This window comes from Periplaneta americana, chromosome 14 (assembly GCF_040183065.1).
Source record: "Periplaneta americana isolate PAMFEO1 chromosome 14, P.americana_PAMFEO1_priV1, whole genome shotgun sequence".
In the NCBI taxonomy this organism is placed as follows: Eukaryota; Metazoa; Arthropoda; class Insecta; order Blattodea; family Blattidae; genus Periplaneta; species Periplaneta americana.
In genome coordinates, this window is record NC_091130.1 from 75932789 (window position 1) to 76004877 (window position 72089).

Here is a 72089-nt window from a genome sequence, read left to right on the forward strand (position 1 = left end):
GTCCTGAAGGGAGCTTTGAAGTTGCATGGGAAATTGCTAAAGCAAAAACCGTAAACGCAAGGAGAATTTATTAAAAAATTCCTCATTAAATTAGCACAACGTGTATGTCTTTGAGAAGATATGACTTTTGGAAAAGATCGCCATCATTATGATAAATATTATGTTACAAATTGTAGTGAGCTTTAAAACACTTTCTTGTTTGCATAAATTTGAGTTTTAATCCTAATTGTTTATAATAAATAAACTAGTTCTGTTTTCATTAAGGATGGAAATGTGTTAGTATTGTTTTACACAGGCTGACTCACAAGTTTTTACCGTCCCTTACGGAGCTTATTTCCAAAGACATTCTGAGCACTAAATGTCGTATAAACATGTGTCCTAACCTCAATATTTTCAGAGTTACAATAATTTGAAGTTGTTAGTAAAATACCTTTTTCCTTTAGTTTTAAAGGTAAAAATATATTACAAATAGAGAATGAACTATTCAGAAGTATCATTTCTGTAATCGGCTAGTGTTCTGAAGCTAAAACGTGTTGTTAATTGCGTTATATAGATTTTGTTGTTCAATTTTTAACTAAAAATTACATCATTCTTACGCACTTACCACAAAAATTATTAGAAATCGTAGGACTTTAGGAACTTGATTTTTACAGTTTAATTATGCATTCTAATGTACAGTCTTAAAGAATTTACAAGAGTGGCATGATTTGTAACAATTGTTACGATAAATGCGCAAGAAAATATGATTTTATAGTTAAAAATCGAAAAAAAAGAAAATTCTGTACCAACCAACTATGGAATTTAAAACACATTTCAAGCTTCAGAATATTAGCAAATGAAAGAAATGATACTCCTGAATAGTTCATTCTTTGTCTGTAATATTCTTTTACTCTTAAATCTCAAGAATAATGGTATTTTACAAATAACTTCAAATTAGTGTAATTCTGAAAATATTAAGATTAGGACAAATGATTATATGACATTTTTTTGCTCACAATGTCTTCGGAAATAAGCTCCGAAATAGGACCGAAAATCCTCGTGAAGTCGACCTGGATGGCGAGTTGGTACAGCGCTGGCCTTCTATGCCCAAGGTTGCGGGTTCGATCCCGGGCCAGGTCGATGGCATTTAAGTGTGCTTAAATGCGACAGGCTCATGTCAGTAGATTTACTGGCATGTAAAAGAACTCCTGCGGGACAAAATTCCGGCACATCCGGCGACGCTGATATAACCTCTGCAGTTGCGAGCGTCGATAAATAAAACATAACATTTTCCTCGTGAATCACTCTGTATACAAGCTGTCACTGAGCAATAACAAGGAGGATTTGAGACGATAAAGCGCACGAGGTGATTGCGGTAGGTGGGTCTGCTGGCATCATTATAGAAGGGTTAAATGTATAATAACGCCTACCACTTAGTTGAGGAAACTGTTATCCATGCTTACCACAAAGTAGATTAAGGTAAGAAACTTGATTTTTATGGTTGTGGGATAGTCAGATCTGGCTTGAAACCCTTTATTTTACTTGGATTGTAGACTTAAGTATTGATTGTCCATCAAGTTTGGCAAAATCATGCTCTACACTTCGTACAATGTAAATTTAAAATCTATTTTTCGTATTTCCTCTTAGGTTTACATTACGGATTTAACTTAATGTTTTCAATCCATTCAAGTATCTAACGACATATACATCAAGTCACGTAAATTTTACCGCAAGTTAAGCATTTTTAATACAAGAAGTAGAATTAAGTTATAGTGCATTATGCAACAAGCCTATAATGGTAGTAATTAAGACGCCTGTATGTTTGTTTATGAAACGAGCGCAAGCGAGTTACATAATTTTCATACGAGCGTCTTAATTACCATTATAGGCAAGTTTCATACGACTTTTTATGCTCGACCATATTTCTAACTTGAAATTATTCATAAGTATTCATGTTATGGTTATCTAAGTGAGGAGCGGAACTGACCTTCTAAATTGTGAGATGTGCGCAGACGCGAAAATATTGATTTTTTTTTTCGGAGGAACGAATGTCATTGACCTTGATATAATCTAGAGAATAACATGAACATTAATCTTGATGTAACCTGGAAATTGATTTAGAATTGAAAAACGAGATGACAAATTGAATTTATTTGAATATTATTTGCAATTAACGCTAATTATTATAGTAACAGAACATAACCTTCTGCGACAGTATTGGATTTCCAGCCTCCGTGACGTTTCGCTAGTTGTCTTTCGATTTCATATCCGAGAATAATCGATACTTGCGGTTTTATAATGGTACAATGGTGATTTCTCATTGGCTGAACAATTGAACTATAATGAATAGTTGTACTTTAATGAGGTGCATTAAAGGGCTACTACCAGGTGTATAATTACTAATTTCGGCATGGTCGAGCATAAAATAATTTTTACAGTCTTGCATTATCTTCCATTTCCCTCCCATATTAATTGCAGACGATTTCTGTTTGTAACTTAAGCTCCGTTGACCATACCCTATGTACACGTTCCGTCGGTCATTTTGGTGATCCAGTCCGCATAATAAGAGACCTCTGTGAAGACACCAGGCTTGGGGCCTTCCGCACAGGGCTTCAGGGACCACGACACAATTCCCACCTGAGTACCGTTCACAATAAGTGGGCCGCCAGAATCATTCTAAAACAAAATAATAGGGTATGTAATAGATTACGTATTGAGGAACATCTTCTACCGATCGAATATCTTTGATGTTAAGCCAGTGGAAAGGTATTACTATGATATAACACTGCAAGAAATTGGGTACAACACTGCAAGAAATTGGGTACGTAGTTTAAGGTCATATGATTCTGTCTCAGCCATTGACGTCGTTGTAATGTTCTCGAGGAAAATGATCGATCGTTTAAGGCAGTGCTTCACAGAGTGCACTGCACTGCGCAATGCACTTTGCACGTGCAATAACAAGACCATGGATGGGCAACTCGTGCTCCCAAAGTGCTAAAAACCTTGAAAGAGAGAAAGACAGACGGAGGCAGCCGCAGCAGTTACAAGTTGTTTGTTGTTTCGCTGCAAAAGCCACGGTGCGCTCTGGCGGCTCATGCAGGTGATCGTGATATCTACTCCATGATTTGAATTTCAGAATGACGCATGGTACAATAATTATAGTAATTTTAGACAGAATGTACCTAAACACGTAACAAAATTATATTATATTCTAGCTTTGTAAATTAGTTTAGTACTGGAAACACAAACTAAATACAACCTCTTCAAGATACAACAAATATAGCTGCAACACTTATTTATTATTGCAATATTTGTTAATATTTCTCATTATATGTATTATTTGAAACGTAGAACGATAGAATTCTTTATTCATTAAAGAGTATTCCTCTGTTCTCAGAAAGGTAATAGTCTGTATTCGCAAACAACAACATATTCAAGGAAGTATTTTTTACATGTCACCGTAGATGAAATAAGCTTACTTCTGAGCTCTTTCTTTACTTTGAGAGCTTTTACCTTTTTTCTTGTAGCTACTAAACTCTGCCCCAAGCACATACAGTATTGGAAGCAAAGAGTATATTTGGAAATTCTGACTTAGGCAACATTACGAACAGTTCGATTACTGATTTTGCTGGAATCTGAGTGGCGTGTTGTTCTGTAGATTTATCAATTCAAGCTATACATTTTCAGGATTTTCTATCTGCTGTAAGCCAAAAGGATTTCAGAAACATCTCAATTCATTGTCAATTGTCACTGTTTCTCCAAACTTATCAGTGAATTCTGCTGTAGGTCTTGAAGTACGATCTTATATTTGATAAGAATATTTTCTTATCACTCTTCAAGATAGTTCATATTCAAAGAAAGTGAAGTTGTCTATGTTCTACATGATACTGCCACAGTTCAAATTTGTCCACAAATGCTCTTAGCTAGTCGATCATATGTCGTGCAATTCTGTAACTCGCACGCACAACGTGCTAACGATATTTGATATCAGTCTCACCTTGTTGATAGCTCATTTTTACCTTTAGCTGTTCTAAAGCAGATGCAGACAGTATTTCTTTACTAAAACCTTCACTGTATATTTGTAACATAAAAGTCATGCGTAAGAAAGTGTAATAGAACATAATACAAGCTTTACCTCTCTTCTTAATAAAAAAAAATTCTCTTTCGACTCGTAACTAAAGGGAAATGATCAGGGAATTATATTGTTTTTCACTTAAAACGAGCCGCCACTTACTGCAGACGCGTTCGAACTTGTGTCTTGAAAGAACCGCACACAGACAGTATAGCTAGTAGAGAGTCCGTTCTACCTGCACTGAGATTGTGTTGACACTTTGAGAGCACGAGTTGCCCACCCATGAACAAGACAATACTGAGGGGGTGACAGTGCAAATTGTAGGCTATACGTGACTGCGAAATAAATAAATATAAGTTACATATTTATTTACAATTTTTGTTTTTATTAAGTAATATCTTTCAGGAAATATGTTGAGGTAAATTGAATGTTTTTATTGACATAAACATAACATTTAAAATAAAACTTAGCCTATTGATGTTTTATCTATGATCTGCAAAAGTTAAAAAGAGACTAGGGTGAAGTCTTGGGGTGATAATAATAATAATAATAATAATAATAATAATAATAATAATAATAATAATAATAATAAAATATTTATTTAATCTGGCAGAGCTAAGGCCAGTAGGCCTTCTCTTCCGCCCAGCCAGACTCTAATTCTAATTGAATGCAATCGTAGTTATTACATTAATATCTAAACCATAAACAACATGAAAGTAAATAATGAAAGTTGGATAAGTAATGTTAGTGTGACAATAATAAACATTGGTAAGAAATAGTTATAATAATAATAATAATAATAATAATAATAATAATAATAATAATATTTATTTAATCTGGCAGAGCTAAGGCCAGTAGGCCTTCTCTTCCTCCCAGCCAGACTGTAATTCTAATTGAATACAATTGCTTACATAGTTATTACATTAATATCTAGACCATAAACAACATGAAAGTAAATAATGAAAGTTGGATAAGTAATGTTAGTGTGACAATAATAAACATTGGTAAGAAATACTTATAATAATAATAATAATAATAATAATAATAATAATAATAATAATGAAATAATTTAGATATTAATCTATGATATATATAACCATTAAACATTGAGAAACCTGAAACAGCTATTATTGTTAACAAGAATTGTTACAAAAATATTTCGTTAGCCTATTCTTAAATTGGTTTGATGTCTGACAGTCCCTGACATTACTCGGTAGGGAATTCCAAAGCCGAGGAACAGCCACAGTGAAAGAAGGTGAATATGAGGATGTTCGGTGGGAGGGAATGGATAATATTGAGGAGTGTTGTGATCGTGTGTCTAGGTTATGATGGGTGGAAAAATTTTGAAAACGAGATGCAAGATAGGCAGGAGTGGAGAAATGCAATATGTGAAAGAGAAGGAAAAGACAGTGGATTTTCCTGCGATCTTCTAGACGGAGCCAGGAAAAATTTCGAGGGATGGTGTTACGTGATCAGCCCGGCGAATATTGCAGACGAAACGGACGCACATATTATGAACACGTTGTAGTCTCTGCGCCGAAGTAACGCTTAGGTCAGTAAGCAGAATATCACAGAAATCGAAGTGGGGCATCACGAGTGTTTGCACTAAAATTTTTTTCATGGCGAATGGTAGAAAATTCTTCAGTCGCCTAAACGAGTGGATTAATGGGTAGTACCTTAAGTGTGTCCTATGCTGATATAGGAAGTAATTTGGGCTCCATGCACTGGGACTTACTAAGTATTCGTTTGAGAATGTTACCTGACTCTGTCTGGGCTGAGTCAGGATAGCCCACCTGTCAGCATCGGATTCACGAATGGTGTACTACTTTTCAGACTCGGGCAATCATCACATGTAACGTAGGACGAGGACACATAATGGGCCAAGGTAAAACCAGTACAATGATCTGTCCCTGGACTGTCCGTCCCTCGAAAACCAAAGCCTTGCAAAAAATACTTACTGTGCACTGGCCCTTCCCGCCGTTAGGCACGCCGGCGCACACGTTGCTGTCGTGTATCTTGTGCGCGTGGAGCGAGCGGCACTCCTCGTCGCTGTACACATTGAGCTGCACCTCCTGCAGGATGTCCATGGTCTCGCCCCCTGTCTGCAATGACATTGAGTTGTTACCGTTATCTTTGTCGTATTCGTGGCAAATTTATTAATATACCATCTGTTTCTCTATTATTTTTAAATACAGGAGAGCGTCTCGTTTAGGCACAGTGAAAACATATAAACAAAGTGCAAGTAACGTGTGGGAGGAAGACGAGCCATACGATGACACGAGGGGTGCACAAGGTTTTAGTTACAATATTTATGGTGGAGCATTAATTGAAATTATATTTTCCAAAAACACACAAAACAAAAGAACACAAATTGCATAACTTTATCATACACATTTTAACAAACAAGCAATTGTAACGTTGAAATAATTCAATATAAGAAATCAAATTTTGATACTTACATGATGTTGCTTTCAAGTAGCACTTTTTACGGTCATGAATTTCATTTTCTGTATGACTAACCTAATATCATCGTCTTCTGTGGCCGCATTAACAAAACTACAGTATATTGGTCTGAAGTGACAACACTATTTTCTAAAGATCCCTTTTCAGGGTATACCTGAATCAAAACTTTGAGAAGGAATAATTATGTTTAGTGTTTCACTTCAGAACTTCAGACCAATGTACTGTAGTTTTGTTAAGTCAGCCCCAGAAGACGGTGATATGTTAGTCATACAGAGAATGAAATTCATGTCCGCAAACAATGCTGCTTCAAAGCAACATCATATAAATAGCAAATTTGACTTGTTATATTGAATTATTTCAACGTTACAATTTCTTTTTGTTAAAATTTGTATAGACTCTATGATAACGTTATGCAATTTGTCTTCTTTTGTTTTGTGTGTTTTTGGAAAATACAATTTCACTTAATGCTCCGCCATAAATGTCGTAACTAAAACTTTGTGCATTCCTCGTGTTTATCGTCCGGCTCGTCCTCTCCCCACACATTACCTGCACTTCGTTTATGTTTTCACTGTGCCTAAACGAAACGCTCTACTGTAGGTCTATATTGATTTTGCACAAACAAATGGTAGAACTTCGTAACTGGTTGACATGACGCATATGGCTTCCTTCTAAAGTATCTTGATTAACAGACAAAACTCTTTTCCCTAAGAATGTTTCGAATTCACATTATTACTTAATCGCTGTTTACATCAAAATCAGATCAAATCCTGTTTTGCTTGTAATAATTGTGTAGCCTTCTGTCGTTTCCTTCCTCTTTTTTTTCACTGATTTTTCTTTGAAATTGTTTTGATTATTTCACCGTTTGTCTCTCTGCCTTCTACAATTTCTCTTCTCAATTTATTTGTTTTGTCCCTTTATCTCTCCTCAGTGGCGGTGCGTCCTATGCGTTCAATGGTTTTGAGGACCGCCAGGAAAAACAATTTAATTGTTTAAATAAATGTATTTATAATGTGCACTATAATATTAAAATTGATTTAAGGGACGTCGGATATGATGGTAGAGACTGAATTAATCTTGCTCAGGATAGGAACCGAAGACGGGCTTATGTGAGGGCGGAAATGAACCTCCAGGTTCCTTAAAAGCCATTTGTAAGTTTATCATTCTTTGTTTCTTGCTCATCTTTAATAAGTTTTCTTCCGGCTCCGATGTAGCCTACTTTTCTCATATGAAAACCAATGAACCGCAGAGATCGAATACATGCTTGTAAACTTCCGAGGTTCAATTTCTCCTGTTAACCTCGCCGAGCCAGCTTCTTGACTTGCGTGCGGGGCGAGAGGCAAGGAGAAATGCTTCATGGCAAAAGTGTGGTTGCGCTGGTGTTTGGACCAGCGCAGCTATAGTCACGTGATCGTGAGACAACCAACACGCGAAAATTTCGTGATGCAAACCGGAAATTAGCTCCAATCTGTAGCCGAGATCACGTTTTTAGCACGTGTACTTGTGTGTTATTGATTCCTGTATTTATTAATAGTTTCTTGCAATCCTTTAAATGTCCATTTAGTCTTTCTTGGTGTTTTAGTATTAATATATTTATCTGTGACTGTGACCAGTGTTCATTTCCAAAGAAAATGAATAGAATTCAGTATCTTTTACAAACACATTTTTCAGTTTTAATTTTGAAAGATAAGTGTAAAATAAAGAAGCTTGGAAGGCTGTTACCTTTAAAGGCTGATTCACAATAAACCGAGAACGGAAGAGAAAACGAGAACAAAAACGGAAATATTGTTGAAATGTATTTAAATGTGAGCATTCACAATCAACGAGAAGCTTGCTGGAGCCCGGGAATGTGAACGTGAAAGTTAATTGCGAATGCTCACATTTAATTTAACAATATTTCCGTTTTTGTTCTCGTTTTCGTTTCCGTTCCCGGTTTATTGTGAATCAGCCTTAACTCGATTTAAAGCAAGCACAAACAAGCCAAGGTAAGACATTTTGCAGGGGTTTCAATGTAAAAAAAAAAAGAAAGAAACCAATGGATTTGCGGTTGTGAATTATTTTGTTTCGCGTGCCTGCTATTTGCTAGGGGTAAAGATACGAGCTGGACATGCACTGGTGTGTCAGATTTAAGCCATTTGACACAGAAATTAAGAAGCATGAGGAATCTATTGCTCATAAGAATGCTTGCTTAGATTTGTGAGCCCTTACAAGAACAGAAATTAGGCAAAAGCTTAGCTCAAGTTTCAGGTAGATTATTGAAAGACAGAATGATAAGGTAAGGAAAAATCGCTATGTTCTGTCAAAGATAATTCATCATCATCATCATCATCATCATCATCATCATCATCATTTTGACGCAATAATTATTATCTACTTTAAAGAACTTTAGTATTTTTTTAATTTTCAGAAATGAGATATTGTTTAAATTGTTGGAAAACTATGTAATATCATAAAAATAGTGAAGCCCTGTCATTTAGGCACGAACCGCCACTTTCTCCTTTATTCTTTTTAAATTTAATTTGTGTTTAATTTCTGTTTTGTCCTAACTTGTTATTCTTTTCCTTCGCTTTATTATTTTTTATCTTTTTATTTTCTTCTTCCTTCCTACATTTTCCCTTTCATACTTTTATTTTACCCTGCTCTTATTTTCCTGATTTGGTCTTCAGCCTTCAACTTTTCATTAATTTAGGCCTATTTTTCTTTATTTTGTTCTATTCTTCCTATTAATTTTCTTTTCTCTTCCTCCTTTCTTACGGTAGTTCATTATTTTTTCTACATATTTCGTTATCTTTACCTTACTTTCTCTTTCTTTTGCTTGTTTATGTCACCTATAGATTTTTCTCACCACCCTTCCTTAATTCTCTATCTCTGCTTCATCTTCTTTTCCCTCCTTCCTATTTTCATGTTTATCTCATTTTTTATATTTATTGTTTCCTTTTTCCTCTTCTATACTTCCATACTTTTTTGTCAACAGTTCTTCCTTTCTTTCTTGTTTTCCTGTTCTTTGTCTTCTTTTTGTTCCATTCTTATTTCTCCTCAACTTCTTTACCATTCTTTACTTAGTTTCTTTATTCTTCTTTATTTATTAATTTTATTATTGTGAAAACTTTTTCATTGCTATTGTTTCCCTCTAACCAAACAATACAAAATATTCAAGTAGTCCTACACTATAAAATACAAAATTTACAATACAATAATGCACTAAATATTCTGTGCTTTATCAGGGATACACCGGCACGTAGAATACGTCACCCGGTTTCGGGAATGAAACTACAGTTGTGTTTGTTTGAATGTTTTATTTTTGGATCTGTTTCTAGATGGAGAGTTTGGGTCTATGATAAGAGAAGTAATTAGTGAAAGGCATGCAATTTATTTTCACTCCATATGAAGTGACATTACGAAATTAGTCCCAGCTCACAACAAAATTTTGCACTGTTGTTAACTCAAAGTGTATCATACATGTCTATTATCACTTTAATATTGCATAACTCGTGATTAAAAATCAAATGAATAGTCCAATAGATGTGTAGCTGCTTTCGATGCCGAGATATTACTGAGGGAGTTCTCTCTGCACGGCTAATTTTATACGCAATTTCAGCGTCCTCATACCCGTAGAGAGTAAAGGTGACTTAATTGAGCGAGGTCACACAAGAGACATTGGTTCATGGCCTAACTACTAACAATATTAGCATTCGGCTGTAGCTCACAGTGTTGTTACATTAAGAATTAAAATTTCTGTCAATTTTTTTTCACCACGGATCTCAGAACTGATGCCCACAGAAGGTGCGGGGAAATGCATAGTAATCGCATTACATAACTAGTCCATATTTCTCCATGCTATCCTATCTTGTATATCTTGTTATTTGGTGCCGAATCTCTCCAATGAATTTTGTGCACTGTGCAGTCAAAACAGTCGTTGGTCGTTCTCGTCATTTTCTTCCCTCAGAGTGCCATTTTTGTATTAATTTGGGCATCCTTTCTTTCCCAATTCCCCAAACATAACTGCACCATCGCTTTTTCTTTGTTCAGTTGAATCACTTTTAATTTACTCATATTATTGTATTTTATTTACTCGGCATTTCTTTTGTTTATTTATTATTTTTCTTCCTTTTCTGACTTCGTTTTTCATTTGCCCCTGATTTTCCATTGTCTACTTTGTTTTATACAGGGTAATTCACGAGGATTTACCGTCCTTTACGGAGCTTATTTCCGAAGACATCTGAGTAAAAAAAGTCATATAAACATGGGTCCTGCGGAAATCAAAGATAGCCGTATGCAGTTACGTAGCGTGACGAGTGCCGTTCACAAGCGTGCGGCCAAGTGTGCTCAAGCGGTCGGCGACATTTTTTAAAATGTGCTGTAAACTCTCCAAGATTGTAAATTAGGATACAAAATTGAACTGCAAATAATTATGTCGGTGAAAGTGGTGTCATTTGTAATAATTGTTGTGATAAGTGCGTAAGAATAATGTAATCTTCTAGTTAAAAATAGAAAAAAGATGTCTGTACGAAGCAACTAAGGAGTTCACAGCACATTTTAGCTTCATTATACTTGCCAATTAAAGAAATGATACTTCTGAATGGTTCATTCTCTATTTGTATTATTCTTTTACCTTCAAACTAAAGAAACAACTCATTTTACAAACAACTTTAAATTGTGTAACTCCGAAAATATTGAGAATAGGAACTATGTTTATACGACGTTTTTGCTCAAAATGTCTTCAGAAATAATCCCCGTAAAGGAAGGTAAATCCTCGTAAATCACCCTGTATTTAAGATGTTTAATTTATCATCATTTTGATTTAGTGCTATCTATTCCTCCATTGCCCAGTGTTTTCCCGAGTTCGATGTTTCATTTTTTCTTCCCATTTACTTTACTTTTTTCCCCATTTGTCTCTCTATCTTTTCCATATTTGTTTCAATAACAGACTGTGTTACAAAAAGTCGTAAGTTTTTAATGTTTATGTTTCGTTCTGTCACTATTCTGGATATCTATCATTTACTCCTAGGTGTATTTCGTTTGTATCCTGATCGTGTACTCTTATGTAGAGACAGTCACTCCATAGTAAAGAAATAGTTCCACTTATCCTGGAGATACCTAACTCTAATATGACCTGGTACTTACGTAGTTGTAACCCCATCCGATAAGAGTGGCTGGCAGGTCCTCAACTATAGGCTTCATCTGCTCTGGGAGGGATATGTGTTTGATATTTTCGTCAAAAGTCAATGACCTGACGAGCTGAAATTTGGGAAAACGGAAAAAATTAAAATGCATTTGAACTGCACAGTCATTATACATTAATATTACATGCCTTATTTTTCTAAACCATATAATTCTTCACGAAAGTAGCAACCAAGGGACATGAGTATAAAAATAAAATTAAAAATAAATACACTCAGGGACAAAAAAAAAACCGGACACTTTAATATTTGATGGTATTTTGCAAAACGTTATCTTCTTATACAATATTATGGTAGCCATCTGTTGTTATGGAGACGTGTATACATTGTTGATTGTCTTTTGTTTTATAAACAAGCCATTACAACCAAATATTCCAATTTTGCTTTCGGAGTCTCAGCTATAACAATTTTGTCTCAACCATTTTGTGCTTCATTATCGTTATCATTCGTTATTTCTTTATTTTTACATTTTCTGAGTTTAAGTGGGGTTGTAACATTTGTCTTAAAACAAGATGCGACCTGAAGATGTGGCTCGAGCTGTAGCCCTTTACGATGATGGACGCAGTGTACGTTACATTGCAAATGTTATGAATATGGCTAGAAGCACAACCCATGATACCATAAAACGGTATAGAGAGACCCTAGAATATACCAGAAGACCAGGTTCGGGTCGTCCGAGAGCTACAAATCCAAATGAAGACAGGTATATGGTGTTGAGAGTTCTTAGGGAGCGCAACCTGCCAGCTACTAGTGTAGCCCAGCAATTTGTTAACATGCATGGACGCCCAATTTCGGCCAAAACAGTTAGAAGGAGGTTGAAAGCAAGTGGACTGATATCAAGTAGACCTGCAACTGGTCCCAGACTTCTTAGGATGCATCGAGTTAAACGACTGCGTTTTGCAAATTATCACAGGGATTGGAGAAATGGACAGTGGAGCTGTGTTCTGTTCACCGATGAGTCCCGTTTCAATCTGTGCACACCTGATGGACGTGAAAGAGTTTGGAGAAGGAGGGGAGAACGATTTTCACAGTGTTGCATTTCCGAAAATGTGCCGTATGGAGATGGTGGAGTGATGGTTTGGGCAGGAGTGTGTACGAATACTCGTACAGAGTTGGTTTTTGTTGAAAATGGAAGACTAACAGCTGATAGGTATATAAATGAATGTTTGGCTGATCATGTTGTGCCATTTGGCCAATTTGTAGGCGATAATTTTGTTTTAATGCATGATAATGCACGGCCGCATATTGCCCATGCGGTCGGAGATTATCTCCAAGAAGTGGGAATCCATGTTCTTCCATGGCCAGCAAGGAGTCCAGACATGAATCCAATTGAACACGTGTGGGACATGCTGGGACGGCGTGTTAAGAATAGACGACCGAGACCAGAATCGTTACAAGAGTTGAGGCGAGCACTTGGCGAAGAATGGGAACTTATTCCTCAAGAAGACATTGCTAACCAAATTGAGAGCATGCCAAGACGTATGGATGCAGTTATTCAAGCCAGAGGGGGTAATACCCGTTACTAAAAAGAGTTTTTAATGTTTAAGGCACCATAAAATGAAAAAACAGTTAGACCAAACGATGCCATAGTTATACGCCCTTTGTAATTTTTTGTAAATTTTCTCATCAGAGATTTTTATTTTTTTTTCAAATGTTATCGTATAAGGTGCTAAATGAAACATTATTTTGTTTAAATGTTTTTTTTTTCATTTTGAAATAATTGGCAATAAAATACAAGCAAATATAGAAGTGTCCGGTTTTTTTTTGTCCCTTAGTGTATTTTTCTCTTGTAGTCTTCAGTGTTTACATGAATGGAGCATTCGAATAACTGAATAAAAAATCTTAGTGCAATCAGAGTAGAAGTTCACAACAATAATTACGTTATTGTATATTGATGACCAGATTAATACTGTATAATATGGGAAGATAAATTTTAACATAGAGTAATTCCTTACTTACTTACTTACTTACAAATGGCTTTTAAGGAACCCGAAGGTTCATTGCCGCCCTCACATAAGCCCGCCAGCGGTCCCTATCCTGTGCAAGATTAATCCAGTCTCTATCATCATACCCCACCTCCCTCAAATCCATTTTAATATTATCCTCCCATCTACGTCTCGGCCTCCCTAAAGGTCTTTTTCCCTCCGGTCTCCCAACTAACACTCTATATGCATTTCTGGATTCGCCCATACGTGCTACATGCCCTGCCCATCTCAAACGTCTGGCCTGTAAGAATTTCAATTTTGCCTGTTTCCTTCTTTCTACTACCATGCAACAATCTTCATCAAACCACGGTTTCTTTTTCTTAGTTTCATAATAACCTATGCTCTGCTCAGCTGCAATTTTGATACTATCTCTGATATTTTCCCACACGCTATTAACATCTAATTCTTTCTCAACTTCGTCGGAACTTTCTAAAGTGGCAAACCTATTCGAAATTTCGACCTGATAATTTTGCTTAGCTTCCTCGTCCTTTAATTTCAAAATATTGAATTTAGTAATATTAACTTGTTGCTCTACTCGCTTGGCTACTGATAATCTTTCTCTTAATTCTCCAATCACCAAATAATGGTCAGAATTACAGTCTGCACCTCTGAAAGTTCGAATATCTACTATACTAGTATGTCTCCGTTTATCTATCAAGACGTGATCTATTTGGTTGTGTGTCAATCCATCTGGAGAAGTCCAAGTATATTTATGTATATCCTTATGGGGGAATGTTGTACTTTTGACAATTAACATTCCCCCATAAGGATATACATAAATATTCCACTGACTATATTAAAATACCACTTGTCCGGCTTATAATAATATTAATAATAATAATAATAATAATAATAGTTTTATTTTCCCTGGCAGAGTTACGGCCATCAAGCCTTCTCTTCCACTCAACCAGGATCAAAGTACATACAGAAAAATGCATACCGGTATACAAGTATTAACTTAAAAAAAATAATAAAAAAGAAATTAAAAAAATTAAAAAAGGGAGACTGAATACATATGAATATAATCACAAATAGGAAAATACAAAATACATACCGGTATACAAGTATTAACTTAAATAATAATAATAATAATAATAATAATAATAATAATAATAATAATAATAATAAAGAAGTAAAAAAAATAAAAAAGAGAGATTGAAAACATGAATATAATCACAAACAGGAAAATACATTCTAGTATACAAGTATTAACTTAAAAAGGAAAGAAGTAATACATATGAAAATACACACACAATTAAAGGAATAGTACGATTAATATAATCAGCATGGATTACATTGACACAAAAACAGTTACCTAGATATTAGTGTTAATGGAAAAACACAAATTAATGACTGTTTATGATAATAATAATAATAATATTAATAATAATAATAATAATAATAATAATAATAATAATAATAACTAAAAAACCTAATTCTGTACATTTAAAATATTTCTAAATAACCTAATTCTAAATGACTGAAGACTAAGACTATCCCTGATTTCCAGCGGCAGCGAATTCCAGGAGCGGGCCATGGCTGTTGAGAAAGAACTTGAGTACAGAGATGTCTGTTGACGTGGTATTGATAGCAACAGATTGTGCTGTGAACAGGTATTACGATTATGATGTGAAGCTAGGAGAGTAAACCGAGAGGCAAGTTAGTTGGGTGTGGAATCATGTATAATTCGATATAGTAGGCAAAGATAATGTACTCAACGTCTATCTTGTAAGCGGAGACAGGAGAGTCGTAGAAAATATTCCGATATATATTATCATGTCGGCGGATATTGAAAATAAATAGGACGCAGAATTATGTAAAGGTTGAAATTTTTTAGAAAATTGAGCACTTAAGTCGCTATATAAAACATCACAGTAGTCAAAGTGAGGCATTACAAGGATCTGTACTAGAATTTTTTTGGTTTAACATTAGGTTTAACATAAAAATGTTTACAATTTTCGTTGTATTAGATTCCTATTCGAAATTATTCTGATATGTAATACCTTCACTCGTAATCTCTCTCTCTCTCTCTACCTCTCTCTTTCTCTCTCTCTCTCTCTCTCCCTCTCTCTTTCTCTCTGTTTGTCTTATAACTAAGGCCGCAACAGATATGTCAGGTGTTATCGTTCGGTCTTAACTTCAACTTGCGTTTGTGAATAAAACAGAGCGACGTTTGCAGTATAAATAATTGGGTACGTTGTTCATAAAAACATCCGTATCTTACAGTAGACAACTCCAAAATAGCGCTTACAACCGGTTTAGATTCGACCGGTTAGAGAACATCGTGAAGGTCGGGCTTCCGACCGAATATTCGGTTTTCAACCGGTTACCGCTTAGATTTTGCAGGCTAGGCAGAACACCAGGCGCACTTCATCATACATGAAATCTCATTTTCTGAGTTCACAAACAGAGTAACAATTGAAAGAAATTTACCTTGTCTTGTTAAAAAAATGTGTTTGCTGATATACTGTAGGTCTACAAGTATTGAATGGACACTTTAATGCACTTATCTTCATAACTAATACATAAATGAACAAATGGACACTGGTAACAACAAAGGAAATAAGTGCAATGCAGAATATGAAAACTGGTGCGTAAAGAAATGCAAGAATAAAATTAATTACAATTATTACTTACTAAAAAGAAGAGCAAGTAAGTACATAGGCCTACATTCTTGTGTAATATTTACATTTTAAACTCAGGATGCATACCTCTAAAACAGTACTTGTTAATATAATTATAATTCCTTTTAATTACTCTAAATAGCTGCATTATTATTTCATTAATAAATAATTTCTTAAGAAGATAGAGTATTATTAACAAAAAGAAAAGTACTCTGAAACTCAAATGCTTGTGCTTTCACGAAGCATGTTGTTGCCCTTGAAGGTACCCAGCTGTAATACCTGGACTGGATGAATGAGTCAATAAATATATGAATGAATCAAATAATGAATCAATGAATGAATCAATCAATCAGTCAATGAATGAATGAATAAATGAATCGATATATAAATGAATCAGTGAGTCGATGAAGGAATGATGGATGATTGATTGATTCATTGATTGAATATACTGAGAGAGGAAGAATTATCAATTAAATGGTAGGCTTATACGACGATAAACGCGTTCTTGCAAGGATTTTTTGAACTCCTGGATGTCTCAATGTGTTCTGGTTTGTCGCCAAATCACAAAGAGTGAGAAACAACTCGAGTATTCGATAAACCGAATGTGAGACACTCCGCGAGATGGGAGAGCTTTGCATACTAACTATAACGCCAGGCGTTCAATAGCAATGTACAGGGTGTAAAGGGTATAAGTGCTGCCCTTTTCATAATCTTCGGTCTACAGGATCAAAAAATTTTCATACAACATAGGGTCAAAACTTTATAGTTTTCGCAGAAAAAAATATTTATTTCCTTAATTTATTTGCGTTATACTGCTTATATTTTTGGTAAAAATACGAAAACAATTGCATCAGTAAGCATATCTAGCAAAGAGTTAATATCATTTTAAATAAATATTTGTGTGTTCTATTACGTTTCCGTGAAATTAAATAATAATGCATGCTTAAATTTGTTAATATTTTGACGTGAGAGACGTTGCAACATGTTCAGCAGGATTCATGCAGGTGACAGCACACTGCATAGACGTACAGCCCAGCTGAGTTCAAACTTTCTATCCATAAGTCTCCTGCCGAGCTGATGGTAGTTCAGTACAGGTATTCGATAAATAACTTGGTGTCATTCACAGTTCAGGAATATCATTATATGTTCTTAATCTATGGAGAAAGTCGTAATTCAAGTGCGGCAAGAGTGATGTACCGTCAACGTTTTCCGTAAAGAATATTACCTAATCGGCGAACTTTTGTAGCAGTTTCTCAAAGATTATTAGTAACTGGGAGTCTCTTACCCCGTTTAGAAAATCAAACAACCAGAAATTTCTTTATAAATAATATTGCGGGAGAGATTAAAATTTTGTATTGGAAATAAGTTTGTGTGATTTTGTGCAGTAAACCATTATTGTTAATTTCTTAGACTTACAATAAAAATGGAATCATATTACTAAATAAAATAGAAATTTACTATTTTGTTCTATTAATGAGATTGAAAGTTTGTATTTTCTGCGCGTTTTATGTAAACATTTGTCCTGGTCCTCCCCTGCATTAGAACAGAGCATCTGTTTTGTACCGGTATGTCTGTACCCGCTTCAGCTGTACTATGTACTTGTAAAGCCCCTCCTCCCCATCCAGTAACGTTGTCAAACGCCTAACCTTGTAAATTTTAATAATTAATTAAATATTGCAATTGGAAAAAAATTGTGAGGACACTTTTTCTTCTTAGGCTGTAAGATAAATTACACAAAATAGACCACTCTTTTTGGATTATATTAAAAAGATACACTTATAACAAGCGAATGTAACAAAAACTTCATTTTGATATATTTTATTCTTGTCACTTTGAATTTAGTGTCATTAGTTATTGCAGTACAGAAGCCAAATATTTATGTTTTAAAACATAAATGACCGCCAGTCATCGTGCACAATATTTTCATATGCTGAAAAGTTTCGATCCACGTCGGCTGAAACAACGGGTGCATATGTGAATCTTTTACACAAAAATACCGTATATAACTGGAGTTCAAGTAATGCACATTCCTGACCAGAAATAACATTGGAAATGTTACGCAGACTACTTTTTTCATAGTTTTTGCTCAATATTGTTTTAATTTTGGTTTTAACGAGGGTTGAGTGACTTCTTTTCCTATTGCGGATATATGCATCTTCAGCCGTCTTACATAGCGTACCAACATAACTTATGAGGCATTACGGACGTTAGTTTGCAATGTTCCAGCGGGATATAAATTCGGCCATTTTCAGACCTCAGGGAAGTGTGTAGGGGTAAGATAATGGAGTGTTATGACAGGTTAGCTTAGTTTAGACTTTTATTATGTCTTACGTACTTATCTGTGACAGGTTAGATGACGATAGTTTATGGTTTTGTTATGCCTCGTATAGGCAAATCTGTAACGGGTTAGGTTATTCGGTTTAGGATTTCAGTGACAGGTTAGGTTAGTTTAGGCTTTTATTATGCTTTGTATATACAACAGGTTAGGTTAGGATAGTTGAGGCTTTTGTTATGCCTTGTATAGGTGAATATGTGGCAGGTTAGGTTAGGTTAGTTTAGGATTTTAGTGACAGATTAGGTTAGGTTAGTTTAGGCTTTTATTATCGTCAAGATGAAGGTGAAAGCAATTGAGTGTGGAGCTCTTGAACAGGTAGTAATTTTTTGTTTTCTATGTTTGCAGTTCAAGTCAGTCGGTGTCTATTCCAAATTCGGCGGAAGTCACTCAACGCTTGTTTTACCTAATTTTGTTTCGTACAAGTTTCCCTGTTCCATTTTGCACGCTGTTAAATTTATGTTCTTTAAGAAGGGTTTACACATGCATGGATTTATTGGCGCCAGTTACTACGCCAGTCACACTTTTGCGCCAGTTAACAAACCAATCATAACGTTACTATTTACTACTTACCCGTACGTATTATTACGAGATAGCTTTACGTAATTAGGCCTAATTGTGTCACTTGTTTTCTCTTAGCCCTGCCTATCTTTTTACAGGGAGCAGCGCTAGGAACAATGACGTATGGCAAGCGGCAATTTGAGTCCTTTGACTCAACAATGAGAGAATTCATTCCCATCATGAGCAACATCGTTGCTTTCATCGACGCAGATAGATATGGCTGCCTTCAATCAATACATGATGAGTTTTGAAAATATATTGAGAAGATATCTTTGTTCAAACAAAGATAAAAAAAATAGAGTAATATATAGGCCTGTAGTAGTTGTCCGGATGTGCGTAAATTTGTCTCACGTCCCTAATTACTTATTGCTACATACTACTTAATGTTGATAGATGAGATCTCGATATTTGTTGCGTTTTGATTGATAATTCAAATCGATTTGAATACTGTAGGACTTGAGATTTTCCCGGCATTGGATATGGAATAATTTTTCTCGGGGTCCCAGCCAGGTGAGTTTGATATTTGCTTCCAAGCTTTTGATTTTTTGTTATATATACAATTTTCTCTTTCTTATGAATACTAATTTATATACAGGGTGTCCGGGACAAAATTTCCCAATAAGAAAGTTTAATAACTCACCAAATAATTTATGGATGAAAATGCTGTTTGCGGAAATTGACAAAGGGACTTCCAAAGTTTCGAATGATCACTAATAAACTTCTATGTGTGCACCTCTTGTAGCACGACAGATGTTCATGCGATATTCAAGTTCTTGCCATGTGTTTCGTAACATCTCTGGAGTGACAGTTGCACAAGCAGCGACAATTGTCCGACGCAGATCCTCCAACTCTGCCACTACAGTCTTGTACACAATGTCTTTTATGTATCCCCAAAAAAGTGGGGTTAGGTCTGGGGATCTGGGAGGCCATGCTGTAGGTCCACCTCGACCAATCCATCGCTGAGGAAAGCATTCATTCAAGTGATATGTAACATGTAATGCATAATGAGGCGGAGCTCCGTCTTGTTGGAAAACATATCCCTGTGGAATTTGAGGAATGACGTAATTTTGCAGCATATCAAGATACACATTTCCATTGATAGTGTTTTCCACAAAAAAGAACGGTCCAATCACAGTTTCATGTGTAAGTCCGCACCAAACATTAATCTTAGGGCTGTCTCTTTCCAATTCCTTCACTACATGCGGATTTTCTGACCCCAGATGCGACAATTATGCCTGTTGACGATCCCACAGACGTGGAAGGTGGACTCATCACTAAACACGACCTTCTGCAGATATCCATTTTCAATATCAATGTTCAACAGCATGTCACTAGCGAAATCATATCGTGCAGGCAAGTCGTTTGGTTTCAACTTTTGAACCAATTGAATCTTGTATGCATGCAGACGTAACCTCTTGTGCAGAACATCGTGGATAGTTGACTTTGGAATTGCAAGTTCCCTGCTGGCACGGCGAACAGACTTACACGGGCTCCATTGGAAAGGTTGCTGAATTCTGTCGACTTGCGCTTCTGTCACTTTCTTCCCGCGTGGTTTTTTTCTCTACAAGAGAACCGGTCTCAAGAAGCTTTCTATGCCAAGTTGTTATTGTGTGCCTATCTGGTGGTTGCTTCTCAGGCCACTGTTGTCTAAATCTTCTCTCCACCATCTTCGGATACTTGAATTCGGCAAGCCAATAGCAGCATTGAACTTTTTGTTGCACTGTGAACGCCATTTTAATTACAGCTATGTCAACAACAATGACCAAATGTTGCCAACATCACACATAAAACTTAAAATGTCCCTCTTTCATTTTCCGCAAATTTCATTTTCCTATCTCCATTATTACGCGAGTTATTAAACTTCCTTATTGGTAAATTTTGTCCCGGACACAGTGTATTTCTCTACTAAAGATTATGTTAAACCTAACCGTGAATTTAACTCAACGTGCCGTATTGCAGAGTCTCGGTTAGGTTGAACTGTAGTGGAATGCGATTGGTATTACTGCTAGGAAAGAAAAGATGATGGCAGCCGTTTAATTATATTATTGATGTAAAAATAGCCGACACTCCTGGAGAATCTTCATTAAGAAACGTCTTATCATCAGAGAGAGTATCATAAAAAAATCCAAAGAGGACCAATACCGCGTACATCAATATGCTTGTCAGACTTTACCTCAAATAATTTCTTAACGCTGGCTACCAACTTTATCAACGTTATGCTCCCAAACACAATGTAATCAAACTAAACCTTGCATAGCTATCCGCGACGTAACTCCATACAGAATCAACTGAGTAATGAAGTAATAATATTAGTGTGCGTATTTTATGTGTTGCCTAGAATGTATACGAAACTGAATTCAGTGAAACAAAATTATTTGTATGAGTCTAGTAAAATTATATAATATTATTAGTGTGTTTATACATCAGGCCCCATACTAAATCATACGAGGAGACTGTCTGCCACACAGTACAATGCCAATAGGTTTATAGTAGATTTAAGGACACCTTCGAAATCTTCCACCGTTTGCATTATGCCTACTAGATAAAGATAAAGATATCCTATTTTGTCCCCTGAAGGGCAAAGGTCTCCTTAAATAAGGGAAAGTTCTACTTGCCTAAAGTGGTGAGCTAGTCCACGTGACGTGATATTTAAGTCTAGGAACTTGAATTTCTTCACCAATGATTCTGTCACTGCCTTTCACAACTTCCTGTCTATGCACAAATGTCCCTCGATTAGTTTCCACTTTCTTCTGTCTCTTGCCTCTCTGGACCATTGTTGACCTGCCTGTTCTTTGAAGAAGTCAGCCCATCTGCGCCGAGGTCTGCCTTGAAGTCTCCTTCCTATACGGGGGTCCCACATGGTAGCTCGGTATGTCCATCTGTCGCCTGATAACCTGGCCACGTGTCCACCCCATTTCCATTTGGATGTAATGGCTGCATGTGTTATGTCCTGTGTATCTGCTAGTTGGTACAGTGTCGCATTTGGGATTTTCTGCTTCAGTGATACGCCCATAATTTTGCGCATCATTTTCCTTTGACACGTTTGTAGTTTGGTCCTGTGTTTCCCTGTTAGGACCATGTTTGGCACCCATAAAGTAATACAGGATAAACACAGGTCTCCAGTGCCTGTATTTTAGTTTTTCTGCTTAAGATTTTGTCAAGCAGAATTAATTTAAGGGCCCAAAAAGCCTTCCAGGACAGGGAGATCCTTCTATTCATTTCCTTTTCTGTTCTGTCCTTGAAAGAATTAGTTGTCCCAGATAAGCGTATTCATCCATCTACTACCAGAGAAAAAATAGCTCAGCGCAACTAGTAACTGATGTAGAGATTCAACAGAATGTTTGAAAAAATAAATAAGAAATCATTTATCTTTTCAAATAATCTTTAAATTCAAACCCTAGAACACATATTTTTGCACTTTCTCATGTTTCTGTTGCATGTTGTATCCGAGTTTCAATTTTTCGAAACAAGGTTAGGACTATAAGCCTAATTCTGAAGGTTAGGACTGTCTGCTTCGAAAGCCTCAATCTGTTTTAAAACTTATGTTCATTCTATATTTCAAAGTGATGCACTCTATTTCGAAAAGCTCTTGTCCGCCGTGGTCGTTCAGTAATATTTATCACTCACATATCGTCACTCATAAGTTCTTGGAAAACATCTGCAAAATCCATGTGTATTGTGGGAACCGCCATCTTGCACTATTCAGCTTTGAACTGCAGTTTAAACGGCAGAGAACTGCCGATCAAGTTAACTCAATATTAACTGGTAGTTAAGGTTTATAATAAGAAGCAGGACGAAAAACTTCAGTTTAAACTGAACGTAAGGTTTGAACGGCGTTTATAATACCGGCCGTAAATGATACTGCGTCAAATGATCTATCCACATAATCGAATTTGACCGAAAATAGTTTGCTGAACAGTTATAGTTAAGGACAGTATATACAGGTCTTGTTTTATAAGATAGCCTAAAATTTCAAAACAACATTTTTATAACTTCAAAATGCTTATCTTTCTTCAAATTTGGAACACATACACTTTAAAAACAGTTTTAAAAAGTGGGGCTAGCTATTTTGTATGTATACTGTAAGTAAAAATATTGTCATTAATGGTAACTAAATAACAGAAAAGTAAAATGTTCAACGATTTGGACAGCACTTAGTTAATCATTTTTACTTCAGCATAAACTAGCAAAATATGAAGAAAGTAGCATAGGATCCCACATATGGTACTGGGGAGTTTTAAATCTACTGGATTGAGGTATTGTACAGATATTTTTAGTATAATTTTAAATTTCATTTTTCTCAGCTTTTATTTCTTCGGCATTTTGAACTTTTCAAAATACTCTGCGTACCACAATTTTTTAACTATCTGTTTGAAATTTTCAGGAAAACTTTAGATATATATATGAGTAAAAACTCATATGCAATTGTTGAGAAATAGTCGTTGGTTCCATTGTTATTAAATATCGTTCATATTTCATATGTATCAAAATTAAAAATTAAATAACTATAGAAATATTTTTTTCTACAAACCTAGTTTAAATTAAACAAAGCCTACTCATCATTTTTATATTAGTCTTTCATGTCCAAAATAAATGTTTAAATATTGTGTGATAATAATCCATTTGGTACAAGGAGCATTTTAATAATATATAAAAAACAATAAAATCTTAAATAAAGATATTAATACCTCAAAAACTATTTTACACAGCTTAACAACATTTGGTGTGTAATACCAGTATGATAATTCATTTGCTAGTATGGTCAAAATTTCAAGTTTATCAGATGAATATTAGAATTTCATAGAAAATACTGAAAATATTTAAAATCTGAACATCATGGCGATAAGATTGCTTAGACAAGATTTGAGATGAGAGTTGGCTTTCATAGGTTTCGCTGGCGATAAGATTGCTTAGACAAGATTTGAGATGAGAGTTGGCTTTCATAGGTTAAAACTCAATAGATTCTTACATACTATTAATCCAATGCCACATAAGCGAAATAGTCCTTATAATTTTGCATTTTTTTTCTCGCAAAAATATGAAGTATTTCGCTGGAAAAACTTTTTTCGCGATGTTTTCCTGTAAAATGATCTATTTATTTGTTATTACAACATACACCTTCACAAAGAAAACCACTTTCCTCTTTAATTCACAATCTATAGCAATTTCATCACTAACCCTTAATCCCTACCCATAGCAAAACTTATACTAACCCTTCCCTGGGTTACTGGAGAACCCCAACAATTAAAAGCTTAATGTTTTCCTCGAAATGCAAAAATTTAATTTCTACACATATGGTCACAATCTTCTGAATATGTCAGTACTGCCAACCAACTCGAAGAAGCATTAAAATAAAAAACTCATGGGGTACTCAAGTACCCCGGGTAGGGATTGAGGGTTAATGCGAAAGTCTGTGGCGTTTGTCTGAAAAAAAGTTATTTCCTCCTAAGCATATTGGATAGGTCCCATGGATTGATTAATGGATTGATAGATTTATGGATTGAGTGATTGCAGGTACTTAATTACCTTGACAACAGCAATATCATTTCTGTACATATCTCCTGGATTGTATTCCTCGTGTACGATTGTCTTCTCAACAGCGATCTTGTTGCCTCCACTCGATAGCGTGATGGTTCCAGCCAACACGGACAAATCTTGAACAGGAACCCTGTTGGGGCACGTATACACTTGTTAATAACGCGAAAATTATGATATTCAAATTTAATTTTCATCAGCTAGAACTACAATAATATTATTATAGCAACTGAACCAAATTTTAATGTTAAACAATCTGCACTCTATATTGTTCCGGAAATATAATCTTAAATTAAATCTTCTACCAGATTACTACTCAGATAGATGAGCAGAAGACTGGATGAGTCAATGTTGTGCTTGGAGGGGTTCTTCGCTGACTTCGAGTCTTGCGATAGGCAATGCAGGAGGGAACTCTTATAAACATCCTCCACTTACCAATCGCCTTCTCCTCTCTAGCGCATAAACAGTATCAGATTGTTTCATTTGAACTGTACACTTGGTCAAAATGAAAGTGGCCGGTCTCTTGAGCAGTGAAAATTTTCTAAGTCCCTTCGAGTGAGCTCGCAGTTCACTACCGTAAACATCCGTGCGCCGCTTTAGTTAACTCCGTAATACAAGGCGCTGATTTGGGCTACCTCCACAGCATGCTTCGAATCTCCGTAGAAAATTTTTTGTTTTGTCCTTTCTTTTATTTTTTACAACTCGTTTTAGTGTAATATAATCAAATAACTTTGCTTATGTTAATTCATGTTACTTACAGATAATTACAAAATTGGTGAAAATTTGTGGTTATAATTCCAGGAAATCAGGATATATTTTGTCATCAGAATTATGGTTTTTCTTTTTGTTTACACTTACTACGTTTAGGCCCTGATCATCACGGATTTAGATTAGTAGGCCTATAATAATCATATTCCTTGTAGTACAACTTGCAAATTAATTATTGTCAATTATTTAACAGTGAAAATATTTACTGAATGTTCTTTAGGCAATAGAGTGCAAATCAGCAGGGATTAATAAAATATTTAACACAGCATTTTAATATGAAAGCCCTTAATTGTCGTCTTTAGTATTACTTCCATCTAGCGTCAAAAGTTTCTATTAACACGAAAAAAATAATAAAGCGAAAAGTATACCAAGGATAAAAAATATGACGAAGACCTGTTATATTTTCAATGATGCATTTACAAGACAAAAAAAGAGTTTAGTAACTCCTCGAAGATTTGAGCTTGCAACTTCACGAACTCTTAGCTGTCTCTCTACAAACTACGCTAAGTGTTTTACTGCATCAGAATGGCATTGTAAAGAGCCAATGGTCGTACCCCACTTTAGAACCTGTTATATAGTATGTAGTGTTTGTGTTACAATATTCACTCTTTAAACACTCTGTCTGTTTTAAATCTCGTATATGAATTAATTTCTCGGAAGATTTTAGTGATTAATAGTTGTGTTACCCATTGTAAATACTAGACGAATATACGCAAACTTTTGAATAAAACCTGGCTGTCCCGAGCGCTCACGGAAATACCCGATTCGAACTTAATCTCTCAGACGCGGGCAAATTTCATTTTGACCAAGTGTACAAGCTCCTATATTTCCTGTACCAGGAATATCAAGAACACGGGAAAGTTTACGAACTGCTGTCTATTAGATTGCACTTTGCGGTCGCTGTGGTGGGAGAGAGCCTCGCGACATGAAAAGTTATTTCACGTTATAAGAGAATTTGAAATATTACTATATTGTTATATTGTGAATGAACTATCCACTTACGAATAAATGCGCATAGACTATATTCAAACACCTTTTCGAAACTATGTTATATTGATATATTTTTCATAATAAAACTAATATTATTCAAATCTCTTTGCTTTTACACACATACACAAACATCCGGGTTTTTACTTATTCGTAAAGGTTTCAGTACTCTAAATTTTTGTAATGTTTTCTAGAAATGATTCTTCTAATGTTAGTCTTACTGGAAATAATCCACATAATGGACTGTATATCAGAATCTGTCAAACATGGTCTTTGCCTAGTTTTGTTCAGATTCATTTGTGAAAAATGGCGTTTGTACCTGTACATGTTGTCAAATATTGACATTACTTCTTCTGCAAACTTACAAGCGAGATGAAATTTCAACAAATAAGTAATTAGCTAATAACCACAGTAAAATTTTTAAAATTGTTAAAAGCACAGCATTATAACTTCCAGGAAAAAGATACGTATTGATTTTTTTATATTAAAACACTCTAGCAGCCCCAGAAAGAGTAAGTTACATACTCGTGTTTAGAGGGCATTCCACATAAGTTAAGACATTTTATTAAATAACAAGGTAAAAAAGGAAGGGAAAACACAGATATCACAGTAATTGAACTTTAAATTTTCTCTGTTAACAGCAACTTTGAATTGATTTTTTAAAAATAAGGAGCATTAGAAATTGTATGTTCAGGAATGTAGCTATTATCGTGTTATAAAGCCTTGGGCCGAAATTGCTACTGTGATTATATGCTACTGCTGTAGTACATTTAAATACTGTCAAGCATATGTTGTCTGATCTATAGGTTTTATAATTATGTGAATATAAATTAAATATATTTGGGTTTTATATACGTAATTAAATAACACATTGTTATAAATTTGATGGAAGTCAAATACTTTAAATTTTGAATGAAGCACTTCTGAAAGATAATCAAGAGGCTTATTAAGGGCATTAAGGCATATTTTTATTATTCTATTCTGTATGTATGTTACGTTACGTTACGTTACGTTACGTTACGTTATGTTATGTTATGTTATGTTATGTTATGTTATGTTATGTTATGTTATGTTATGTTATGTTATGTTATGTTATGTTATGTTATGTTTCTTTCGTTCACTTGAAATTATTGTGGAGGAAAAGCAGAGAGTTACCATTTCTTGTATTCGTTATAGTTTGCATGTTATTACTCGACCAAGGCCAGTGAAGTCCTGCAGACCGGAGCCATGGCGCTACTACTCCTGCGTTCGTAATACCACTTCGCGATAGTTCACATTACGCCCGCGGCTCCACTCACCTTGGTCGAGTAATACTTTTGTACTACTGAACTGACAACAGAAACTACAGCGATAGGTATACATTGTGCTTTAATCCTACCCCGCGGAACAAGAACTATAAACCTGCAAGATATGACGCAACTTGTCCTACCCACGTAAAGCAAGGTTAAGCTCAGCCCTTGCTCATCTTTACTACAGGAGATGAGGACAACACAGGACAGAAGAGGTCAAAAAGTAGTCTCAGCCGTAAAGATAAATTTGCGTTTTTCTTCTCTGTACTCTAACGTATTTCGTATTACGGTAATCTAGAATTCTCAAACTTAATATTAGGCTTATAATACAATAATACATGTGCAGACTTACGTTTTAACACAGTGTGCAGCTGTGAGTACATAACAGCTATTCACGATAGTGGCGCCACAGTTGTGTCTCGAGCGGTACTGAAGAGACACCTATGTGGAATTGATAGACGAATCTTGTTAAAGTCTATTTCGCGTAGCAATAGCAACAGTAAGTTAACTAGTTTTGTTACTTTAACTTCTATTTTATTAAATAAATATATATTTTAAAATGTGTCGTCATTATGTATAACCACAATCTTAAACCACATTGACATTATAATCGATATTCAATTGTTTATATTTACCAAAGATTCATATTCAAAGTCTAGAGTGCAAAGTGCTTAATTATAAAGAAAAAGGCGAGTTTAAATAATATTTCCGTACCTGAGAAGCAAAGGGGCGAATTTCCATTTTCATAACTTTTCAGGAGAGCCAAAAAAAACTGTTTCTAACGATGCAACACATAACTGTACATGGGTAATGAAATGTAAAACTTAGGACTGTGATTTTCAGATATGTTATTTAGGCATTTATTATCATTTTTTATGTGGAATTATGTAACATTGAATTTAATAGTTTCATTCTAAATGGAATTACTGTATTTATAAAAATAAAATGCACATACGCCGCCTTTCCGTAAAATTTCTTTCTTAATGTTTTCAGTTTCCTGTTTGATTTTTTATGCAATATGAAGTATTTTAAGATTAAACATGTATTTATTAGGTCCAAATTACAGTACATAATACATACAAGTTGATTGAACGTATTAATATAAATTGAATAAGACATTGTTGAGAAAAAACTTTTGTGAATCATGAATACAAGACAAGAAACGGAAAATAAAATTTTTGAACTTGACTTTGTACAAACTAACAAAACAATTATTAATCTAAAAGACATTCACTTTCCTTTTCATCATGTAGATTAGCTGTGCAAAATGTAGAATAGCATTCTGGGGTGCATTTTATCTGTGTTTGGAGGTCCGTATATTTCGAAAAGTTGATGGGTTTGGCTCCAGTGAGAATGAGTGGAATTTCTGCTGGAAGCTGAAGTACAGTTCTACGATGAAGTATGGTATCAAATTCTTGAAATGTGGTATCTGAAAAAGATGTCTTGTAAGAGCTACTTCCAGGTTTAGCAGCAGAAATTTTTAAGCCATACTATCTTCAAGATTTGGAATACCTCACTGTTACTAGATCTTTTACTATGAATAAACGGAGAAAAGAATGTATCATCTTTGAAATCTTCAATTTGCATTTCATGGACTGCTAATGGCTGCTTTACTTGACACGTTCAGATGAATTTATTCCAGTCACGAGGAACAGCGATTTCAAAATTAGGAAGTTTAATTTTTTTTCGTTCTATAATGGAATGTATGTTATTACCAGGGAAAGGATTTATATGTAAATACATATTTACTTATAAAGCTAATATAATTTATATTTTGCATTATCTTTATGTTTCACAATGTGTAGGGTTGAAAAATCCTACTTTTATTTTCCATATTTTTCCATATTTTAGAGTTTAGTACATATTTTCGTTAATTTCCATATATTTCCCATATTTCATATAAAACAGTTCATATTATATTAGGTTTAACAATAAAACAAAACAAAATTCCATTAACTTTTAAAAATACATTTCAACAATAGAGATTTAAACACATGTTCAGTAATCCCTTTAACATCAGAGTTATTTGAAAATTAGCAGTCCTATCAACAATGGGAAAGTAAGTTACAAAACTGTATTAATTTAATTTAAAATTTTTAACAGACTTCAGTTGTGCAGCTCAACAGTTAAATGCCAGTCAGAGTACACATAGGTTCAGTTTTGTAAATCATACTATAAAGACGGTAAATATGCCAAAAGTACGTCATTCAGTCAATTTAAAATCAAAACTAACAAGTTACATTTCAGAATTTAAAGAAGATGGTTTATCAACTGACAATAAAATATTATTTTGTAATTTGTGTCAGTGTGCAGTATCATCTACACAAAAGTTCCTGGTGCAACAACACATTACAACTAGTAAACATCAGGCCAACAAACAACTAAATTCCAAGCAGAGACAATTGTTTTTAACACAACCAACAACATCGAATGTAAGATCTGAGTTTAACATCGACCTGTGCCGTTCTCTCATCTCTGCTGATATTCCTCTCTACAAACTAAAGAATAAGGTCTTCAGGGAATTCCTTGAAACATATACTCAACATACAATCCCGGATGAGTCAACACTTAGGAAGACGTATGCTCCATCCATCTACGATGAGACAATACAGAAGATAAGAGATGAAATTAAAGATAGTTCAATTTGGGTTTCCATTGATGAGACTCCCGACAAAGAAGGTAGACTTGTTGGTAATGTAGTTATCGGTTTGTTAAGTGAACAATATTCTGAACGAATTCTTTTACATTGTGATGTTCTAGAAAAGTGCAATAACAAAACTATAGTTAAACTGTTCAACGAAGCTATGGGTATCCTGTGGCCAAAGGGTATTATGTACGATAATGTGTTATTCTTTATTAGCGATGCTGCCCCTTATATGGTCAAAGCTGGACAAGCATTATCTGTTGTATATCCTAAATTGACTCATTTTACTTGTGTGGCGCATGCATTTCATCGTGTGGCAGAAGTGGTCAGAGACAATTTCCCTAAAGTAGATTTGTTGATTTCATCAGTGAAAAAAGTATTTCTCAAAGCTCCCAGTAGAGTTAACGTGTTGAAAGAAATGTACCCTGAAATTCCATTGCCACCAAAGCCAATTTTAACTAGATGGGGTACATGGCTAGAAGCAGTTGAATATTATGCCGAACATATAGACTCTATTAACAATGTTCTCCTTGCATTGGACTCTGAAGATGCAGTCTCAATTGATACTGCGAAAACAGTTACCTGTGACATAAGTGTGAAGAATGACTTAGCTCACATTCAGCATACATTTTCATGCATCATAAAAACGCTCAAAAGTCTCCAAAATAGGCACCTTTCACTATCTGAAAGTTTTGAAATTATAAATAGTACTGTGGAACAACTGAATCGTGGTAGAGGTAAAGTTGCAGATGCAATAAGAGCTAAGGTGGACACTGTACTTTCAAAAAACCCTGGATATGAAGAACTACAAAAGGTTGTTGCTGTGATGAGTGGTGAATCAACAGTGAAGATTAACTTGGACTTATCCCCAGCAGACATTGTGAAATTGAATTATGTACCAGTTACTTCTTGTGACGTCGAACGCTCTTTTAGTCAGTATAAATCTATCCTCAGAGACAATAGAAGAAGATTCACTTTTCAGCACTTGAAAGAAATGTTTGTAACCTATTGTTATGGTAACAGACAATAAAAATTGTGTTTTGTTGAAACTACATTGGAAGATAAGGTACGTCCATTATATTTTTTGTTTAGTTTGATTAAAATGTACCAATATTTAACGTACATAGTCATTTTTTTTATAATTTTAAGTCCATATTTAATTCCATATTTTGGTAAAAATCCATATTTAATTCCATATTTTGGTAAAAATAACTACATATATATTTACATATTTCATATATTTTTAGTCCATATAAATCCGTTCCCTGGTTATTACTATCTATGTATGTGTGACCTTTCAAAAGGTATTTGTGATTGATTTCTTTAAAATTTGGAAGCTGACAGAGGAGCCAGGTATACATTAGTGTCATTTGCACATTTCGATTTTGGCCAGTAAAATTGTCTGACGAAATAGTTAATATCTCAGATTGTTAATTCAAATGCAATCGAGCCCATTGCAGTAAGCAAGAGGCTATATCATTGCCTCCTCTTCCAACAACAGTTTTATCTCATAACATGCAGTATCTTTCATTAGATACTGCATCTTGTATTGTTAAATTCAGAGTCCAGAGCTTGCGTAAGTAAAATGATTAGCAGTTAGTAAGGCCAGGAGATGGAAGACTTTTTGTAGATACATAGTTAGCACATTTTTCTTTGGATCTGATTTTGCCTCTATTGTCTCAGCATTTTTCAGGGAGTCTGCTTCCTTGTGATGATTTTCAAGACCTTTCTTGGCTTCAGTCTTTGTTGCTTCATTTCTGGCATTCTTAATTAAATAATTTCTGAAAGTAATCACATTCATCCACATATGCACAAATCGCACAAGAATTCTTTACAAAATAGAAGCATGAGGCGTATGTCCCATATGCACCCATTTTCTTCTGACTCTTATATGGACAGCCGCCGTTATAATACGCCGTAATCATGTCATGTAGTCAAGAATGCTACGGACACCAATCGAGAATATATGGGAATGTTTTGTTGTCAGTGTAATGTATGTGATGTATATCTGAATGACAAATTTCTCTTACCATGAAAGGGTATTGACCTGGTTTAACGTTTGTACCATTTATGATTCTTCCTCCTCGTCCGATTTCATTCCAAGGAAAACCTGCAAAACAAAATACACAAAGACAGAGAAACTTGATTATTTACAATTTAGCCTACATGTGTCCATACAGTATTAAAATATTTGATTTTACGATTACGTAGGCCTATGTATTTTTTTTTTTTTGTTTTAATATGCAGAACTTTAACTTCGATCTAGAATATGCCATTAGGAAAGTTCATGATAACAGACAGGGTTTGGAATTGAACGGGTTACATCAGCTGCTTGTCTATGCGGATGACGTAAATAGATTATGAGAAAATCAACACACGATTAGGGAAAACAAGGAAATTTTACTTGAAGCAAGTAAAGCGATAGGTTTGAAAGTAAACACCGAAAAGACAAAGTATATGGTTATGTCTCGTGACCGGAATATTTTACGAAATAGAGATAGGCCTATAAAAAATTGGACGTTTATCTTTCGAAGATGTAGAAAATTCAAATATTTTGGAACAGTAACAAGTATAAATGACACTCAGGAGGAAATTAAATGCATAATACATATGGGAAATGCGTGTTATTATTCGGTTGAGAAGCTTTTGTCACCTAGTCTGCTGTCAAAAAGTCTGGAAGTTAGAATTTATAAAACAGTTTTATTACCGGTTGTTCTGTATAGTTGTGAAACTTGGGCTCTCACTTTGAGAGAGGAACAGAGATTAAGGATGTTTGAGAATAAGATTCTTAGGAAAATATTTGGGGCTAAGAGGAGAATGGATAACGTTACACAAGGCAGAACTGCACGTATTGTATTCTTCACCTGACATAGCCTAATTAGGATCATTAAATCCAGATGTTTGAGATGAGCAGGGCATGTACCACGTAGGCCTATGGATGAATCCAGAACTGCATATAGAGTGTTAGTTGGGATGTCGGAGAGAAAAAGATCTTTGGGGAAGCCGAGACATAGATGGGAGGATAATATTAAAATGGATTTGAGAGAGGTGGGATATGATTACTGTAGAGACTGGATTTATCTTGCTCAGGATAGGGACCGATGGCAGGCTTATGTCAGGACGGCAATGAAACTAACGGTTTCTCTAAAAGCCATAAGTAAGTGATATTATTATTATTATTATTATTATTATTATTATTATTATTATTATTATTATTATTATTATTATTATTATAAGTTTATCCTCTACTAAATTCCTATCTCTCGCATTTCAATTTTTGTAGGTTGGCAGGTCTAGTGTTACCAGACCTCTGCCATTGTCAAGAATATCGTAAAACGTTTGTGTTTCGCTAATGCGGATGAACGCTTGCTCACATAGTATAAACCACTGATGACAACGAGAGCGCAAACGTGCTCATAGCCCGTATGCGCTGACCAGAGCACGTAAGGCACGCAGGTACAAGTCACTGGTGAACACAAGGGTTGTACATTACACATTGACGAGGAAGTCGTTCAGTAAGTCTTGACTTCTTATGTAAGTGAAAGATGAGATGATGCTATTTGTTGGTTTCTGGCAATTATTTAGTTACAAAGACAAGCAGTGTCGAACGCCTGAAATTGTTAGTTCATCTAAAGAGTGATATAATATTCAAATTAGTTTGTTTTTATTGACATTAAGTAGTAGTAAATGTATGTGAAGATGTATTGTAGAATTTCTTCTTCACAGCATTGTTTTTATATTTACAGAATAAAGTACAAACAAAAGTATGCGCTGCTAATGGCGTAGATTCGTCACATGTCAGTTACGAGTTATGTCTATGAATTGTTCAGATTTTCGTACATATATTCTCAGTTTGAAGTTTTTTTTACCATTACGACATCCTTTGGTAAGCCAAGAAAAAGTGCTGTCCAGGTATTTTGAATTGCGTGAATATTTGTCAGAATGCATAATAGAAAAACAGAGATAGTCCGGAACTAGTTGACTCTACATGGATCGAGGAACTTAACTTTCTCAAGGATATATTCGAGCATCTGAACGTTTTGAAATGGAGATCGCAAGGAAAGAATTAATTAATTTGTGTCGACAGATATTGTTAAAAGCTTACAGATGATGATTTCGTTGTGGATGTCACACATCTCACAGCACATAATTTTTATAATTCCAACGCATTCAGTCATTGAACTCCTGTTCAAGAGTGTAAAATACGGCAATGTTTTAAAAAATGTCTGGGAAGTGTTCCATAAATGATTTAAAGATATTGACCTACTCCAGCCCAAGTTGGATTTGTTTTGTGATCCTTACTCATCAAACCCAGAAAATATACCAACACAGTTACAATTATATACCTGAATTGACAAACATCCCAAGTCCAAAATTTACCAAATTCGACTTTTTACCTAATAAGTTTTTTTTTTACGTAGGCTATCATTATGTAAAAAGAATATCCTAAGTCCGACTTTAAACCTGTGTTTTTGGATCATACAAATATTTATTTCAATACTCATAATGCAAATCTATATAGTTTCTTTGCGGTCCTGAAAAATGTACTTCAATGAACTTGGAATGTTAGCCAATTCAGGTGTGCCATTACAAATTATTTTGCTGCAGGAAATAACATTTCACCGGACATAAGAAGGCTGGGGTCGGCAAAATTCAGAAAAAGCACTTGTGAATTACGCGAAAAGTCAAGAATTTCAATTTGTTTCTGGAAGTGTGATGATGGTCATATAAGTAGTACATGCTTATGTAACAGTTAATAACAATAATTAGGCTAATTATAGGCCTCATTATGTAAAACTGCTTAAGTTAAAGAGAAGCTATGTTTATTATTTGTTATATCCTACTATTTTATAATTAATTGCATTTATTAGAGAGGTACATGTTGTAAAACATGCTTTTATTTCTTGTTTTCTTGTATGAGCGTAACACATAATCTATTACTGAAGAGTAGTTTAATTCATCTTGCAGTGTCAGGCCAATAGAGTTTATTTTTCTCGCTCCTTTTTCACCGTTGAAACCAGTGAGCGCTTGGTAACACGTAAGAGTCTTTCACGTGCTCTGACCTTGACATCTCTGGTATAAACTAATTAGGGCTTAATAAGAATTGTTTACATTTCCGTTGTACTGCCTTAGGAATAGTGAAACAGAGGTGGACGGAACCATTTAATAAATTAAAATAATAATGATTTTGTTCTTATTACATACTTTTGTTTATTTACGTACTCTTTTAATTCCCTGACGGGTTCGCTTACCATTTATTTACTTTGTGTTAAGAAACGTCTTAAGTTTAGTAACGTTTTATACAGTTAGTCTATACTTACCTGTGCTCGTCACCAGGAAGAGACTGAAGACAATTGTATAACTCAGCATGGTGTATCTTCTTGTCACCGCTGTATCAGTGCCAAAATCCCTATGCTTCGCAAAGATTTATACCTCTTCCCAGATAATCTTATCTGTTACAATATAAATAATTTTTATATTTCATAAGGACAAAATCTACTTCCGAGTTATCGTAGAATGTAATATCGACATATTAATACCTAACAGAGGTTAGAGAAGTATTAACAACTTTATTCACATTTTACAATGTTGAGAAAATCCTTAGAGAAATTCTGAAGGACTCAATTCAAATTTTTCGGTTTTATCTGTATTTCAAGTAATATGAAATTTATTGTATATATTTTCATTGTTTCATGGTAAACGTTTACATAGGCCTATGTACAGTCAACTACGGATATAGTGAACCTCTGCGGACTTGCATATTTCGTTCACTGTATCAGAGGTTCACAAAATCCGAAGTGTCTCTCTCCTAACTTTAAATGAAAGCAATAAATGAAATTGTGGACAACAAAATAAAACACTATACGGTAATTAAAATATTTCATTTTTGTGGAATGGATTATACACTGTATACTGTTACTTAAACTATGTGTCGACACGTCCACTTGCGAAAGGTGTCATAATATTCGCCTTCTCTTCCAGAGAAAACACTTTACTATTCGATATTTTTATACAGTACATACATTGTTCGAACATTAGAAACATACTTATCAGGTGGAAATGACAAACGCTGTTATGGTTTGACTGCGTACTCAGCGTTGGAATTTCCCGGGTCACTTAATGGAAACTGGGAGATGGTTGGTGAAGTTTGAAAACCATAGGAATTTTACCTTCATTTATGCTCTGGACATAATGTCCTTTAATAAAAGAAGGCAATTTAATTTTCCGTTGTTTCGACGCTATCCGTTATAATGGAAAATGTTTCTGAGAACAAAGGGCAACCCTTTGACAGTGGAGGATTATAAATAACAGTAGAGTAGTGTGCCTGAGAACAGAATGGCAACCCTTCGACGGTAGAGTGAGGCAAGGTCGTCACGCGTTGCATAAATTTACAGTACAGCTCATTGCCTAGGAATCACTAATCCTACTTTTTAAAGGACTAAGAAACTTAGAATGTTCTTCTTAACACAGTCTTTCAATTTTATACAAGAAAGTCTCACTTCAAAGAAGAATTTATCGGGATACAACTCTTGTAAGTTCAATTTTTAAGGTTCACTGTAACCGAAGCGAAGGTTCACTATAAACGGAAATATTAATATATTTTTTAATGTATGCGGGTCGGGACCAACGATTTAGGTTCACTATAACCGAGTTCGCTATATCCAGAGTTGGTTGTATTTGTTTTCTGGATCCTTGTGGTCACCCTTATTGTAAGGCAGATGGTTTTATTTAAAAAATCCGATATAATAATAATAATAATAATAATAATAATAATAATAATAATAATTTAGTTATTCTGATTATATACATGACATATGTAATTATTACACTCGATGGAGCAAAAGGTCGTGCTCGGGTGCAGTTTAATTATAATATTTATTCAATACAAATAAAATACCAAGACGTAGGCCCATTACAGTGCATACAAAACAAATAAAAAACAACACAAGGATAAGAGTGAAGATACAATATAATATAAAAATACAATATAAAAAGCCACCAATGTAGGTAGCGCCCTCGCACGCAACTTGGATTTGGTTTCTTTCATTTGAATAATATAATACTTAATGATGCTATATCAATTACTAGATTATTTAGCGTTGATAGAATTGGTGACAGCGAGATGATATTTTATCGAGATGAGTTTAAGAATTAGCTATGGAATTATCTGACATTCGCCTTACACTTTGGAAAATCTAAGAGAAAAATTCGACCAGTTAATAAAAGAGAATAATTTTCAACACTCTCACAAAATACTTTACGGTGTGAAAGGGAACTAAATAGGATACCTTTGAGAGATAAATCAGGGCAGTGATTTAAAACCAAAAGTGTAATGTCATTGTGATTTTTTGCGAACGGAGTTTGGGAAAAGTAGGATTTTAAGTTGCCTTTTGCAATGCACGTTACAGGAAAACTTAAGATGTTGGAGAGGTGATGTTGGGGGATTTTGTAGAGAAAATACTAACAAATGGATCCTTTATTGGTTTATTACATTTGGGTATAATTTCATTGAACATCGGTAAAAAGGAATATGACAAAGACGTGGGAACCGTGCTTTCAGTGACGGTAGAAGCAAATCGGAAGCAAGACGAGCGGAAAGGAAGAAATTCACAGCCACCTGAAACTTTCTTTAAGCCACATACATAATTTTATTATATATAATCCACATTTTTCATGTTCCTCAATCTATTATTGTCATGTTATAACATTTGTTCTTTTTTTTTAATTTTCAGAGCAATAAAATTCTTTTAAGAAATACATACAAACTATACTAAAATACCTACATTTTTAAGCGTGAAATAGGCTGCAGGATGTTGGATTAAATGATTATGTGATAAATGTATATTGAATTAACTGATATGGTGAGTCGCTTCATGACGTCAATGTCAATTGACCTAATTCCCTGCTCTTCTTATTACACATTCGCCTCAAAGAAGTGCGAAGACCTAAGTGGGCCTTACTTTCTGTATGTAATTAAGTTATGAGTAAATTGTTTATTTTTATTAATTTTATGTTACTGATATTATAGAACTTTAATTATTCGAGCATGAAGGCTAACCTGTTTAAAGAGGAAAAAATTTGGAAAGAGGACTATATTTCTAGATGCTTACCACATTTGAAACGTGCATTTCATCACTATATTCTTTTGTTGTTCCGACCAAAAATCCTCTCTGATTTCATGAGTGTGAACAGTAATTCCATTTGTAGGTGAAGTGAGAAAGGAGAAACTTTTTCATGCATCCTACTACAATATTCTTGTAATTACCTTTTTAAAATATTGTTCTATTTGGAGATTTAAGAGGGTTAAGCTGTTATTGATTTATATAAATTTAAAACTACCCATGGTTATCTGTTTAATCTGTGCAAATTAGGTGGAAAACTATACTATACTAATAGATCTAAGTGCTTCAGATAATTTCAGGTCGCCCTGCAGATTGGAGGAGAGGGATAATTTCACGGTGCAGTATTAATATGTATGCAGATTATTCTTACATTTTGGGAGATGGGTAAATAGGCTTAGGGGTTAATCCGTTGGCTCTCTGAGCGTCCCTCGATATCTCTCAAACGGTTCACCCAGCACCGATTCTTGGACAAATATTAACGGTCTTCAAATCTAGTTTTTTCAGGTAAAGCTCTCTGTAAAACAGATTTGAATAATTACAAGGGAAAAATTGTTCCGGGCCGGGTATTGATCCCGGGACCTCTGGTTCAACGTACCAGCGCTCTACTAACTGAGCTACCCAGGAACTCCACCCAACGCCGTCCCAATTTTTTCTTTTATATCCACACAACTCGCGTGGGCTGACGAGACGCCAGAGACCCACATCGAGTGCACACACTCTCTGCGTGACTTGGAATTGTGGTTTCTGTTAACGTGTCTACAGTAACGTATATATTATGCAAATGTAGTTTTTCAGGTAAAGCTCCCTGTATAATTGTTACACAAGTTCCGAGGCTACTAGCATGCATTACTTGCGGTACTTCATTCGACCTCTTTCACAGTAAGTATTCATTTCTTCTATCCTTTGAAACGATAAACCGACACCACACAATATTTGCGTCTATTGCTTGGATACTCGTCACGCCGATACAGATCCCAGAGTTTACTAGTCATCAAAGGCTGCCGATAGTTTTCATCATTTTGTCACTGTGTTTCTCATCTTTCCCACTGGCATCTTTTGTCTTTAAATTTTTTACGAACTCCTATTTCACTGTGGTATGGGTATGTCTTTGTGCGTAATGATGATTTCGTTTATTTTCCTTCGTCTGCTGTCCGAAGAAGTCCTGTTCACAGATGTCAATATTAAGAGAAAACACAAAATTTGCTGTCCTTTTGAGAACTCTCCTAGAGGGAGCACCTTGACTCTCACTACGCCAAGATTATTCGTGATCATATTGTAATCTGATAGTCTAGAAATTTTAAAAGGATGGAATGCCATTCAACTTCAGTTCACAGCATAGTTGCGAAACGTTCATTGAGAGTTTATAATCATTTCTTTTGAGGCTAGTACGATCCTGTACTAAAGTAAAAGTTGAAATCAACATGTCCTGGACAGGAATATCTTTGCATAGCAAATATGAAGAACTTCATTTTATTTCTGCAAAAGTTGAAAGTAAAAACGACGCAAAATATACATTTGTGGTTCGATAATTAAAAACATAGCAATACAGTCTTCAAGCACACAGAATATACTTATAGGCCTAACTTATTAATTTACTTTAATAAAAGTGATTTATTAGGCCTACGTCATGTTGAAAATTGTGTAAAATATTAGGTTTATATGCGACATAAATTGCGTGTAATTTACGTAAAACATGTATCAAGTAATTTACGTGTCAAACACTGCCGACACCACAGGAAAAGTCATGTAGACGCAGCAAGACCGCTGCTTCCAGCAATGAGTAGATTGTAGTGCTTGCCACTACCAGCCAGTGACTATAGTCCGGATCAGCTTACTTAATATCCCAAGGATGAAACCTAGCCATTTCCCCCCCATTACTGCATATGCTAGTGGATTATGGTGATTTTCTAGTTTGAAGGTTGAATTTTCTTTGGAACTTCGTTTCGAATTTCGATACTGAGAAATAGACTACTACAACTGGTAGTGATTATGTTGGCAGCGGGAACAACTGTTGGCGGTAGTGCAAATTCTGAAAATTCAAATTGTTCTAGATTTCTGAGCCGATTACTGGAAGCTAGTGAAATTCGAACATATTAATAATTAATATCAATATTATATTAATACATAATAGTTATTTTATGTGTTGCGTTTCGTTGTGGTTATAATTCAAGATTATAGTCAGATAAGTGTAAATAAGTATGACCTGGTGTGATACATGCACTTGAGTGATCGATAGAAAATGCGCAAGGAGATAATTATAATTAAAGTATTAAATTATTAGGAGTAAGTAAGTATTCTTAAGCATACATTTCAAAGTGGCATTCGGTTTTCGGAGTTTGTACATGATAAAACAAAATACATTTTTAGGTTAGGTCTCGTGAATCGTAAACCGTGTAGTCAAAGCAATAAATTTCATGTTGTCAGACAAAATACATTAGATCATATTAATCTACTAATTTCCAACATAATGTGCGAGAGGTCCAGGTGGAAAATACAGGTCTACTCTTTCACAAATTATTGAACTATTTAGAAAACACCTCCCAACATAAAGATGAGATGTAGTAAATAAGGCATCGTTATTATTATTATTATTATTATTATTATTATTATTACTACTACTACTACTACTACTACTACTACTACTACTACTACTACTACTACTGTACATGGCATTGTGATTTTACCCTCTTTGATGATATCTGGTATTAGTTGGCAACACTGAAGAGACGGTCAAATTAGCCTTTTAGGAACTGGTCTTACGTGATCCTCACTATAGCAGCAGCTGGTAAACCAGCCAGGCTTGAGGCAAGGTGATACATTAGTATATATATTATTTAATGAGACGCGGAAATTGACACCAAAGGAATAGTAGACCTATTCTACAGATCAGTCCAAATATTAGCTTATGCACACGATGTTGACATAATAGGTAGATCATCAAAAACAGTTAAGGAGACTTTCCTAAAACTGAACAAATTCACACAAAATATTGGCATAAAATTAACGAAAGTAAAACGGAATATATGGAAATAACAGACAAACCAAGCAACCACGTAACAGAAATCACTGGGATAAATACAAGTTTGAAAATCTGAATCAATTTAAAAATTTAGGCACAGTAATTAAGAATAAAAATGAAATAAATAATATAACTTTAGACTAATGATATCCAATAGAGGATATTTTGTGCTTAAAAAGCAATTTGATTCCCGACACGTTAGTTTCTAGATAGACTAAAATATATAAAAGTCTTCAGAGACCTGTTGTCTACCTACAGATGTGAGAACTAGCTCAAAAAAAATCAAGAAAATAAGCTCAAGATATTCGAAAGGAAAATATTAAGCAGAACTTTTGGTCCAATATGTGTAAATGGTAACTAGCTAATTAAATACACTGGAGAACTGCAGGGCGACCCATATTTATGTCCAACTTTCTATTAGTTTATTACAAGTAAATGAACTAACATGACAGGATAAAAGTAGCATGAACTAATAGTTCAGTCTTTAGGATTGCTTAAAATTCCACCAATATTAAAATTCGATGTAAGTATCAGCATTTGCTGCACATTTTTCCAGACGTGGCTAAATGTTCTGTACTGCTCTCACAAGCATTTCATTTGGCACCCGGCAACACTCCTCCCGTCTGACCATAGAATGTGTCGCAAAAGATTAGGTTCCTCTTGAATCCATACTAGTAGAGACTCCGCAAACTCCATTCTGATATCACAGTCCTCACATGACAGAGCTTGCACAAAGTGTGGCTTCCATGGCCGCCAATTCATTTCCTTTAGCAACCGCTGCACGGACCCATAGGATACACCAGATTCCCGCTGATACTGTCGAATGGATTTCTTAGGACTTCTCTAGAAGGACTCAGCAGCGGCTGCTTTGGCCTCCTCTGTGATCGCTGTTTTTTGTCGGCCAGCACCATTCTGTTGCGTAACTGAGCCAGTGCGAATCAAGTTGCCGTGAAGTCTCTTGATGGTCTTGTAGTCCAGCGTCGCATTTCTTCCTTTCGCCATTCTCCACCATCTCTGCACCGTAATTGGGGACTGCCACACCTCCATTCGAACAGCAAGTTCGTGTTCGATCGTACACAGACAATCTTGTGGCCATGTTTAATGTTTAAAGATTTACACCACATTTTTCTGATTACATTAAATGTTTCGGATCTTACTGAGAACACAATAAAGTAACATAAAATGACAGCTTCTTTTGTGCTTTTAATGGTATTGTAATTTTTACACAACAACAACAAAATGTTACTTTTAATTCAATAACAACCACACATCCGTCAACAATGGGTATTCCACTCAACACTGCAACACATTGGTCGTTATTGCACTCCACAAAACGACAATGACTATTCACGTGAATTATTGAGAAGAACAACAATGTACTCCTAATCTCAACTAATGTTCACAAAGCACTATGTACAAAACAAAACTGTCAGTTCTCAGTTCACAGTTCGTTCGCCTTGGCTAGTTCTTCTAGCTCACTAACTCAAGTTCACTGCACTTCGAACCCAAGACTTCCAGAGACAGTCCACTGTACTTCTAACCCAAGACTTACGGACGCGTTGCCTTCGCCTGAACGATGCCACAGTTACTCAAGTTCACTGCACCTCGAACTCAGATCGACTGGATACGTCTCGGCTCACTAGCTCTCTCGTAGCTGACTAAACTAAACTGACACACTTGAAGGCTGCTCGCGCTTTATTTATTAAATCACACGTTCTCGAATCTTCGGTTCGCGTGGCTTTGCGAAACTTCCAGATGTTCCCCCCTGCTCTTTCTGCTCCGCGTCACGCCGCACCTTCCCTCGCACTAGATGCGCGCGCAACTTCCCCGACGCGACCAAGTCATCCAAAATGGCGCCACGTTATGGAACACGGTACATTTTAGCGGTGGAATGGGTCACTTAATCTGATTGGTTTCGCTACTACAGTGTAATAAAAAGTTGGACATAACTATGGATCGCTCTGTATATGGGGCTCATGGTGACACTGATATTTTTAGAGTAATTAAAACAACAGGAATTAGATGGCTGGGACATCTGTATAGGGTAAAGAAGACAGATCCATGCTGTAAATTATCATTAGCAAAAATGGATGGTGAGAGAAGAGTTGGACGTCCTAACAGCATTGAACAGGATTTGAAAGTACTGGAGCACAAGGGTGGAAGAGGAAGGCGGAAGACTGAAACGGATAAAGGCTCATTGTAGGGGCGGTCAAGGCTGTAATAGGCTGTAGCACCAATGATGGTAATGTAATTGAATTTTTTAGTTCCTAATCGCGATGGGAGCAGAGCTAGGTTGGACTTTTATTTCTATGTGAAAAGTTAATACCTGTACACTATTATGTGGACGATTTACGAACTCTCCAGGAAAATTGCTACCCTAATGCAAAGATAATGTAAGAAGACCTGAAATGCTGTGTAATACTTAAAAGGTTGATAAGGTGTCCATGACACTGGAATAATGTCTGTTGCTCGTCATTCTTGCAGAGTAATTGAAATTCAGATAAGCCAACGGATATAGGATTTCAGGTAATCTACTGCCGTATGATGAATGATGGGATATTAAGCCATACTAAAGGTTATAATTCATAACACTTAAATACGTTATTATTTAGGTTAATCATATTTAATACATCCCTATACATCACCTATGTGTCTTATGAAACAAATAAGGTTGCACTTTCATGTAAGCAATTTTGTTATCTTATCGTGGTCTATTTCTGTCTAAATACAATACCAATTAATTCTGGGAATTAATATCCTTTGTGTATTAGTCTACGTTTTTTTCCAAAGTAATGGACATTAAATGTATTTTATTTTAAACTTTATTAATTCAATTGACATGCGTTTAGTTTGTTTCGCGTTTCTTAATTTTGAGAGCATTTCTGTACTTCATTGTTTCTTTTTCTTATCCAAATGTTATCTTGCAACTCGACATTAAAACCTTACATATACAATTCTATTTGAAAACATTTTTAATAGTATGCTTTGGGAACAAAAGCGGTTACAGCGTAGTGCCGATCACACCACTTCATTCTAGATCCGAGATAATGAAAGCGTGGAGTTCTACTTTGATGTTTTTCATGCGCTTTTATGCCTTGTAAAAGGGACACGTTTACCTTGATCTTTTAATTGCAAGAAATATATTATTATTATGATTAATTATTTATTTATACTGGCAGAATTAAAGCTGTAAAACCCTCTCTTCCACTCAACCGGAGGATAAAAAAATACATACGAGCGTCATTCCGTAAGTCATGGCAAACATATTAAATCAGCTAATAAAGCTGCAGCAATAGAAATTCACTATATGCGATTGAGGGTCACTGGAATGTGCTTCGCAGTGCTAGCACCAAATCGGGTCCTGGTACAGAAGACAATTTGGTAAGATAAATTGAAAGATGCGTAAGTAGGAATCATTTTTATTATGTACAAAAGAAAACAAAGCACTTTACTCACAGCTAACACCCTTCAAAATAATCTCCCAAGGCTTCTAGACATCTTTGCTAACTATGATGATATTAAAAAGTATGAATATTAAATTTATAGACATTGTCGAACAACGCAATGAACATTGAAGGCAAACACAAGTTATGTAAAAAAATTAAAACTTTTATTAAGTTATGGCAGTGCCTACACCACTTCATGGATCAGAATACATCTTAAAATAAAGAGATAAAAATAAAGTACAAGCATTCGAAAAATTTATGACAATAGCGTATGAATGATGAAACTGAATTTAAAGAAGAGCTGAAGTAATCCACAGTAATGTGTACTTAAACGTTTTTACCGCAAACTTGGTTCACAGTGTATTGTATTTGTATTGTTTTTTTTTTCAAGAGATAATACTCGTCTCTTACAAAAACTATTTTATTCACCGATTTATATTAGTACCGTGGCTTAGGCCGATTTCACCAACATGTCACTAATCCACAATTAACTAACTGTAGTTTAACTTAAATACGGACGTCAAATCGTGTTTACTTCGTTTTCATTTCACCAAACTAATACACATTTAAAATAAAGTCAATTTAATTCACAATTAAGTCATAGTAAAATCGTAATTCCGAAGGCCATGTGCCTTGTTAATGTAAGCAATGACATATATTTATATAGAGTCAATTTGTTATATTACGATAAGAAAATTTCGAAATAAACAAAGGTAACCTCGAAACACATTAAAATAATCGAAAACAAAAATATGACTGGGTAGACTTTAGAAGAAAAGAAGAAAGGTTGGAAATAAGTAGAAAGAAATTCAATGCAAGAAAACCTCATCCCAATGTCTTTAGCAATATTGAAGACAATATCAGGACAATGTGAAAGTAGATGCAAGGAAATATCAAAGCAAAATGGAAAGATTTCATGGATTGGTGCTATTCCAATGGTACAAACGTATTTATTAGGCTTATAATATGATAACTATGTTATTCATATTAATTTAGTTGCCGTATTTTAGTCAACCGAAGATTGATTAAACATTTCTCCAATAAATGTACAATTTAAATAATATCATGAAGCACTTAACTACCAGTTGGAAATTCTAAGTCGCCTTCTATACTATTGAAAATATACATTGCTTATGTCTGGCTTAGCCTAAACCACATTTGCAAATCTTTTTCGATCATGTATTAAAATAATCTTCTCTTTCGGAAATTATTCTCGCCCATCTTGGTGAAAACCATCATTTTCAAATATGTCCAACATTGTCCTTGCCATGATGAATATTATTGTTATTAATGAAGGATTAATTATTTAAATGACTAAATATTGACCAATTAACTTAAATAATGTAGTTTAATGAGAGTTTAAAGTTCAATTTTGTTTTCGTGAAATGCATTGTCCATTTAAGTGTCAATTAGAAATACTTTAAATAACAATTAAAGTTAAATAAGCTTCGTGAAATCGGCCCTTAGTGTAGCTTAATCGGAGTTAAGAAAAGTGCATATGTAAGTAAAATAGTGAAGCATATTATGATATGAATGACAACACCGCAAAGGAGCGTCTTTATCCACTACAAATTCCACTTGCCCTAGACAGGATTCGACGCTTGACTGTTCGGCTAACGGAGTGTCTTATTGCTCTAATCCTTCGTTCTATATACATTATTCCACACCGCGAATTCATTGCAACTTGTGCCAAAATGTAACGGGGTTTAACTCAAGAACAAACATTTGAAAGTTTCGAGGCACTGGAGGACGTCAATAAGGTTAAAATCAGCTTTGAGGCCGTTTTAATGCCATGTGTAAAACATGTTACTTTAACTCAATTCGTATTATTCTTTCTGCGGTGTACCATAATTCGGAATTGCCTGCCTTCATATTTTGACCTTCTTTCCATCCTAACAATAGATGAACACATTTGAATCCCGTTACGTGCAGTCGACATGATGCGGAATCTCCGTATGCGACTATACAGTAAAATACGCACACACCTATATAAGTTACTAGGAGAGATTGAAACCCATGACAATATCTTCTGACAGCTTTTCTTGTGGATCCAACTTAATATGTAAGTTATATATTTTATTACATAAATATTGAATCAAATCAAAAGTGACCACTTCTATCTCTATTCAGATTAACGAGCGATCTTAGCAGGAACCGGATGTGTGATGCTTGATCCAGTCCGCGTAGTAGGAGACCTCTGTGTAGACCCCTGGGTAGGGGGCGACGGTGCACGGTTTGACAGACCAGGACACGATTCCAACCTGGTGACCGTGAGCAACCAACGGACCACCAGAATCTCCCTGTAAAATAACATTGTTGCTATGAATCTTTTCGCTATTTATACATTTATAGACTAGTGGCTTGTGCAGAAAATACTGCAAATTAATTCATTAGATGTTAAAATATTTTTTTGGATTTATTTTCAGTGAAGAATACCAGACATTTAGGCGAATCCAGAAATCCATATAGAGTGTTAGTTGGGAGGCCAAAGGGAAAAATGCCTTTTGGGGAGGCGAGATGTAGATGGGAGGATAATATTAAAATTGATTTGAGGGAAGTGGGATATGATGGTAGTGACTGGATTAATCTTGCACAGGATAGGGACCGATGGTGGGCTTATGTGAGGGCGGTAATGAACCTCCGGGTTCCTTAAAAACCATTTGTAAGTAATAATCGTTAGGGAAAGAATGTTGGCGTACTCACAAAGTAAGATAAATATTTATAAATTTTGGAAAATCTTTTTACATAATCGTAAGTATAATACTTATTGCCACAGCTTACGTCTTCGTGAAGGAAAATTGGCTCCGTGCTTATCATGTTGTTCCAGGATTATAGTCAAATGCCGCTACGTAGCACGCATTCTGCCACTTGGATTCCACAGTATATTTCTTTAATTATGGGACCATCTGAATGCATGCGGGTTAGGTTTGTAATTTAAAATGAGAGTTATGTACAGTAGTGGCAAAAAAACCGGACCGACCCTTGTAGCTGATTTCAGAGCTTTGTTCACTCCAGAACACGATAGACTGGTAACTAAGACTTTCGTGGTTCGAATTCTGCCTGGGGAGGAAACTTTTTTTTGTTCCTTATTCAAATTTATTCCCAATACTTTTCGATTGCTGGTAAAATTCATGTTCTGGGAATAATACGTTAATTAAGTAGTAAAATATCGCTGCAATCGAAAACTATTGGGAATAAATTTGAATAAGGAACGAAAAAAAGGTTCCTTTCCAGGCAGGATTCGAACGACGAAAGTCTTAGTTACCAGCCTATTGTGCTCTGAGTGAACAAGGCTCTGAAATCAGCTACAAGGGTCGGTTCGGTTTTTTTTTTGCCAATACTGTACACTATGGAATAATACTTACCCCACATTGTCCTTTGCCTCCCTCTGGGATGCCTGCGCAGATATTGCTCATATGTATTCTGTAGTAGTGAAGGGACCGACACGCCTCATCCGTGTATACTCGTAGGCGTACTTGTTGCAGATGCTCCATTACCTCGCCGTCAGTCTGTGCAAAAATTCATTTTAATAGGTTTGTATTTTGATTTTATTTAAATATTTTATAAATTTTTTTAGGAATATGTTCCTTTATATTGATAATTTTCAAGTATCACAGAAAGTTTTTGTTTCATTTTAATAAATGTTTTAAAGTATTGATCTAGAAAATTTCAACACGCTCAAAAATAAAAAAAAATTGAATATTGAAATGGGAGGAGGAACATTTAAAAGTTACGCGAAAACGCATCCTTGCAAGAGAAACTGAGACTGAGCGGAAGTGTTTGTGAACTCCAAGCCTATTATCCATTGAAGAAACATTAGAAAATATTGAATGGGGAAGGCCGAAAATGGACGTAAAGTAATACTACAGTCTAGTATATACAGTCACGAAACTTGAGTTGTGAGGGTGCTAGGAACAATAGACTGTGCCGGTACTATTTTGCATTGTCTGTAATAAGGCGATATTAACGATCCTAGTGGTTAGCAACTATCTATGGATGCATATTTACTATGTATTGAGCTTCGTGATTATATATAATAGACTGTGGTAATACTTAACACATGAGGGGGGGGGGGAAGACAGAAAAGCAACAGATCAAGATCGTCAAAGATGTTAATATTCTACACATCGAATGGGACTGCCGCAGTCCTCGCAAGAGAAGGGTTCCGTTCTCTTTCACTGTGCGAGTAGCACTCAAGCAAATTCACTTCAAGTACCGAAGGCAATATGCAAAAATGCAAAAGCAGAAGCTTCAATTTCGAAGGATTTAATTTTTGAAAGATTTCTAAACTTGAGTGAAGAGGGAGTTGTAGGTTCGTGGCCTATTCACTACATGCTCTTTATCTTATTTCTCAAAGGACATGTTCCAAATATTTCAAAACATTTACAGGTCGCTCAGTATCTGTCTAGCAGTCATTTGTGACTCTCTAGAAGACAGATTTATAAAAGAAGTTGAGGCAAATCCCAATAAAATGAAAATTGAAATTGCAAGAGATTTGCAATAAATATAAAACATATAAAAATTACAATCAAGTTATCTTAAAGTCTGAGTTCATGATTGAAGAAAAAATTTATTTGTGAATGTAGGTAGTGCATTTGAATCGGGGATTGCAGAAACAGCACATGCCATGAAAACTAAATTTTTCAGTACACACAAAAAAGGTATTACTGATGGTAGACCACATCATTGGTTATAGTACTGGCTTCTTCAGACAGAAGTCTAAGAGATGTGTCGTTTTATACCAAATTTATTGCAATCTAATGAATTGTTAATGAAATAAATCAATATATATTAGCTTGAAATGTCCTGTTTCTGCAAGTAATCAAAATTTGTAGTATAATAATAAAATTTCAGTTTAACTAAAGTTTGTCAAATTGAGATGTAATATATGCATAAGTCTACTGTGTACTTAATACATAAGTTCAGCATATAAATTAACATTTTTTTCCACAATAGGCCACTGAAGAATATTATTGTAAAATTCTTGATATTCATGTGGTATGTAACGCATTAGTTTGCGTATATCGTCAAGCTCCTCTCTTTGAATTGGCACGATTTTGTCTGGATATGCCAATGAAGATAGTAAATATGGTATTCTCTTTTGTACTTACAAGCAAACATTCTCATGGAGGCAGATAAAAAATTAATCTTTTTTCTTCCATCATTTTAATAATGTCAAAAGAAGTGCTTACACAAATTTTTGTCACTCGAGTGCAATTACGAAGGCTGTAAAAAATAAATTTCCCTGGGGCCGTTTACAGAAAGAGAACAAAATTTCATGTAAAGTTTTATTGGAACAGATATAGCAATTGTTGAGTTATTTTTCAACCTATTCACCACCAGAACTGAGACATTTGTCATTCAGTAGGATCAATTTTTGTATCCTTGTGACGTAGACATCTGTCGCCTGGAATCGGAACCAATGTGTCGGCACATGTCTTTGACATGAGTTGTTTCTGCGCGCTTCCAGGATTTCACAGGTCTCCAAATGTGAGACGGCTATACTGACATTTATGCGGTGTCTGCATGCAATCCTAGCCCTATAGGCCTATCAACATCCATGAAACATGAATAAACTCACTTCGCCACAAACAGTGACATGTGCTGTTTCTGAAATCCCTGATTTATTTATATTAAACATTAAAATTCTAGTCACTCCATATGGATTAGAACACATTTGAACTAGTTAAAAGATTCCTTAATTGTTCCCGTCTCTCTGTGTTATGCTAAACTGATTCCTAATAATTTCAAAATTATCTTGTATTCCAACCTTATTTATACGTAGTTCTGTATTGTGCGTAATTTAAACCAGTTCTCTTCAATTACGCACAACTCAGGTTTTAATGTATGTAATATTACGGTGTTACATTATGAACAAGCCCGATTATAACGTACAAAATTGCGAGTCGGATTATTTTGCCTCATAGGGGCAAGTATTTATGAAGATTTCTTTTTCCTTGTTAGGAAGGAGGGAGAGAACATCCCACACACTACGACCTCAGATCTGTTGTAAACCCCCCTATATGGGATGAGTTGCGTGCCCACTGATCTTCTACGCGCAACGACCTAACCACGGAGGTCCTCCCCTAAGAAGATCTGTCCCGGGTTCCGTTACAGAAGCTATCCATCATCAAATGAATACAATCCACGGAAGCCGGTCGAGAGAGCCAGCAGCTTCGGAGAGCCGCTTTATGGTGATTAATTTTTATCATTTGTGTTTTTTAATATTGGTGTTGGCGGAGATTGTTTGAGATTGATTTATACTCTTGGCGGAGATTAGTGGAAATTTTTTAAAATACTGTTATTTTGGAATTGGGTATTAACTCAGTATGAATATTACCTTGCAAATAACTGACATTAAAGTTTCGTTGCATTCTGGTAAAGATGGGGTATGGCCAATAGACAATATTTGTTGGATTGAGACTGTATTTAATACACATTCATTAAAAGCGAAAAAAAATTTAGCTCTCAAATTAACATTTTCAAATTATTAGTGAAATGTTGAATTCTCCGTCTTTTGAGTTCACTAATGTAATCAGAACACTTGGAATACCATGCAATATAGCCTACTTGGATATACGTATAACTTGGATATATCGTATAACAAATTCAAGTGAAAAGAAATCCGAAATAGAAACACTCAATATGAAATTCGCTATAAAACGACGCAATAGTAATTGGGGAATGTGTTCGTATTTCGCTATTAGAACTCTATTTCGCGATTTGTCGCGATTGTTTTATCCGCATATTATTAATCAGAATCGCTTAATTCGTAAAGATTAGTAAAAATCTATTGTATATCTACACTGCTCAAAACAATTAGAGGAACACTTGTAATAAATTGAATAAGTTAGTGTTTTTTGAAGCTGTGGTGCTGAAAATTGGACAATATGTAAATTGGAACATTAATTTAATCTAGGGATACAAATTTTAAAAATCCATGGCCTAAATACAGAGTAATTACCTGAAATAACAAATATGGAGAAATCTTTGATTACGGAAGGCACCGACAACTTCTAATTGGTAAGCTTGCTGACGTTGCTATAGTGACGAATGCTGATTACTGCCTTGTTCATTAAAGTCTCTGGCAAAATGAGGCATTTAAATGAGTTTGAAGTATATCATGCTCTACTTCTTTTACGACAAAATCAATCACTGAGACAAGTGGCTAGAGAGCTTGAGGTTTCTCCTTCCGTGGTGTCCAGGTTACGCAACAGCCACAGAGAGACAGGCCAGTATTGTAGAAGACCTGGCTAGGACCGTAAATGTAAAACAAGCCCCCAGAACGACAGATACATTGCCCTATCTGCTCTTCGACAGAGTACAAAACTGCAAGAGACCTGCAGAATGACCTCTATATGGCTTCCGGAACCCGGGTTTCAGACCAAACGGGAAGGAACAGATTAAGGAAAAAGAATATTCGTCCAAAAAAGGCCTGTTAAAACAGCGTTTGAAAAATGAGCATCAGGCAGCAAGTTTGCTGAAAACCCTGCGGATTGGAACCCGAACCAGTGGTAGTCTGTGCTCTTCTCGGACGAATCCAGGTATCGTCTTACACGTTGTGATGTTCGTTTAAGGGTGTGGGGACGGCCAGGAGAAAGATTTTTCTGTAAGAGTTGTAGGCCTACAGGAAATGGATAGATTCGGTGGAGGTTCTATAATGGTATGGGCCGGAATTATGTACAGCAATCGTATGGACCTCGTAATTGTTCCTCAGCGACTAAATGCTGTCCGGTATATCGAGGCCATTCCAGAAGAGCATCTAGTACCTGCTGCCATTGGAGTAGGCCCTGGATTTCTGTTTGTTTAGGATAATGCCAGGGCACATTCTGCGGCTGTCACCAGGGATTTCCTAAGGGAGAATGAAATTTAGGTAATGGAGTGACCAGGATCAGCCCAGATCTTAACTCTATTTAACACTTGTGGAATCTTCTGGATAGGAAAGTCAGGAACAGACATCAAGCTCCACAAGCCCTGCAGGAACTTGGAGATGCTCTAAAGGAGGAATGGGAGAATATTCCCCAAGAGGAAATACAGAATCTCATAGGGACCATGCCACGGAAGTGCCAAGTTGTCATCGAATGTCGTTGAGGCCATACACGAAACTAGACTTTTATAACGGGTGTTTAATTTTGATAAGTAAGGACGAGATTGTTTCTTATATAGTGCAATGTTTTAAAAGTTGTTTGTTGACATTATTCATTTGTTTTTATTGACATGGAGATAAATGTGGCCATAAATAATATACTTTATCAATTTCATGTCTGTACGTTTATCCAATGAAAAAATATTTAAATAAATATTAGTGTTTCTCTAATTGTTTTGAGCAGTGTATTATGTTGTGATTTTCGCGATTTCCATAAATACCCGGTCATGCTCATAGTGTACTGCGTAACCGACTTACAGTATCGCATCTGGGGCAATTTATAGTATTTAAATCATTTTAATTTAATATAAACTATGTCACAAATGTCACAATTTAATTACCTCTGCCAGTTTTAATTCTCGCTTCTGACGCTCCTCGGTTCATTGAACTTTATGGTTTGCAGCCTGAACTTTCGCTCGTTAGCCATTACAAAATTACTGTCTTCGACTGACGTGCTTCCTCTTGATATTTCGAACGTTTCCTTATAATTAGTAAGGAGCGGATTTCTATGTAATTAAATATTATTTTTGCGTGTGGTAAAACACAATTAACAAAGTTAAAAATTCCGAACATGAAGTTTCAATATATTATTATAATGTACCGAAGTATGAAGTTTCAAGTTTAAAACCCGAATTTTATTTCACATAAAAACACATATTTTCACAAAAAAATATGTAAATACATATTTTCAGGAAATCTATTATAAACACATAAATCTTGGAGTTTTTTACTTAAATAATTTTTTTACAAGAACTTTTAAATATTTTAAAACTAAATCAATTATGTCACTCAGAAGTACGTTATCTTTTTAAGAATTCTTGATTGCTTCCTGTTTCTAAGTGCTGTGTGGTGTATCCATTATCCATTTTTGTAATAGTATCCCCTCAAGTACTGAGAACTGCTAGGCAGCATATCAGTGTTATTATTAGAGAATAAATTAACAAGGACAAGGAGGAGAGATCTTGCAACACATAATTAGGAATGTTTATTGTTGCTGAAGATGATTTCATTGCTTGTTTGTGAAACACAACAGATAAGAGCTCGGGTATGAACATTATTTAATTTAAGCAAATCTCTCGGCTCTCACTCATGTCCATCAAGTAAGGCAATACGTCTTATTGTGATTCCCTGTTATCGGGCTTCGTCAATCGATATCCTTCAAGATATACTGAAAGATGGTTGTTTAAAAAACGATTTGGCTTTCCTATTAGCAAATCTAAGCTTGTTGTGTGACACCATAAAAAAACTCGAAACATCCAAAAACCTGTCGTCTGAAACAGGGAGGTGCGTGCCGTGAAAATTAAACTATACTCGCTACCAGGTCCAGAAGTACAAGTACTAAGGGACAAACTCAAGAATGTGTTTGGGAAAAATAGTGGATATAAAAACATGTGTAAAGTTGCTCAAGTATTGGAGGGTGTGCCTGTAGGTGAAATTGACGGTGTTTGTGTTTCTAACATTCCTCTCTTTAAATGTGCACATCTGTCATCCTGTGATGTGGAAAGATTTTTTTCACAATATAAGTCGTTGTTCAGAGATAATCGGCATGCATTTGTGATGGAGAATTTGAGATGACCTTTGTTGTTCACTGCAATTCTCGGCCAACTACTAGCATTCAAGTGTGGTTGGTGAGTACCTGGTAACATTTTTTTTCCCAGACTAAGTAAGGTATTTTTGTCATATTTATGAAAAGTATTTTTTTTTATTTTATCAAATATTTTCGTACTTTTTAGCACATAAAAATAAATATATTAAAATTTTTAGCACATAAAAATCCGCTCCCTAATAATTAATATGTATTTTCTATTTTTTTAACGCTTAACTACGAATATGTAGGTGATGTGATTCATAACTGGCAGTCATACTGATCTAGTTGAACATAATCTAACGACTGTGTACTTTGAACAATATTATGTTGTGCATATTCTATCTGCAGAGCTGTGCAGTATTTAGTATATCTATATTTCAGTCAAAGCGAGACAAGATACACAAATTAATGTAGAATTTCAAAATTCTTCCAGGCCAGTAAGGTAAAGTTCAAACTTATATTAATACCTGAAAGATATTTTATTTTAATCCTGTCCACAATGTTTTGATTCTTACTTACCTCTGAACTGCCCCAGCCGACGAGGGTGGCTGCGGAGCCCCCCTTTGTGTCTTGCAACTGGTGCGGCAGAACAACGGGTTGCGCATATTTGTTTAAAGTGATAGGGGAGGAAAGCTGTAACAGGCATAAAGCATTTATGATCGTGACATAAACTTAAATAAATAACGAAATAAAATAAACAAAACAAAAATCTGGCATTTTTGGGAAATATCTTATTTTGAATGAAACTTAAATAAAGCGAGTTAATTGAAAGAATAATTGATCTACATATCTCGGACACAAATGCTATTTTTATGAATCAGATATTTATCATAAAATTTGTAAATACTGTAAAGGAATGGAAACAATTAACAGAAATTCATATCTTCCCTGATACGAGACTCAATAATATGCTTATGTGAAACATTAACAAGAGACCTGGACTGTGTTAATTGAAGAGAGGAATTGACAACGAGAGAATATGAAATGTAAATAAAATTACAGCCAATGAAATGAAATTTATGACGGCAACAGCGGGATTTATTCGCTGGGATAAAAAAAGAAACGACGATGTCATGGAGGAGCTTGAGTGAGGCTTACAACATGATATTTACATTTTATAAACAATGATGATGATGATAATGATGATGATAATAATAATAATAATAATAATAATAATAATAATAATAATAATAATAATAATAGTAATAATGGTCATGGTTTTATTTAACCTCTCTGTAAAACTCAATCAGGAATAAAACTTTTAATACAGAGAATTTTACAAATATAATAGTAAACAAAAAAAATTGAAAGCAATGATCATAATACAGTGTAAACAACAAGTGAATAGAAATGCAACATATACAACATAAAGAAAGAAAGAAATAAAGAAAGAAAGGAATTTAATAAAATGTAAACAGTAAGTCAAAATGAGTGAGGCATAATTATACTCGTACAATGTATAGAAATATGAAACAATAATAATCAAACATGGTAAAGTACAAAACATACAACAGACATAATTTTCAGTTAGTACATAAAAAGAAAGAAAAATTAAGATAATAATTAGCACGATTTCTCACATGATAGGCGTTATAGAGAATAATAATGAAACAAACATAAAAAAAATATAAAATACAATAAAAATCACTTGAATATCTAGATGCAAAGGATACATGGAAACAGGGTGAGAATTAAGATTTCGGATGAGGGTGGTATAGAATACTAGATAGAAAATACGGTATCCTTAATACACACAAACTGATGACAACAGAGGCGACCTCTACCTCATTCGATACTGCTCAACGCTTGGTTACACTGAGTTGCTTGTCTTGCATCTTGATCATAATAATAATTATATTCATAAGATGTGTAATTTTTAAGTTATTGATTGTTGTCAGCTTGCTGGTGATGATAAATCTGTTTCAATTTAGATGAATGGCGATACAATCTTTTTAGTAACGGTGAATAGAGACTGTCTTGCATGTATATTGGACATGGGTATCCCAATTAAGATTAACTCAATTGGAAAAGTGATATGCAATGTATGTTTTCATAAAGTATACCCAAAATTTTCCTTCTGTCCCCATGGAAAGAAAGACTCGACTCAATGGACCTGATAGTTGATCGGAAAATGATGGTTATGACTGATAACTTAATAAAATGGAAAATATTTACTAAAGCTCTTTAGAAAGTTCGTGAAACTCAGTTATTGAGAATCAGATGTTGGTACCGATATGACGACTTCTTCCTGCAACAACCACCGCGTGAAAACCTACTTCTAGGTAACAAAATATATATTTTTTCCTTTTTAGTCAAGTTCTGCGGGAAACAATGCACATCTTAAAATACATTATGTAGAAATAAAAAAAAAATTGCACTCAACTTTTTGGTAGTTTAAACAGTCTGTTTTCATTTTCTAATCGCTTTTCAACCTCTCATCTGTTTCTTCATAGTTGGTAATGTCCCAACATCGTAAAGTTGGAGGTCTGGGCTATACAGGTTGGAAGTTAAATAACCTTGCAGATTGAAAGGGACGATAAGGTACATGTAAATGAATAGAAAGCCTATATTACGTTTTGTGATTAAATTCACGGTTAATTAGAAAATAAAATTTGAATTTTCAACAGTTCGGCAACATCGTCGCTAATATGCTCTACTCGTGATACAGATGCAAGATATCAATGAACTCGGTGAGCCTCCGTACGTAAGCGCTCTCGGCCAAGACGTTGTCGAACGCACGCTTCGTGCAGTGGCTTGAATTTAGATGTTTTTAAAATTAAATTTACACGAAAACCATCCACGCTATTGAAATACGCCAGAGAGATAAAGTATTCGTTATTAGATTTCGTATCAGTATGGACAAAAATCACGATTCTACTCCAAATAGTTAACGAAAAAGAGATTGTTAAACATTTGGGGGGGGGCGACATTTTTTTTAAACTATGAACTTTCCACCAATATGATATTATAGTTTTTTGTTATATAAAACATAATCAATTCGCTCTGGAAATCTGCAAGGCTATTTCACTTCCACCCTATATGGTTTATGTTCTAGAGACGTTCAACTGATTTCGATGTTTTCACTGCCATTCAAGCATTACATGGCCTTGCGTAATCTTGTACCTAAACCAACTTTCCTCGGACAAAATATGGCCTTACATTTTTCTTACTGCTTCCTTAAAATCTAGATTTCACATCGGTGTTTTATTGCTGGATCAACCAGTGTTGCGGAATGTATCCAGATAAAGAATGTATTCAGATAAAAGAATTGTCTTGGTTTTAGCAGAATACAGAGTAATTAAGCGGGATAGTAAATATATTAAAGGGTGGAAATGTTGCCTATTCTGAGTAAAAATATTCATATAAACATGTGCACAATTGAAGGATTCAGAGCTATAGTGGGCCAAGCGCCATTTATTAAAAACGGAGAAAGCAAGGTTTAAAGTTAAGTGAATACCATAGTTTAATGAAGATTGATATGTCATATAGTTTTAATATGCATTCTTTATATTACTTGCTATATGTTTCATTAAATTATATTAATCACTTAATTTTAACCCTTGTTTCCTTCGCTTTTTATTTATGACGCTTGGCCCATTATGGCCCTGAACTCTTCAATTTTCAGTGGGAGTGAAGATATAGATGTTTGAATGTTAACACATAACAAGACTTCCAAATGGTATGAAGGAACAACGTAAGTGAAATATAAAATTTATATTCACCTTGAGAAGTGCGATGTCGTGTACGTGCATGTTATCGGGATCGTATTCAGAGTGCATTATTATCTCTGAAACGTCATGCAAGCTCCCTCCGCTGGATAGGTCGACGCTGCCTACTCTCACGGACAGCTCTTCGGGAAGTTTCCTGTCAACAATGAGGTATTAATTTAAATAGAAGTTTTTATAAAATACATGCAAGCGATCCGTATGCACGAAGCACGCAAGTTCAAGAAGATTTTAATGTTGATTATCAATATCCTAAACTTTTTGAAGCTACAATATTGTAGTATTTCCTCTCATTATAACATGTAATTCTTAAAACTGTTGCTATTTGCTACCGCCAAAGCCAACATTTCTAGACATCATTTTTGTAAAGGAAATCTGGTAAGATAATGTGAGTTTAAAGCTGAAACAGACTTTAAACAAGTAAACCTATAATTTATTTAACCAATTTATAGTCTTTATTTTCTATAGAGAGTAGTAGTGATATAGCCAGGGCCAAGTATTTACGGAGATCACGAAAATCACGACATAATAGATAATACAATCTTTTTTTACTAGTATTTACGAATTAAGTGATTCTGATTAATAATATGCGGATAAAACAATCGCGATAAATCGCGAAATACAGTTCTAAGAGCTAAATATGAACACATTCGCGAATCATTACTATTGTGTCGTTTTATAGCGAATTTAATACTCCAAGTAGGCTGTATTACATGTTATTCTAGATGTTCTGATTACATTAGTGAACTCAAAAGACGGAGAATTCAACATTTCACTAATAATTTGTAAGTGTTAATTTGAGGGCTGTATTTTTTTTTTTTTTGTTTTTAATGAATATATGTTAAATACAGTTTCAATCCAACAAATATTGTCTATTGGCCATACCGCACATTTACCAGAATCCAACGAACCTTTAATGTTAATTATTTAGAAAGTAACATTCATACTGTCCACACCTGTGGAGTAACGGTCAGCGCGTCTGGCCGCGAAACCAGGTGGCCCGGGTTCGAATCCCGGTCGGGGCAAGTTACCTGGTTGAGGTTTTTTTCCGGGGTTTTCCCTCAACCCAATACGAGCAAATGCTGGGTAACTTTCGGTGCTGGACCCCGGACTCATTTCACCGGCATTATCACCTTCATTTCATTCAGAAGCTAAATAACCTAGATGTTGATACAGTGTCATAAAATAATCCAATTAAAAAAAACATTCATACTGAGTTAAACTCCAATTTCAAAATAATTGTATTTTCGAAAATTTCCATTAATCTCCGCCAAGAGTACAAATCAATCTTCAACAATCTCCGCTGACACCAATATTAAAAAATACAAAGGATAAAATTAATCTCCATAAATACCTGCCCTAGAATATAACTGTGCAGATTAAAGAGGGCAATAGAATACATTAAAATAAATGAAGACCCTATTATGCGTTTTGTAATTAAATGGATGATTAATTATAAAATTAGGTTGAAAGTCTGCGTAATTTGGCAACACTTCATCGCCCTTTCGCTTACGAATAAATGCATGGGCTCAAGTCTGAATAATAGCATTCTGTCCCTTAGTCATCGCAGTAGGGTTGCCAGTTTTCTTATGGCAAGAAATTACGATACGTGTTAATTTTTTTATTTAGTTTACAAGAAAACTGTCCATTTTATTGTATAATTGCAAAGGGATTAGTAAGTTCTTATCGCTTTGATGATAACAGTAAAATTAGAATCTTACGGATATTATCGAGTAAAACAGTGTTAACATTTGAAGCAGTGGGCCGAATAAAGATCTATGTCACAATCTGCTAACTGTGCAGGAGGATCAAAAAAGTTACGTAATCGAAGTATACTATTGTATGTTATTGAAAGTCGTAGAACACGTCATAAAAGTTTCTAATATTTTTAACTCCACAGAAATGCTACTGGGGAATACAGACAATAAACCATTTCATACAGTCAGAAGATTATGAAATATACAAAATCAATAAAGGTTAAATTATGAACAAACTGGTTGACGTTTATTTTTAAATGCTGTAGGCCTATATTAATATGAATTAACACCATGTAATTTATTAAAGTTGTCCCGCACCGTGGCGTCGTGGTCTAAGGCATCCTGCCTAGGACCCTCATTACGAAATGCGCACTGGTTCGAGTCCTCATGGGGGAAGAAATTTTCTCATGAAATTTCGGCCAGTGTATGGGACGGTGCCCACTCAGCATCGTGATGCACTTGGGGAGCTACGATAGGCAGCGAAAATCCGGTTTCGCAAACCAGCTATAATGGCTGGGGGCGTCATCGTGCTAACCACACGATACCTCCATAATGGTTGGATAATCGTCCACCTCTACTTCGACATGTGGACGTGAGGCAAGCAGCCGGCTGGTAGGTCTTGGCCCTTCAGAGCTATAGTGCCATGGATTTACCTTATTAATTTATTGAAGTTACACTCAATGTCATATTATAAATAAACATACAATCAAATAGTAACACTATTATTAGGAAATAACTGCGGAATTGAGATGTAGGGACACCATTAAATTAATGAAAGTTGTAATAATAACAAATGAATAAAGAAAATTAAATATTACAGTTGAGAAATTGTTGGGGGATGGAATTTGAATCCCTGTCCCGAATATTCAATATCCATCCCAACAGATGGCTTATTGTTGAGTATAAATTTTATTAATGATGAAGACAATAACAATCACAGTCTTTAAATGCTGACTGTAAGAGAGTAATGCATTTTAAACAGCTCCTTTCTGACATCAGGAGCAAGCTGTGAGCACATTTCCTTACAAGAATTTACATAAATCTCTTCCTGATAAAATTCTAGATAACTATAGTGGCAAAACACAACATAGACCAACAAACAGTAGGTAAAGTGTAAATTAAAATACAACTAATAGTCCACACCTGTGGAGTAACGGTTAGCGCGTCTGGCCGCGAAACCAGGGTTCGATCCCCGGTCGGAGCAAGTTACCTGGTTGAGGATTTTTCCAGGTTTTTTTCTTAGCCCAAAATTGAGCAAATGCTGGGTAACTTTCGGTGCTGGGCCCTGGACTCATTTCACCGGCATTGTCACCTTCATCACATTCAGACGGTAAATAACCTGAGATGTTCATAAAGCGTCTTAAAATAAACTACAACAACTAATAAAATACTGGAAAAATAACAGACAGGAACTTACATTAAGTCGACCTAGTTGGCGAGTTGGTATAGCGCTGGCCTTCTATGCCCAAGGTTGCGGGTTCGATCCCGGGCCAGGTAGATGCCATTTAAGTGTGCTTAAATGCGACAGGCTCATGTCGGTAGATTTACTGGCATGTAAAAGAACTCCTGCGGGACAAAATTCCGGCACATCCGGCGACGCTGATATAACCTCTGCAGTTGCGAGCGTCGTTAAATAAAACATAACATAACTTACATTACTTACGACTTCGTCTTTCTTGTTGTATACTCAAGACCACTATCTCTCAGAGACTTTCGCGACAAGTCTTTCCACTTATTAATATTAATTTGTCTGGATACTTTCTTTTTTAGAATATCTACTATAGAAATCGTCACTGTCTTGCAGTCGTCCATTTTACGTAATAGATCAACCGAAACCTGATACACAGAATTCAAGTACCCAGTATTCGTAAAGAGAACAAACTCCCGTGAAATAACTCCCGATACGATGTAAACAACTGGATACGCTAGAAATGACTAGTGAATAGATCGTTGTTCGAATCAAGAAATTTATATTATAGCGATGTACCGAAGTACATATAATATTTCCATGTAGGAATTTTGCGTTATCATTTGATGAAGGATCGGTGGAGGGGAGAAAAACTAAGAGATGAAGTTTAAACTGAGATTATTCAATCCGGCATTGGAGTTGGAATCGGGTGTGGCTTAGTGGATAGAGCGTCAGCACGTAGAATTGAAAACCTTTGTTCGAATCCCGGTGCCAGAGAGAATTTTTCTCCGCTCCACCGATCCTTCATCAAGAAGTTCATGGTTGTAGCTCGTGTAGAAGCGCCTCTAATACAGAGATTGAAAAATAATTTTTGTGAGAGCTATGAAAGACTATTCCATTCAAAATTCGATTTTGAAATATTGTAACATAGATCGTTATTCGGCCCAACGCTTCATTTAGAGAAAAAGTGTGTATTTTTCTTGGAAAAAATATTAATTTGTGATTAATACTGTATTAGAATTTTTATTATACTCTAGCCTTAGAATAAATTTTAAAATCTGCACAATTATTCTACTTCCATTCTGTATATCACAGCATCTGTTAAGGCAGTGATATTTCTTACCAGATGACACAATGTGACGCTGTCAAGACGTAACATTCGTTGATGATGGACGCCCCACACACGTGATTCTTCCAGTAACGAAGTGATGCCTGCATAACAAAATTTCAATTACTAATCTGTTCACAAGATTAACCATTCGTGGAAAGCCAGCCGCATTTCAGAAATAAAAAAAAAAGAATTGTAATTCATATTAAGAATGCATTCCCAGAGACAAGGTCCAAATATATGAAAGGTCCATACAGGAAAGTCCAGATACGTATTCGTCCATGATATTTAGTCCATAAACAAAAAGTACAAAAGTAGAAATATCCAATAGACAAAGCCCAAGGTGCAAAGAAGTCCAAAATGCAAAATGGTCCGTTATGTAAAAATGTTTATTTAAAAAGGGAGCAAACGTATGAAAGCAATACAACGACAAAAAAAAAAAAAACTCTAGGCAGGAATGTTTCCAAGGTGAAAGCAATGTTTTTGTTGTTATGGAAATGAATGACTTCGAAAATTCTTAGTACTTTGTAATAAATCTCAATACTATTTCGTTTAAATGTCATTCCATTTTTGACCAATGAAGTGTAATGAAATTTTGAATTCTAACCAATCACTGTCAGACATCGCGATAATTTTTGCAGCTAGATTTATCGCTATCAATATATCGCATGGTCGTTCTTTTGTTTAGTCAGTGTCGCCAACTGTTTCCCCGTAAATCGATGAGCATGGATCCATTAATATGCATCTACACGGTTAAACTTTTCTTTCAACTTCACGCATTCAAGCAATGAATGCAAGATTCATATTTAATATTAATTAATATATTTACGCAGTGAAGACGTTCAAAACGGCGCACCATGTAGACACAAAAATCTTCATCCATCTTAATTGAACTACGTTTTAAACGTGATTCTTTCAATATTTTTCCCAGATTCCATGCATGCGCGCATGGTAAACTGAACTGCGTAGATGCAGCTTTAGTTCCTTTACACACTATAGCAAGAATGCGTTTGTCGAGCTATGAAAAATGCTTTCCTGTAGCACGGAGTAACGGTCGAAATAAGACATAGTTGACATTGGTCCCTCTACCACAGGTAACCTAATCTAATTTTAGCCTATCAAAATACGTGAATGGAATTAAGCAATTAATAGAAAGTCAAATGTTCAAATGTATGTAACATTAGCGCATATGAAACCAAGAAAAAGCTTGTATAGTATTAATTTATACAAGATCTTTGATCAAACTGCCTTCAGTATGACATAATAAAATTTTTGTTTTAATTACTGTACAGAGATGGTGTAGCAACATACATCTCGCTGTAGTATGAATACATAAGCATTGCTATCTGCCTCCACACATATTACATAGTTCATAATTCTCGTTGTAGTGTTTAATGTAACGATGAAGTACTATATAAAGTCCGAAATCTTACTTCCACATCTACGGCTTCATCTTCTAATGCCATGTCCATTGTAGGCTATCTGAAGAAAATTATACTCCTTCATTCAGATTTGATAACTGCGTTTTCAACAATTCTTCATTTAATTAATGTACTAATCAGGTTACTGTAATTATATTATAAAATTTTAAATTAAATGATGATTTCAACAGATAATGAAAATATATTTCTGTCATACTAAAAAGGGAAAAGCTCAGTACATTTAATTAGCATTTTTAAATCTGTGTTTAGCTTTTCGTAATTGGCGTTACTGAATACCATCCTATTTCTTTATTGCAGTAATCGATATTCATCTATTTCAACTTCACAGTGTCTGAATAGGTTAAGTATTCGTAAATATACAATTATTAATATTTTGTGATCGAATTTTAAGGATATATTATTTACATTTTTATTTTATTCACGAAATAGTCCTAATAAATGTCACTCAAGGTCTGAGATTTCCCAGATAATTTTGAAGAAGAAATTACGGAGTTCGTCCAATATGTGGATACTAAATACATCAATAGTAGGCCAGCAAGAAGAAGGAGGAGGGCTGTTCTCCCTAAGTTTCCACCTGAAATGTGGATTGTTTATGAATTAGTGTTAAATGGTCGCCAACGAACGAACAACGCTATGGAGGGATTCCACTCTCATTTTCAAAGATTGGTTATTTCTCACCATGTAAATATATGGCGATTTATAGAACATTTAAAACAATGCAGAATGAAACGGAAGTACTGGTGACACAATTATTAGGTGGACAAAAAATATTAAACAACCACTGAGCAGAAAAGTACCTTCACAATCAACAAGTGGAAAATCTTGTAACCAGATACCAGCAATTCAAAGACGAGAGTGCTATACCTCGCTACTTAAGAGCAATTTCTTTCCGCCTAAAATTGCTTTCTGACCCACAACCTGAAGATGATGATGATCAAGGTGAACTTTAATGTATTTCTTCAGTGCCTTGTTATAACAATTATGAATAAATTAACTGAACTAATTTAAATACAGTTACCTTAACACTTTTTTAATCACTATTCATTAGTAATATATTTATAGTAAGTCTGGATATTTTACACAACTTCATTCCAAGTGGATATTATAGGCATTGAAACATGTTCAATTAAGAACTGGACCTCTTCCGATCTGGTATATGATCAGTTTGAAGATTTTAATTTTGGACTTTATGTAATTGGACATTTTCTGAGCTTGGACATTTTTCATAAATGGACGTTATCACATTATTGAAATTTTAGTAATATGGGCATTTCAGTATTGAACTATGTATCTGCTAACCTAAGAATGCAGTCTTTGTTCCTTTAATATCATTTTTCAGATTTGTTCTGTTATTTTATTTTCTTTCTTGCACACTATTTGTTTCATGTAGGGGAGAGTTCGGACATCGGGTAATATCGGACAGTGATGTTTCTTTCATCTACCACCAGATGGTAGTACAGTGATGTTTCTTTCATTTACCACCAGATGGTAGTAGCAGTGTTCAGATGTCTCATCAAAGAGTTTGTAATACTTACTAGAGACACATACCCGTGAGTGGCAGGCAAGGAAAATGTCACAAATTGAATCGGCTAGAATCCGCCATTAAAGGGAGTGTTTGCGGCGCGAAATTCGGAAACAGTACCACAATACATTGATGTAGCCTGGTGATAGACACTGTTTTAAACGTCTTTTACCAAGGATGGGTCGTGATGAAATGAAGATGAATGGCAGAGGAGCGCTGTATTTATTGAAGTATTATATGATTCATCTTTGGCGATATTATAAAAAAAATAAATTCAATCATACATATAAGTTTATACTTGGGATAAGTAAGTGAAATATTAAATAATGGCAATGCCAACATGAATTTTCAGTATTACCAGTATTGTTTAAGGTCACAATAATAGCTATCTACTGTAATATTTAAAATAATCTATATTTTAGTCCTTTCATGCAAGGGAAGAGAAAGATATATGGTGCTTAGAAAATGTTGTGGTGAAATATGGGATCATCAAAATTCTGGAAACCTGATTTAAAACATAACAAGAATAAATTTTTATCATTAAACAATTTATTAATTGTATAGCTGTCAGTACAGGCTTTTTAATGCAGTAGTAGTAATAGGCCTAGTAGTAGTGACATAATAGAGGTCTAGTAGTAGTGGTAATAGTAGGTCTAGTAGTAGTGGTAATAATAGGCCTAGTATTGGTGATATTAGTAGGCCTATTAGTAGTGGTAAGAGTAGGCCTATTATTAGTGGTATTAGTAGGCCTAGTATTGGTGATATTAATAGGCCTAGTAGTAGTGGTAATAGTAGGCCTATTAGTAGTGGTAAGAGTAGGCCTAAGCCTAGTATGGATGGTATTAGGAGGACTAGTATTAGTGATATTAGTAGGCCTAGTAGTGGTAACAGCAGGCCTAGTATTGGTGATATTAGTAGGCCTATTAGTAGTGGTAAGAGTAGGCCTAGAATTGATGGTATTAGGAGGCCTACTATTAGTGATATTAGTAGGTCTATTAGTAGTGGTAAGAGTAAGCCTAGTATTGATGGTATTAGGAGGCCTAATATTAGTGATATTAGTAGGCCTATTAGTAGTGATAAGAGTAGGCTTAGTATTGATGGTATTAGGAGCCCTAATATTAGTGATATTAGTAGGCCTAGTAGTAGTGGTAACAGTAGGCCTAGTATTGGTGATATTAGTAGGCCTATTAGTAGTGGTAAGAGTAGGCCTATTATTGATGTATTAGGAGGCCCAGCATTAGTGATATTAGTAGGCCTATTACTAGTGGTAAGAGTAGGTCTAGTATTGATGGTATTAGGAGACCTAGTATTAGTGATATTAGTAGGCCTATTAGTAGTGGTAAGAGTAGGCTTAGTATTGATGGTATTGGAGCCCTAGTATTAGTGATATTAGTAGGCCTAGTAGTAATGGTAACAGTAGGCCTAGTATTGGTGATATTAGTAGGCCTATTAGTAGTGGTAAGAGTAGGCCTATTATTGATGTATTAGGAGGCCCAGTATTAGTGATATTAGTAGGCCTATTAGTAGTGGTAAGAGTAGGTCTAGTATTGATGGTATTAGGAGGCCTAGTATTAGTGATATTAGTAGGCCTATTAGTAGTGGTAAGAGTAGGCCTACTATTGTTGATATTAGTAGGCCTATTAGTAGTGGTAGGAGTAGGCCTAGTATTGGTGGTATTATTAGGCCTAGTATTGGTGATATTAGTAGGCCTATTAGTAGTGGTAGGAGTAGGCCTAATATTGGTGGTATTATTAGGCCTAGTATTGGTGATATTAGTAGGCCTAGTATTGGTGGAATTAGTAGGCCTAGTATTTGTGGTATTAAAATGTCTAGTAGTAGTGGTAAGAGTAGGCCTAGTAGTAATAGTTGGCCTAGTATTGGTGATAATAGTCGGCCTAATAGTAGTGGTAATAGTATGCCTAGAATTGGTGGTATTATTAGGTGGTGGTGGTGCTGATTGTAATAGTAGGCCTAGTAGTGGTAGTAGTAGCAGTAGCAGTAGTAGACCTTGTAGTAGTGGTATTAGTAGGTCTAATATTTGGTATTAATAGGCCTAGAATTTGGTATTAGTAGACCTAGTAGTAGTGATGGCAAGGCATCTTGTGGTGGTGGTAATAAATTTGTGACCATCAGCTATATTTTCACGAATAAACTAGAAGTACCAAACGGAAATTACATGATTTACCGTAATTTATTCTGAAATAAAACAGTTTTATAGAGATACTGTCTGAGGATTTTATTATGCACTTTGCTATTATAATCTACTGTAATATGATGGCACCTAACCCTTACATACATTGTTGAAATCAACCGTATAAACCAGATTAATATGCTTCTGGAAAAAAAAAAATGTTATCCATGAAATGTTCCGACATTCTGCAAACACATTGAAAGGAGGAACTGCATTTAGAACATTTTTCCAAATATCAAGATATGTATGTTTTCCTGGGCATCCTACAATAGCAAGCTATGTTAGAACAATTATTTGCGGCGCAGTATTTCACCATTTTCTTATTATTTCCCTTCAGGTGTACTTATATTTATTCGTACTCCTCAAATAAGCATGAACTGCTCGCACTCCCGGCGAAGCATCAACTCCCTTTAATGGCGGCCGAACATCGGTTCAAATTTGTACGCTACACTAGCGCCATTGGTGTCTCTAGTTATATATTACAAACTCTTTGTGTCTCATACAGAAACGTCACTTAGGTACTACCATCTGGTGGTAGATAAAAGAAACATCACTGTCCAATATTACTCGATGTCCGATACTACCCAACTTTCCCCTCTGTAAATCATTTGAGATGCAAAGACTGAAGCGAATAAAAAAAAGTAAACACTTTTTACTTATAATGTATTTGTTTAAATCGGTTATTTAACTACGATTTCGATAGAATTACCTAATATTTTCCTTAATTTGGATAAACCTGGAAAACCTCAACAAGGATATCAGCTCAAGCTTGATTTGAACACGCTACCGAGCGCAGCATCGGATCAGTAGACAACACACTACCCCGAGCATTACCGACTAGTGATAAGGCTTATCTCCTAAGCATTTTACATTAACATTTTTATTCCAAGTTTACTCACCATGAAAGGGTATTGCCCAGGGCTGGCATTCGTACCGTTGACAATTCTTTCTCCAGAAGTAATACCAGGTGCAGGGTGGGGATGCCCTGAGTAAAACATGAGATATGTTAGAAGAAAAACACATATTCTGTTAAATACAATTAAAACAAATAGCTATATTATTGGGCCTGTGAGGATAATGTTTGTAAAACAAAGCATCTTTTAAATGTGACTCGAAAAAGGTACTTCTGTCGTAAGTAAAGATTTTCTGTTCAAAAACATTTAGCCTACCTTCGCACTGTCTGATGGCAAAGAGGCGTGGTTCCGATCGCAATGCTTCTTGTGACTAATCCTAAAATTTATAACATGGTCACTGAAGTACTCTGTACGTGCAACATCCGCAAGGTTGCCAGACTAGTGAAGTTGACAAGTCGTACGAATCCCTGACAGTTGGACACTAAAATAGTCGTATTTTTTAATTTTTAAAATATAACGATGTTAATAATTACAATGTTTCTTATTGCGAAATTAGATGTTGGAAGAATTTAAAAGAATATATACATTTGTTAAGCATAAACGCACAAAATAAAAACAGAAAATAATTAATTTGAATGAATGAACATACTTTTTATATAGAATCTGGATGAATTCAGGCGTAAACATAGGCCTATGTCATGTTTGAATCCATTAACTAGTGTCTTTACTCGTTATTGAAAACAGCATCAATAAAATTATAATACTAGTATATTTTACTTTTCCGCTATAACCGTACAGCTTAGTCGGTGTATTGTTCAGTAGTGCAATTAACTGAATACATACTCGGTTCAAAAAGTTTTCGAAATATATTTTTTTTCGCCTAAATAAATAATGATACGTGGTATATTTATGTTTCTGGTGTTGGCATCATTCATGACGTTATTAAATACTTCCGTAGAAGTTTCATAAACATAATCATTGTTGTGTGGCGACTGGAAGTTATTTGTGTGATATTCATTCGTCGCATTTCATAATGTGGGTTACAGGGCAACGCGCAAATAACAAATTTTGTGTGTTTTTTTTTTGTACAAATCTCCTTCAGAGACATTGAGAATGCTTGTGTGAAGCAGCATTGAATTTTTTTTTGTGGCCGTCTTTGTTACTCAAACGGCCTTATTGTGAAATGCGACGAACGAATATCATAAACAATAGCCAGTTGCCACACAAAAACAACGAATTATAATGAAACTTCAACGGAAGTAACGTCATGAGTGATGCCAACACCAGAAACAGAAATATATGCCTACCACATAATACACCGTGTCCCGCTTAGAGGGATCGATAAATAAATGTTCACCATTTAAAATCAGTTAAAGACATTGTTGTGATTTACATCTGAGAAAATGCAGAAACTGTCCAAGTTTATGCAACTTCATGTGCATGTGTACCAATGTTTAACGTGGAAACTAGCCTGACGCCATTCAGTAGACGAGTAGAGTATTTCGTCACTGGACCATTCTTCTTCATCGAGGCGACAGTCACAGGGAATGTGTATCTGGACTTTGTTGGTGACCAACTCCCCCCCCCCCCCCAGGATCGGTTTTTCAGCAATATGGGGCTCCACCCATTGCTATGAAGCAGTGCATGACTTCTTGGATGCAAACTTTCCCGATAGGTTGGTCGGAAAATGAGTTCCCCTTGCCTGGCTAAGTGACTATTTAGGTCATTGACTTTTTTCTGGGGCTTTGTAAAGGGTATTGTGTACCAACGTGATCGATTGACTCTTTGGAAAAACTGAGGCAACGCAATTACAAATGCAGCTGCGCTAATCACTCCACAAATGTTACAGAACACTTTACAGGAGGTTGAGTACCGTTTAGATGTCCCCAGGGTAACTCTAGGAGCATACATCGAGTTGCTTTGACCATTCTTCGAAACTCGGAGAGTTTTTACATCAAGTTATGGAAAAAGTTATGTTACAAAACCATTATTTACACTTCAAATTATCACATATATCTCGATCCCTCTAAGCGGGACACAGTTTATTATTTATTTTGGGCGAAAAAATATATTTCGGAAATTTCTTGAACCAAGTAGTATATGAATGAACCAGTAAAAATAAGACACTATAAAGTTGTATTGTTTCTTAATACAGAAGAGTTCTGCACACGGCACCGCCATTTCAAAGAACAAGGAGTTCCAGGAAACGTAACATGATTACATAAACATAATTATCGTTAATAATAACGGCATAATCTGTTGTAAACTTGTTGTATGTCCACGTTTAGAAGCGTCATATGTGGGACTTCTTCTGTTCTCCGATGAGATTCAGATTACTACACATATAGCTGCGGATCATAAAACCACACAGCATTTTCTTCCTTTCCGCCCGCAGATGTATGGCAATCTACACTATAGGCACCGTGGAAGCTCCTCTGGCGGCGACTGTTGTTACTAACTGCAGGACAGCAGCGATAGAGTTATGCTTGAAACGTATGAATGTACTTTGTCTCAGGTTAAATGATTAGAAATATGGATAATCCTAAAAAGCGGAAAGGTAACACAAATTGCTCTGTTATTTGGTGCAGTAATGCGTATAGGAATATTCATTCCCAAAACAGAAAATTGAAGCGGAACAATGTTAATTGTGGATCCAAGCAGTAGTCTACGCAGACGAAAGTAAGTAGGCTACACTGCTTGTAAATAATCATAGTATTATTATATACTAATGAAAAAATAGAATCTATATGTTATATTATATTTATAAATAACCATTAAGTCAACAATGACGGGAATTTATAATTTAAATTTCAATGCTGTATGTGCTATTATATTAAAAAAACATAGTATACATAATTACCGAGTTCTTACATATATATTATGTATAATATTAGAAACAATAATATATATTTATTTTTAAATGTATTCATATCGATATTTAATTCTTGGCTTCAAGTGCTGATGGTTCACCTTGGGAACCAATACCCACAACAAGAATTTGCAGTATTCATTTTATTGGGAACGAGATCAGGACACTTCCAAACCCAGCATATCGTTCCCAGTATTTTTCCACAAGATTACAAGAAAAAGTTGCTTCATCTCAACTAGCTTAGAAAAGATATGAAAGAGACGCAAAAAGAAGAAGAAAAGATGAACATTTAAGTATTACGGAAGGTGAATGCTCAACAAGTGTTATTTCGAAAAATGAAGTAGTCAGCCGTCGGAAGAAGTAAATGAAACCATTCTTAGTGATTTTGGTTTTTCTTTCACAATTGAATTGTGAGAATTCTCTACTCAAGTGTCTATTCCATTACATCCCGAACTGAAGTCACATAAGAAAAATG

The 72089-nt window shown here is 35.1% G+C and overlaps 2 protein-coding genes across 2 annotated transcripts in view; both read right to left on the reverse strand.

Annotated features, from left to right (window-relative positions):
• Positions 1-1584: 1584 nt before the first annotated feature.
• LOC138713465 (trypsin-1-like) lies at positions 1585-35821 on the reverse strand. The gene is made up of 7 exons (XM_069845590.1): positions 35738-35821; positions 32447-32526; positions 28125-28213; positions 24720-24861; positions 11636-11749; positions 6010-6153; positions 1585-2655 (listed from the first exon to the last, which is right to left on the reverse strand). Exons 1-7 carry the CDS (start codon positions 35784-35786, stop codon positions 2497-2499), a joined length of 777 nt encoding a protein of 258 aa, XP_069701691.1. The 5' UTR covers positions 35787-35821; the 3' UTR covers positions 1585-2496.
• Positions 35822-45146: 9325 nt separating this feature from the next.
• The window catches only part of LOC138713466 (chymotrypsin-2-like), a 33337-nt gene continuing 6394 nt past the window's right edge, over positions 45147-72089 (reverse strand). The window contains exons 2-7 of the mRNA XM_069845591.1: positions 68791-68876; positions 62752-62840; positions 58461-58602; positions 55258-55371; positions 48370-48513; positions 45147-47304 (exon numbers count right to left, since the gene is read on the reverse strand). Of these exons, the coding sequence (XP_069701692.1) occupies positions 47149-47304; positions 48370-48513; positions 55258-55371; positions 58461-58602; positions 62752-62840; positions 68791-68876 (731 nt within the window). The 3' untranslated portion in view covers positions 45147-47148. The remainder of the gene's footprint in view (positions 47305-48369; positions 48514-55257; positions 55372-58460; positions 58603-62751; positions 62841-68790; positions 68877-72089) is intronic.

Coding starts and splice junctions, on each gene's coding strand:
- LOC138713465 (XM_069845590.1), bottom strand. CDS start 35,786: ATGCTGAGTTATACAATTGTCTTCAGTCTCTTCCTGGTGACGAGCACA. Junction 32,527..35,737: donor CTTCCTGGTGACGAGCACAG/GTAAGTATAGAC, acceptor TTTGTTTTGCAG/GTTTTCCTTGGAATGAAATC. Junction 24,862..28,124: donor GCTGCACACTGTGTTAAAAC/GTAAGTCTGCAC, acceptor GTGCCCCAACAG/GGTTCCTGTTCAAGATTTGT.